General features: G+C 40.0%; 3 protein-coding genes across 5 annotated transcripts; 2 read left to right on the top strand and 1 right to left on the bottom strand.

Annotated features, from left to right (window-relative positions):
* Nucleotides 1–15,487: 15,487 nt before the first annotated feature.
* On the top strand, nucleotides 15,488–40,642 carry ngfa (nerve growth factor a (beta polypeptide)). 3 transcript variants are annotated; one of them, XM_061734939.1, is made up of 4 exons: nucleotides 15,488–15,666; nucleotides 35,209–35,292; nucleotides 38,244–38,351; nucleotides 39,288–40,642. In XM_061734939.1, the coding sequence occupies exon 4, from the start codon at nucleotides 39,299–39,301 to the stop codon at nucleotides 40,187–40,189; it is 891 nt and encodes a 296-aa protein (XP_061590923.1). In that variant the 5' UTR covers nucleotides 15,488–15,666; nucleotides 35,209–35,292; nucleotides 38,244–38,351; nucleotides 39,288–39,298; the 3' UTR covers nucleotides 40,190–40,642. The 3 variants fall into 3 exon arrangements, with proteins under 3 accessions (XP_061590923.1, XP_061590922.1, XP_061590921.1); XM_061734938.1 differs by having other exon boundaries at nucleotides 35,206–35,292; XM_061734937.1 differs by lacking the exon at nucleotides 35,209–35,292.
* A 9,894-nt stretch (nucleotides 40,643–50,536) lies between these two features.
* LOC133457137 (CD9 antigen-like) lies at nucleotides 50,537–63,002 on the top strand. The gene is made up of 8 exons (XM_061736052.1): nucleotides 50,537–50,742; nucleotides 57,097–57,199; nucleotides 59,477–59,574; nucleotides 59,672–59,746; nucleotides 59,846–59,929; nucleotides 60,022–60,078; nucleotides 60,211–60,294; nucleotides 60,372–63,002. Exons 1-8 carry the CDS (start codon nucleotides 50,674–50,676, stop codon nucleotides 60,435–60,437), a joined length of 636 nt encoding a protein of 211 aa, XP_061592036.1. The 5' UTR covers nucleotides 50,537–50,673; the 3' UTR covers nucleotides 60,438–63,002.
* A 2,138-nt stretch (nucleotides 63,003–65,140) lies between these two features.
* On the bottom strand, nucleotides 65,141–68,410 carry LOC133456460 (mitochondrial glutamate carrier 1-like). The gene is made up of 9 exons (XM_061734936.1): nucleotides 68,310–68,410; nucleotides 67,751–67,876; nucleotides 67,423–67,478; nucleotides 66,844–66,934; nucleotides 66,581–66,699; nucleotides 66,172–66,367; nucleotides 65,927–66,084; nucleotides 65,740–65,815; nucleotides 65,141–65,626 (listed from the first exon to the last, which is right to left on the bottom strand). The coding sequence occupies exons 1-9, from the start codon at nucleotides 68,330–68,332 to the stop codon at nucleotides 65,467–65,469; spliced, it is 1,005 nt and encodes a 334-aa protein (XP_061590920.1). The 5' UTR covers nucleotides 68,333–68,410; the 3' UTR covers nucleotides 65,141–65,466.
* Between the last annotated feature and the right edge of the window lie 3,679 nt (nucleotides 68,411–72,089).

Genomic DNA, 72,089 nt, shown 5'->3' with positions numbered 1-72,089 from the left:
TGTTTGTTTTTTGTCAGAAGACGTAATCCACACATGGACCAGAACAGGGAACTTTAATGTACAATTTTAGGGGTGTGAAACCTCTCAGACTTTCAAATTCGCATGAACATGTGGCATTCATCAAGCTGTGAAAATCCTAGAGTCCCAGTTTGAATCCATCCATGTTCGTGCATGAGGGATTTTGTCCTTCCTGCATCTAAGAACATTTTAAAGGAAATGCCAGCTACCGTAGAGCTTAAGTCCACTTCACTTTCAATCCATAATTGCAGTGCTGCTACATGAACAAGTACCAATCTCTGCTGTTCTGCAGTTGTGCTCTGCACTGGTTCTGGAGTATGTCACATCACATGCTTGACTGTTTGATTATTGCTTAACGTTTTAAAAGGGTCATGGCTATATATTTTCGAGAGCAATGTTGTATTTGAGGTTTTCTTGTAAAGTGTAATCTTTAATGTATATCGGCGACCACTGTAATTTTCTCTCCCGTGCATTCCAGTTCTGTATAGTAATCACCTTCAGGCTTCTTGCATGCCTTCACCTGGTAGCTATTCAGGTTATTCCGAACTGGAAACACCCAGGAATCTCTTTGGTGTCAAAAGGTTGTCAGAATAGTTGCCTCTGTTCCCTCCCTGTCAGGGAAGACCTTTCTTTGTTATTCATAACAAGCTATTCACTTATCATGTTTTCATCTTTGTGCCTGACTGCCATGTGATTGCTTTTTTGTCAGTTCTTGAACTACTATGAATACCCTTCGCATTGGTAATGGAATATCCCAGTGAACTCATGATGGGCTGCAGAAACTTCAAACCATTTTCTTTTCAACCCAAGGAAACACAGCTTCTGACCTGACAGGTTGTGTTTGGACCTGTGTGAGTTTGTGTGTACGTGTGGATCCTCGGGTGTTTGTGTGTGGAGAGGGTACGTGCAACAGTGTGCACATTGACCCAGTTTAACCCTTTTCAAGACGTAAAGCCAAAACAGCTGCTGCTTTGTTCCTCACCCAGGTGTCTCTTTTTAACTCACCCATAAGTTACATTGCCTTTCTCAACTTTATCCTTTCGTTTCCTCTCCTCCATCTCCCCAACTCTGTCGTCTGTGCTCATCACACATTTTAATATCAAACTCCCAGTTTTTGCTTAATACAAACAGAAAGTCCTGGTCAGTTTTACTGACATCCTGTGATTGGAAGTGGAGAATTTTGAATTTTCGCCAGCAATGAAAGATTTAGATTTGTGTAATCGGAGACTTTTGACCAAACATCCAATGTTTCTGAGAAAAAAGCAAACAAACCTTGCACAACAGTAAGACATAAAAACTATTTCAGAAGCTTTGGCACTAATAACACCCTAGCAGTGCTCTAAGCTGTCATTCCAGCATTTCCTGTGGCCATACAAAAGATTCTTCCAAATGTTTTCTGAATTGAGTTTTTCTCCCGCTTCAGGAGGTCTTATGCAGTAGCTGGTTTCATGGACTCTGAAGGGATTTGTTGGACTTCTCTTTTTTGGCATTCCATCTTTTTTTAATTTCCAACACTTGGTAACACATGTTTATCCAGAATGCCTTCACAATATTCAGATATTCTCATATTTTTGGCACATGTAGTGCCTTCACTACCAGAGACAGTATAGCAGCATTTTTAAATGTTGCGAAGGTCAGTATGGTCATAATTTTATTCCCTCATGTATGGAAATATTTTTCAACGCTGATAAAGAGATCAACACTGTGACCATTTTTTAAAGTGAAACTTTTAAACACATTTTGAAATGTATTCAAACAGGAAAATGTTTACAGAAAGAAATATTTGTGTGATATTTTTCATCTGGTACGCATGCGAGCAGATATTTCATTTCAGTGGTCGGAAGGACAATAAACAACATTTTATGAAGAGCAAATGTTGAGGGGAACACTGTTGCTGTGAGCATGGTTATGATTAAATGTGCCCCAGTCTTTTGTGCTGTCGTTTGAAGTCTCGGCCCTTCTCCCTGACGGATCCCTCCACCTGGCTCATCAAATCTGAACAGTGTGTCTCTTAAAAGAAAGGTGTTTTCCATCATCAGACCTACTGAATGCAATAAATGTGAGAAGGCTCCCTATTATGTAACACTGATAATAGATCAACAATCTTACCTGAGAATTTCAACGTCCCTCCATGAGCTCATCTGTGTTCTCCAAACCTTTTCTTATTGTCGCTATTACTGAACATTTTCATAAGCCCTTCTTTCCAATATTTTTATAAAGATCAAATTGATCTTCCTACTAACTACCCATTTTGTTGCACTAAAAATGAGCAGATGTTTCTTCACTGCTATTTCAACTGACTTAACTGCCAACAGACACAAACATACACAGAAACACACACACACATGCATTTTATACAGAAGCATCCTCATTAATGGAGATAGAGTGAATAAATCAGGTTTAGTTATCCTGATATACGAAAGCCTCTAGACACACGACAGATGACAGATGACATAGATGCTGATCATGAATGGAAGATTTATGTTTTAACCTAAAAACATGTTCCCTGTTAATTAGTATATTCATAGACTGTTAAGTTATTAGTTTGCTTGTACAGAAGTTTTTACAGACGTTATTACTATGAAAATGTGAAAAGAAGATTGTTATACTGTACAATCACCATTAATCCATTAAGGCTTGATGCAACATGTGGATCCGTATAAAGAGCTGTATAAAATAGTTTCTTTGTGTTGTTTTACTTTTACTTTCATTTCTATGGATTGTTGTTTTTTTTAAACCTCAGATAACCTAACACATAAGCCACAGCTGTCCATGGGATGCACAGGTAACTAAGAGTATATATTTGCAAATGTAATAAAAGCAAAATTATATTATACATATTTTACTTAGTTTTATTCTTGTTCTCTTAAGAATTTTTTTTTTTTTCCATCTTGCCCCAGGCGTTATCCTGTGGATTTCTAGTAGCTTTAGAGATTTACATTAACACTAAATGTCTCTTAATTCATAAATTAAATTCTCATTTGTTCTGGGTTTTTTTTGGGGGGCCTTCCTGTTGAAATTTTTGAAATAGGTACACATTTAAGCCTGCTTCCCCCGACTACCAAGAGAAATAACTGCATTAAACAACTGATACTGCAATTTCTTCATTATTTAATTAGTTCTTGTTCTCCTCTTACTTATTTATTCTATTTCATAAAAAGTAATTTGGACAAAAATTTTTCAAATATTGATTTTCTTTTTTAAATGACGTATGTTCTTTGCATTTTGTTGGACCCTCAGTGTTTACTGACATCAGCAAAAAGGAGACACCTGCTTGTGCGGGCTCATCCCTCAATTATGCACTGCTAATGACGGCAATCATAAAATAAAAAGCGAATGGGAAAATTCTTGACAAATTGAGAGGAAATAATTATAGCTGCAGTGCGACATGTAGTCAGCAGAGAATGTGTTCTGACGTGTGCCGCCATAGGATGAGTCACACGTTTGGTGGACTGGAAGACCTCTAAGACCTTGTTGCTCATACCAGTGGAATTTTTTTGTAAAAAGAAGAAGTCTTTCTTTTCTCGGAAAAGTAATATTGGAAATTTGATTCAGGCAAAGACTATGACGAAGGTAGAATTTCCTTGCGCTATCTTTGGCATGACTATGAAACTGCTGCTGGAAAGTGGGACCACAAAGGATATTTTACTGTATTGGTGAGGATGAGATCCAAGGGATTTCCAGCTCACAGCTCATTGCTGCTCCCAGATTTCTGCTTTATTAAAAACATACTGGTTCCTGTCTGAAAGAATATGCTGGACCATATGTGAACTACACTGACCAACTTCTCTTTTAAACATAAGAAAAACAATACTTTTTGAGGCAGAGATCTAAGCCAGTATGTGTGTTTACGAACCGTGAGCTATAAAACAACACACTGAGGCCAGAGATCCATTACAGGACACAAAAACCTCTGTGTGTGAAGAAGAACCAGCCTATAAATATGTTATGGAGACTGGATGCACTAACAGACTGTCAGTGCTTAGAAAATAATTTAGATCTTATATTTTAAATACAGTATAAAATGTGCAGATGAACCTTTCTACACTTTATGTTCCAATATGTAAAAATTAACCCATAATGTTAATAAGAAAAACTTGTATTCTATGCAAATGAAACTTAAAGTCGAAATAATACTTTTAAAAAAAGTAACTCAGAAGAGTATAAGGCTTAGAAAGTCAGTGAATACATCCACAACGTGCGGGATGTTCACCAAAATATGAGCTCAACTCTGGCTGTCATCTCTTGAGTTTGGCGAAGTTTCAAATGTTAAATTGACACAAGATGTTGGTAGATTTGCCAAAATCTCTGGGAATGGGTTTCAGTAGCAGAGGGGCATGTCATTGAAACACTGGTGAGAAAGGCTAAAGGTCAGTACATTTACTTAAATATGTCGAACCACAGTAACAGACACAGTCACACAAACCCACACACACAGGGACTTTGGGTTTAATAAAGCGCTTGGTTTCCACTGAGAGAGGATTAATGTTGGAGGACAAGCTGTGGGAAAAACTCAAAAACTTCTAAGCTTGTGAAAAACCTTTGGAGATTATGTTATTTGTTCTGGTGGGTTTTGTTGTGTTTCTGGAGTCATCTGTACATACTGTGTATGGTGTGAATGAGTGTGAGTCTGGCTGTTTGACAGCCTCTGTGCTGTATGGGCTGTCCTTGGTGGGACAATAGAGGGATTCTGCACAGCGGGACCGTGGGAGGAAGGGGACAGAGGAGTCAATGAGTGAAGAGGCTTCAGAGATGCGTCAGCACAAGGCCATGATGAGGGTGTAGGAGTACGAGCCCTCTAAGTGAACAATGCCTAGAGGAAGATCCATTCACTTACCTCAGTGGAGAATGTACATGCACGCACATAACCATCAGCACACAGAGTTTAACAAAAGTGCAGGTGAAATTAACCCATTCATCAACTCTCCTCACGACACGTGGACTAATGGGATTAGGAGCTTCAATCAGTGACTGATTATTTAGTGTATATGTTCACTGGCCTGCAAGGGACAGAAAGAATAAAGGAAATGGGTTGAAAATGTTAAAGGACACTCGTATCTTAACCTTTGAATCTAACCAATGCTTAAAGCGACACTACGTAACTTTTCCACCTTAATATCATATTTCCAGAGTCATTGTGATGGTACATCAACTTCCAACAGGTTTAATGACACCTCTGTCATGGTCTGAGGGGTCTGTATCACCTTCACTGGCACTATGTAACTTTGAGGAGCATGGTAGGAACCCTGCCACACTAAAAAACTACAAATCGTTACGACTTTGACTGCTTTACGGCATACGTCACTTCCCCCTCCTTCCCGATTCGCAGTCGAGACGAAAATGGGCGGGGCTTGGAGCGCAAAGCTCCGCAGAACCTGTTGCTGCGTTGCTGCTGCAGCAGCTCCACACAACAGACGTGGGGAAAAGATCCTAATGGTTTAACTTTTCAACGGTTTCCTGCTCGGAGGCAGAACCACGCAGGCCAAGTATCTGATATAACAGAGTTAAAGAGTCGTCGGCTCGCTTTGGATCGCGGCTGTAACGACCAAACACACAGTAAAGCCTGATTTATGGTTCTGCGTTAAATCGACGCAGACCTACGGCTTGGGTACGTGGCGACGCACAACGTACGGTGCGTGTCGCCGCGTACCCTACGCCGTAGGCTCTGCGTCGATTTAACGCAGAACCATAAACAGCCTTAAACCACAAACACTCACACAGACCGGGTCGGATCAAAACACAGGTTTTATTCCCCACTTCGCCAGCTAAACGCAGAACTGCGTTTAACGTTTAGAGAGCTGGCCAGCAACTTTGCTGGCCAGCTCTCTGCGGTGCAATTAACCCCAATCTTCAGATAAAACTAGTTTGTTGAGGAAAAAATATTAACTCTTATTTGTAGCTGCAGAGGAAAAAAATAATCTCACGAGGAAAAAAAAATATTGCTCACGCCTCGATCGGAGCCTCTTCACCATAATATGGCAGTCAAAAAAAAAGAGAAGTAAGAGGGATACAAAACATGTACTGTATGTTGTACTATTATACAAAGTTATTGAAACACATGGGTCTTCAGTAGGGATATGGATCCAGACCGTTAATAATCATTATTTTCTCCATATACCGCTCCCTGGCTTCCTTGTTTAAGGTATCCCGGTAAATTCCAGTTCCTTTCCAGCAGTTTAACATCTTTTTTTTTGCGTTCCTTCTGTTCACTTGGTGAAACAGAAAAGCGTCCCGTGTTCTCTCAAAACAAATGCAGCGACGGGACAGGAGTTTAACGGCAGTACGCGCTGGTGCTCATGGGAAACGTAGTGTTCTTTCTGGTAAAACAATACCGCTTTTGTCCACAAGATGCCGCCAAACTCAGAAAAGCTGAAAGTTACGTTGTGCTGCTTTAAGCAAAGAACAAATGGTTTGTCAGAGCGGATTGCGTATGAACATCATTTGCTCATTATGTAAGCAATGCGGTCAGACTTTAGAATATGGCAATTGTAGGCCTACTGTCTCATAAATGCAAAGTAGCAATTTGTCATTAGGAACATTTTAATTAGGGGTGTCAAATTAGCGTGTTGATTGCGATGAATTAATTACAGGCATATTTAGCCATTATGTTTTTTAATCGCTTAATCTGTTTTTTTATCTCTAACTTTACTTGTTCTGTTTGCAAGTTGTCTTTATTATGAAATCTGTGTCTGTGCGGTGGGCTTCTTGTGCTTGAGTTGTGGGTGGAAAACAATGGTGAGTCCCACCTTGAAGTGGGAATTGATTGGCTGTCCCTGTGTTTGGGTGTGTTTAGCTACGCTGGTAGACTCCCACTGTAGCTGAACAGGCCTAGGGAGGAACGGTGAGTAGAAGGGAAGAGAAGTGAAAATGGAGGAGCATGTGAAACTTGTCGGTCCAGTAAATGGGGAATTTACATTTAAAAAATGCCCAGATAAAGGTAGAGTGATATGTGTTCTTTGTGGAAAGGACTTTGCTGAAGTTTAGCTTACCACATAAATGCAAAGCACCCGGTCACGAGCGCAGCTACAGCTAACGTTAGCAGCATTGATGTTAGCTATTAATCGAGCCACAGCAACGCTCTTCCCCAAACTAAACTCGAGGAGAGCAGCCCGCGCATGATCAAGTCTGCAACCGAGGGGGCTGGCAAATGTTCTTGCAAAGTGGGTGTAAATGGCTAGGACTGCATCTGTTCAGGTCTGTTAAAAAAAAAAAAAGAATTACTTTATAAAGCCACTTTTTTTGGTTATATATCAGTCTTTTGATCTGCCACAATAATGTTATGAATTTAAACTAAAACACTTCAAGTTGTGGGCTTTTCTCAGCAATTTTTAGGTGAGATTAAAAAAGAGAATAATTAGATTAATTAATTACAGATTTTAATTAATTAATCTCTCAATTTTTTTAATCGCTTGACAGCACTAATTTTAAATCAGGTAGCATGCTTTTATATTTAATGTGCACATGAATTTTTACTGTGTACCCTACAAAAAGAAAAACAAATTAGGAATGACTGTTTTTCTATGCACGAGTAAAATTAATTTTTTTTAGATGAGATTTAATCAAACAAGCTGGAGGGTTTAACAGTTTTGTAATTCATATCCCTCTCGTAAAGGGACTCCTATCACTGAGAACCTCACCTTGCTTTGCCAACAAAGCTTGAGGTAGAAAATTCATAAAGGTTCTGCTTTTCAAGCGGTGATGCGTGAGCCAGCCAATCAGCTTGCTTGACCGACCAAACATCTCATCTGCAGTTGTACACATCGTGCCTGCCATCGACCATAAATGCATTGCATCTGCATGAAACCTGTATAAGGGTTAATTAGGCATTTTAAGGGCCTGGTGCTAAAGTTAACACAGATTGTGATTGAGGAAACATTTGACCATCTTACGCTACTTAGTTTTAAGTTTTGCTGGCACATTCATTGTAGACATTAAAGTTTAAATATGTGGTTAGAGTTGGAAAAACAAAGATAGTACTACTTAATCTGCAAATACACAGTAGTACAAAATCAAAAAGCAAAACAAAATTGTGAAATACTGTAGCTTACTTACATTGTTGTTACTGGGTGACATTAAGAAAATGTACAGTTCACGAATGAGAGGATTTTAGTTTAATGGATAATTCCAACCGTAACGCTAGACTAGAGTGAGCATATGTTAAGGAATGAGATTGTCATGAAGATTTCAAGGGGAGGATCCAGATGCAGAACATTGGAATCAGATGTGGCAAACAAATGTGAGATTTCATTAAAGCTGATATGAAATAACCAAAAATCTATGATGCACAAAAACGGTGCGAGAAGAGTCAGCCTACAGCTGAGGCAAAAATTCAGAAATGCAAACTGAAACTTAAGTCTCAAGTCTAAGACTCATAAAAGAGAAATGCAACAGCTGGCTAACACAGGAGAGGTGGATGGACAGATTCACAAAGGAGGAGGGGAGAGAGATGACTTTATGTAAACACACTCAGGGGCTAACAAGACAGAGGCGGTAACGATTAAGACGGACGGGGCGATAAGCAACATAACTCAAACCAGACAAAGGGAGTACATTTTTAAAGTCAAAAGGAAATAGAAAAGAAACAAACTAAACACAAAAAAGGAATTAAAAAAACAAACAAACATAACAAGTAAATAAAAATTAAGCCTGGAAAAGAGAGAGAGGGAGAGAGGGAGAAAGAGAGAGCTAAGCAAAATGTAAAAAAACATTGACTAAAATTCCATGAACAATGACAGAGCCACTGCAATATCAAAAGTATATCATAATTGAAAAAATAAAATAAAAAAGCAAAGTAGGGAAAAAAGAAACATAAAAAGTGTAAATAAATCAAGATTTCCTGGTAATAGTCTGAACTTTGGGCAGACTGGTGGTTCATAAAAACATTTCAAATGGCTTGCCTCTCCCAGTTCAGGTGTCTTTGAATTTGTTAAAAGGAACCCTGGCTATTAAGACATGTAGTCCCTAATTAGCCACAATTGTTCTCTTATACTAAAATATGTTGTTAGAAACACATAAAATAATATAATTGCTTTAAAAATCTACAATGTTTATCACATATTTTGACCTGCGGGAGGCGCCATGTTTTACCTGCGCAATGGATTCTGGGGGCGATGACGTACAACGGTGGCTCTGGGAAGATAAGCCGCGTTAGTTTAACTGGGACAGGTATCCAAAACATAGATGAGCAGCACTCTCCCGGCCGTGGAGGCTGACGAGGGAGCCCATAAGACGTCTCGGTTCAGGCAAACTGGATCAAAGTTCTGTGATGCACGGGAGATCTGCAAAAATGATCAATGTCGTGCGCATCTTACCAGTGAATTAGGCTCCTGCGTAGACGGCGTAGCCTACGCCGTAGACTGCGTAGCCGGGGCTTTAGAGCCTGCAGCGCACCGCCACCCGCTCTCGGCCACCCGCTCTCGGCCACCCGCTCTCCGCTCTCGCCGCCGGTGGGCAATATGCACGTTTGGGTGGGCATAGCCCACCCCTGCCCCCCCCTAAAACCGGCTTCGGTGCTGGGTGATGACAGACCAGAGGCTGAGGGGACTGGCCCAGGACTTTGACGAAACGGGAGGCGCAGACTTCGCTTCAAATAGGCAAGAACATCTTTATTTAATTTAATGAGACCAGATCTGGCTGGAGTTTTTATTGTAGCATCGGCTATCTGCTAGTTGAAACGTGTGGTCGGTTAGTCTATCTGAGTTTTATGGTGTTTTTATAGTTCATGCTTTATGGTGCAGTACTTTTTTTTTTTTTTTTTTTTTTACTTTTCTGTAGGTGCGCCGTCACCTTAATGTTTAGCTGTGTTTTGATCTGTGTTTCTGGTGCGCCGTCACCTGTTTAGCTGTGTTTTCATCTGTTTCTGGGTGTCAAAACAGTGTACGGGGGCCAGCAGGAGCCACCGTCTGACGTCACTACCCAGAATGTAAACAACAATGGCGACCTACATGTTAAATTATATTTTCAAATTTTATAAAAACGAAGACATCAAAAAGGTTTTTTATATCACATTGTTATAATTGATACCAACATTTATCTTTTAAGACCTACATGTCTTAATAGCCAGGGTTCCTTTTAAGCTCCTTAAATGGGTGATTTTTGCAGCTGAATTCAAGCAGAGGATGGAGAGGAGATGGGAGCACATAAACAGTTTTTCTTGCTTTTCTTGCTAGAAGAGACAGCGGCTACCCATATGATTTTGAAGGCTGTCTGCAGCTTAAAAATAAGACAAGTCAAACCTTTCAGCCAGAGCACTGGGATCTATTGTGTGTGATGACCCTTTAAATAGTTTTCATTGATGCAGCATATTTTAATCTGTTGATTCACTCTGAAAATATTCAGGAAAATGAAAGTGTTTCTAAGAAATGGGCTGTTTTTAAATGCTTATATGAGGTCGGTGAGGGTATTTGAATTTTGGATGTTGATTTTATAGTTTTGGACTACCGCTGTGTATTAGAAAAAATGAAAACACATCCACACATTGTTTTAGGCCATGCAAAAATACTTATCACTAACTGTGTACACCATGAGAACTCAGCCGGGTCGTAACGTCTGTCTGCACAAGACTCAAGTCTCTACAAGCATTTCGAGGAATTTATGGACCCATGAATTGGAAACCACACATTAGGGCTGGATTTCAACTGGGTTTGAACACAAACATATATTTGCATTCATTGCTGTGATGAGTTATGGAAGATTTGAAAACCTGAAAAAAACAGAATCACTAATTGTAAAGGTTTGTAAGTAAAGGTAAAATGTAAATCCAAATGGGACTCGTGTTTTTGCAGTGGTCTGATTTTTTGTCTGTTTACCAAATGGTTTCTATATGTGAATATTGTAGTTTTAGGGAGGGGTTTAAATAGAGAAAGGTGGTAGACCACAAAAGTGGAATAAAATTATAAAACGATCTACCTTTCACGGCATGTTCTTGCCAAAAGAAACTAGCATTAGGAACACCAATGTAGTTGGACTTTGACTGAAGCATAGAAGAACATGCTTTCCTTCCAATCACGGTGTCGTCATCGTTCTCTATGTGCTGGAGCATCTCAGCCACTCGCATCTAAACCGGGGCCGTGACAGCTAACTGGACAAATGTTTAATCAACACTCAACATTCAGTAAATATAATTACAGTTCAAGCAGACGTGTTACTTGTGATGCTGATATTGGGCATGTTGTCATTGAAAGGTTTTCAACTCCAACATTCAATGAGCTTGCTTTTAGTAATAAACAGCGATAACTGTATGTATTGCGTTTTGTCTTATCCACGTCATTTCATTCGCAGCAGCTTTTTTGCATTTCTGGCTTAAATTATATTCTAAAAATTATATCCTAAAAATGTCATCTCATTCTTCCTATGAACATGTGCGTAACAAGTGCAAGGTTATATATTTTTTTCTTTCAAAATTCTCCACATATTGTCTGTTCGGGATGGGTCAGATCTACGGATAGACCACTTTGGCGCTGGTTCTTTCTTCTTGATCAGCCTTGTTTTGGTAATGTTATGTGTATAGAATGAGGTCTTCTGTCATATCGTTTAAAAATGCAGGGATGTCCCAGGAAAAGATTACAAAAATTGGAATAATATACACATAGAATATACATATATACACATAAACAACAGAAAAAAGAAAAAAAGGGTAGTAGTTTAATAGAAGAACATAAACTCTGGCAGTGCAAAAAGGGACATGCAGGTATGATTATCCCTATCTGACACGTAAGCTGAATGAATGTTTTGGAGAAAGATCTCTGCTGCGTCTGGAGTGTGTCATAAAGGGGGTGGAACTGATTGTCCAAGATGGACAGCAGTTTGTTCAGTGTCCTCCGGAATCAAACGTATCCACTCCCTGTCCATTGATTTCACCAGCTTGGTAGATCTCCAACATCTTACTACAGATGTTGAAGGATCTAAGCTTCCTAATAAAATACAGTCTGCTCATCCACTTCCTGTATATAGCATTGGCATTGGTCCTCCAGTCCAGTCTGTCATTCAAGTACACGCCCAGGGGCTGTTTGCTAAATTCAAATCCAGGCCCTTGATGGATTTGGCCATGGTCCCAGTCCTCTTTCTCCTGAAGTTGATTACCATCTCTTTTGTCTTGCTGATGTTTGGGAGGAGGTGATTCTTGTTGGAGCACTCGACAAAGCTGCTCACCAGGGTCCTGTACTCCTGCACCTGATCATGTGTGATACCCTCCCCCACTGCAGTGTCACCAGAGAACTTCTGCCGATGGCAGGGTTGTACTGAAAGTCCAAGGTGAACAGGGTAAGCAGAAACAGAGACTTAACTGTCCCCTGTGGCGTTCCCGTCCTGCTGACCACACCTGACATCAAAAGAGTTTATCATGAAGGACCCATGTTTCTCCACATACTTGTATAGTCTGTAATCGTATTCAAAAACATTAATTGTTATACTGGGTGAAATGGTCCTTCCATCCTGAGAGTAGCCAGTGAATAATGTGTTCAGAAAAAAGAAAGGAAAAAATCTGACCTCTCTGACAGCTTTAATCCTGTAAAAAAAAATGGCACGGATTGGTAAGAGGACCAGAGGATTGGCAGGGGGGAAAGAACCAATCAGATGCCTTCATTTTAAGTCCCGCCCACGCCCCCCTCTGTCCCATGCGCGCACTCGTCACGTCGAAAATCTTGCCGGAAAACTTCACACACTCGAGTCACGTTTGCTGAAGAATGGTGCAGAAAACGAGAAACGAGGGGTCGGCAGACCCCTCGAGGCGTCTCCATCCCGGCGATGGCGGAGAGCGCCGGTGCGGGTGGCGGTGCGGGTGGCGGTGCGGGTGGCGGTGCGCTGCGGTGCTGTGCAGGCTCTGGAGCCACGGCTACGCCGTAGCCTACGCCGTAGCCTACGCCGTAGCCTACGCCGTAGGGTACGCCGTAGGGTACGCCATAGGCTACGCCGTAGGCTACGGTGTAAGGTACGGTGTAGGGTACGGCGTAGGGTACGGTGTAGGGTACGGTGTAGGGTACGGCGTAGGGTACGCGGCGACGCGCACCATTCTGTGTTGGTGTAACGCGGAACCATAAATCAGCCTTCAGTGTGTGCTCTGTGTGCTGTTCTGAACTTCTCTGTTGTGCTCATTTTGGTGGGACGTCGGGTCCCTCCGCCGAGACACAACTTTTGCGGTATGCGTTCATTGTTCAATTGTACAATCAGAAACGGTACAGATATTCTGGGATATTTTTTTATATTTATAAAAAAATAAAATTATAAAAAAATAAAGGTTCCCCATAACTTTGAACGGGTGGGCAGGATGCACGTTTGGGTGGGCACAGCCCACCTCGGCCCCCCCCTAAAACCGGCCTCACTTACAGGTGAATGAGACATGGGGTAGTTTTGTTGAAAATGTGCTGTCCAAAATGTCCTGGAAAACTCGACTCCTGCAAATGCGCGTTCCCCAAAGTTTGTGGGGGCGTGGCTTTGGACGGAGCGCTGACGGGAGGGGGAGGAGGGGGCGGGGCTTAGAGGAAGTGCCACTTTCAAATCTTGCTCGCTCTCCAACATTACAGACTATACCTTTAACTACATTAATGCTGTGATAACAGAAGTATAAATAACCTTTTGTCAAAGTCACATACCATGACCGATTATGACTGTTGACAGATATCAAAAATAGGTACTACAGCCTATTTGTTTTTGTTTTGTGTTTGTTTTGTTCAAAACATATCTGGAGAAATTACCTCAATGTAGTCGCAATGTGTGATGGTCCAGATGCAACACCATCTCTAGGGAGATATATTACGATCACTCTTAAAGAACCCTGCTTCAAAACTTTTCTGTGATTTTTCTGGCAAATGTGTTAACAAAAGTCTTTTATACACTACTCCAATTAATGGATGCATTCACCTTCAATTAACTACAAATCATATTTTTGACAACACATTTTATTACCCTTATTGTTTGCTCTAAAATGCAAAAATTGCTGATTTCTTTTAAACAAATTACACAAAGTGAATATCTTAGGCTGCTGTTTGCAATGAAATAAAAGTTGAAGTAAATGTAGAAATCACAGAATGTCTTTGTCTAGGTTTAGGCCTGAAAGGAGGTGAAACTCATCCACACAAGTCATCTGCAGCAGCCCCAGCACCAAAATGCCTGACATATGAGGATATTGGTGCACTTTTGACCCCCTTGCCCACCCTTTCACTCAAATTGTTCACCCCTGGTGATCATTTCTCACCCTTGGCCAACCCCGGAGTGAAGAGCAGGGTCATAGTTCACTGTCTGGGGTTTCCCCTTTCAGTGTCTTGGTAATAAGGACCAATGCAGTTTTGACAGTGCGATAACATCACAAGCACAGACACACGTTGGAAAATGTCCCAAAGAGAATCATATCCCCATCTGGAAAATGTCAAGCTGTTGAAAAGAGAAAGAGCACGTTCCTCCACAATTTCCTGTGTTATTTCTGTGTAAGCCTCTGCTGTTTCTTCCGGGCCCCATTAGCAACCAATAAAATTTTTGTCAATAACACCAAAACATCACTGACTTTTCTCCAAACTAAGGGAATTTCATTTTCCCATGAGAAAGAGAAAGGGATGACACTGACACACAATCCTTCCTTTCACTCATTTTCTCTCTTTTCTCCTCCCTGTTTGTTGGAGGAGATGGGTGGGATGTCTGTCTGCTCAGTGCCAGGGGCTCTGACAATGATACGGTTCAGGTCAGAGGGAAACAGTGAAAGAGAGAAACGCACAGAACCCAGAAAAAGGAGTGAGAATCGAAGACACTGATATAATAATAAAGACAGGGGCAGTTTTAGTACCAGAGCCTCTGCTGAATGTAGGGTGTGGCTGGCACCTACCGGCTTGATGAGATAGTTGTGGGGGTTGACTTTTATTGTGTTTCTAATTTTCCTCTCAATTTATCATTGACAAGTAGCAGAGCTGGATTCCTGTTTGCAGCGGACCATCAAAGTCCTATTCCCCCGAGTTTCACAAGACTGTACACATTTTCTGTGTCATAGTTTCTGTGCCAATAGACGCATGCAAAGCGTGCCAATATCTATTGGCAAAATGACGCTTTAATGGTTTTATGGTGAGTTGTTTTGATGATTGCACGCCTGAAACCATATCAGTGATTAATCAGCATTCAGACACATTGCAACACCACATTTGTACGAAAGATATCTAGGTAAATATTAGTGTCAACACCTGAGAAAGCGTCTCTGCACAGAGCAAACACTGACCTTGCAAGTGAGGACTAGTGAAACCTGGATAAAAGCTTGGTCAGTGAAAGTGCTGTTTTACAAAAGAGGGAGTCATGTGGATGAAAATAATGAATGGAGGGAGATCATGAATAACAGCAGGTAGGCGTATGTTTCAAGAAGAAGTTTTTATCATCACTAACCCATGTAGAAAAGGTAGGCACTAGGACCTGCTGCGAGCCACACACCAGAGAACAAGCTCTGGGAGTCCTCTCACTAAACTTCAAGAACGGTTCATTTCCCAAAGAGTGTGAGTGGGAGAAAGACTGAAGTAGAAGGCCTCAAACCTGGATGCACAATTTTAAATTGCAGGAGCGGGATTTGGAGCTTGGAATAAATCAACCCTTGCCGTTGGAGAGAGTGAGGTGGAATATAGCAGACTTTCAGTGGAACAATTCTCACACAGGAGAGAGGAGAAGAAGCATTGCAGGGTGGTGAGTTTTGTTCTTTCAAATCTGAAGTTAAACATATTAGGAAAAAAGTAGGGAAAATAGAGTTTGGGGTCCATACAGGAGTGAGAACCCAATTTCAGCCTTGGGAATGGTGTCTTTTTTCTTCCATACCTGTCATTAAGGGAAAGCAGACCCCCTTAAATGAGATTGAGTTCAGCAGGAGCAGTTAACGTCCCTGCACAAGGGAGAACATTCCAGCTGGCTGCAACTAACAGGAGGTGCTATGAAAGGTTTTACAATTTTATTTAAGTTTTTTGATGTGTGACTTTACAATTTTTACTCAGACTTAGTAATTTTCCAGATTTAGCATGTAGAGAGAGGACGTGGAACAAGTCAACGTCCTGAGAAAGAGAGCAGAAATGAGGTTCAGGACAAGAAACAAAAAAAGGTGATGGGGGGGGGGGGGGTCCTCCAAGCTTCAGTGGGAACCCATTTACTGTTCAGTAAACTCGTGGGACATCAGGTTACCTTCTATCTCTCTTTTCCCCCCCTCCCCTTTTTCCTGTCTGTCTTTCTCTCCACTCAAGTTACACAGCCCTCAAAAGACTTGTAGATTGTGGCCTCCAGTGTCTAACATGAAGTCCGTGGGGTTATCAGTGGGTGGGGCCTGGTGCGTGTACAAGTGTGCTCCTGATCACTTCTCTACTCTACTGATACGTATTTTCGTAATTGCGTGTTTGTGTGTGTGCAAGCAAGCGTGTGTGCTACACACAGACCTCATGCCTGCCACTCCTACAAGGGAATTCCTTTCGGGCTTTGACAAGGGAAGAATGTCATGGAGAAAAAAAAACATTTACACACAACAGTGCCATATACTGATGATATTTGCCAAGCTGTGTCACCCCTGCTGTATTAATGCAAATTATATCAGAAGATAAACCGAACATCAAATGTTTGAAAGAGAAGAAATCTGACTATGTTGACAATCACACACATGGGCACAATGTGTGCATGTGTGTGTGTGTGTGTGTGTGTGTGTGTGTGTGTGTGTGTGTGTGTGTGTGTGCTTATGGTTTAAAATTATGAGCTTGGGCCAGTGAGTAGAGCTCTATAAACAAAAAGGTGCTCCAGTCTGTTTGAAAAAACACTTTTCAAAGTTGTTTATGAGATGTGTTTTCATCGCCACTCTGTTGGTCCAGAGGAAGTGGAAAGCTTCAGTAATCTAGCCATATATCTTATCAAGACATCTAAACACATCCTGTACTTTATCTTGTGGGTTAACACAATGTACAGTTCCGTGTGTATTTCTACCAAACGGAGCGGTTGGAAATTTGAAGCTTAAAGATAAAATATGAACATTATTTGTTATCTCTTTTTTTTAAAGTGGTTCATTCATCATTTTGTGGGAGATACTATGTGAAGTGTGGCATTGCAACTTCACATAACGATTGGTGAAGTTATGTGTCTTATTAGCTGCAGCTTTGAATTTGTTTATAATATATATTAGTTGGCCTGCTGGCTGACAAATGTTCAACAGACATCAGGACATTTATCACACAGCCTGGATGTTTCTCTGCCATCAGTTTAGGTTTTATGTCAACAAGGTGATATGAAATAAATTATTGCAATCATTCTATCAACAAAAAAGAAAAGAAAATTACAATTACAACTGTGTCTAAAATGTAAAATGGAAACAGTCCTTCCCAGTGTATCTTTCCGGCCCAGGGGTGTATGCAGTGCCAGTGCTAAAAACAGCTTGAGCCATATGAACTCGTGTTCATACGTGTATGGAGGGCAGATGGACAGTGCTGTTTTCCCCTGTAGACAAAGATGTCTGTGATTATTCATGACCCTCTCAGGTTTCCCTTTGAAGTTGAGTTACAGCTTTCCCTGCGTTAGAACCCGTGTATTTGTGTGTGCAAATGTGTATGTACCTGCATTTGTGTATGTGCGATTATGTGACAGACAGAAAGAGAGCGAGACACGTTAAGAAATAACACTTTGCTGTGAGGTTCAAATGAAATGTTACTGTGAGATAAAAAAAAAAATAGTCTTTTGGTTTCAGAAAATACTACAACGTGGGGTTTTGTGTACTATAAAAAGTACTAACTGGTTATTATGAAATATATGAGCTCTTTCATGCTCTTAATAAGTGCTGTTATTTATGCAAAATACATTTGTCAGCTGAAAACTTGTGATTGATAAAATCACCACAAATGTTCCAGTGGTCAGAACAAAAGTAACAATATACTTGAAGTGAAAAGAGGTGGGGGACAGGGGGGGTACTGTCAATACTGTGTTCGTTAGAATGGTATCTGATCATGTTGGATTTTAATGTGACCAAATTGTACCAAGACGTGTTGTCCTATAATTTAGGAAAACTGTTGTTCTATTCATGTATGAAAGATGCAATTAAATCACAGATTTAAAAAGGAGGTGTGGACATTTTTGACATGTACATCTTTATTTTTCATCAGAAATTATTTGTTCTTCTTTTTAGATGCTTCAATTTTCAACGCATTTAGCGAAATGAATCTCAGATTATTTCACAAAAGTATCTTTCCTCCTTAAAAACACTAAAGAATAAAATATCTATGGATACGAGTTATCCACACTGTACAGCGTTATATGGGACACCTGGACATCCACACCTGGTGCCAGTGCAAATTTTATACCGTCTTTATACACAAAGGCAACCTTTTTTCTTTTTTTTCTATAAAACTGTGCTTATAAGGTCCCCAAGCCAAATTCCCACAGCAGTTTTTTTAGCGATGAGTAGGTGGAGCTACTCCTTTGGTCAGTCTTTTACATCAAAACATTATTTGTATCTTATGTTAATGAACACTCAAATTAAAACAACAGCAACTATTGAATGTGGTTTCATTGGACGTGGAGCTCAGACACCCATCTGAGAAGTGAGACGTGGGCAACTGTGTAATCACAAACAAATCAAAACCTGCTGAACAGAAAAACTAGCAGAGGGTCTCTTTTAGCCCTCTGTTAACTCTTTATCTTCGTGGCTAAGGTATTTTAGAAAAGGAAATAAAAGAAAACAAAACAGGTAGGAAATAAGCCCAAGGTCAACCAGAAAGCTCATTATGTATTACAGCGGTGTTTAAAATTAAACATCACGATCAGTTAGTAAAGAGATCTGAAACATGGAGTAGCTATACAGTTATTTACAAGGCATTTAGTCATTGATATGAGATATAATGTATGTTATAAAATCAATATGTGCGAAGACAGAAAATAATAATGGAACTGAGGAATTTTTCTTAAAATGAAAAATGTATATATTACATATTTATGTGTTTTATAAGCACATGTTTTCTGATGTTTAGAAATACAAATAGATTCTTGGTTGATAACTAATTAAAGTTTTGCTCACATAGAGCAATAATGTTGACCATTATTTACGTTCCCAGTTAATGACATGATCAATCATTTGCTCAGGCCTCAGCTTTCTCTTTATATGGTTCTTTTTTTCAGAAACTTGTAAATGCAAGATAATAGCAGCCCGTCCATCTGTTTCGTCAATGCTTCCGATCCAAAAGCAGATATACACAAAAACAGGGATGTTGCCATCTTTTGAGTCAAAGTACAGACTGTTGTATGACTATCTGGTTAAAAAATGGTCGAAAAAAAGTCTGTCTGGAATCGGTGGGAAAGCTACAGGTCAGAGTTCATCTTGGGGTTTTATGTCTGCGCCTGTGGCGCAAAATGTGCATCTGGTGATCACTGCAGGGCAGAATCTCGGACCATAAACCCAGGAGTCGAGAGCACAGCGCAAAAAAGAAAGAACAGAACATTTGTTCAGGGTTTTTTTTTCTTTTTTTTTCTCTATATTTCTGCTTCTGCCCTCCCATTTAACCAACATTCTCCCTTGGGTTTTGAACTAAAAAGAGCTTAAACCTTGTGACGTACATGTCTTCTGAAGGATCTTGAACCATAATGGACAGAGGTAAAGAGCAAAGAACATATTTCAAATGTCTTTGTTATCTTTTTACTATAATATTTCTTAACTTTTCTTTCACAAACTTCTCATATTGTTTGTAAGAAATTTTATTTACAGCAACTGCTCTTCTCAAACTTCAACGGGAATCTTTAGGTAAACCTGATTTCAGCCCACGTGCCTTGTCCAAAATTAAGAATGATGTGTTTGGCTTTTCTTTTCCAAACACTGCAATCAGTATTTGAGTGTTGAACAGACCTGATTTTGACAGGTGCTGCATCAATGGCTTATGTCTGCCTGTTTCTACGTGTTTCTTTTTTTCTTATGTCTATACATGTGCATGTGTGCACTGTATACTCTTTTAAAAAATGACACTTACCGTAAGTGTGCAGACATGTCATTCTGCATTAAATGCCTCTATGACTCCCAGCTATGGCTCAGTCTGTTCATGCACATGCACGCAGAACAAACTGATAAATCACCGTATCACAGAGGCCTTTCTTACAGCAAGAATAACAGTGTTGTGGTCTTGTTCTGTTGACTTAGTGCATGTCTGCTGTTTTGAATTGTTTCACTGCAACCTTTTTTATGTCTACATTTGGAATCTTGCGATGACACCGTCTTCTTCTTACTTTCCTTACCATTTACTCCAAATGGTAGTTTGAAGCTCGTCTGAACTTGAACTTCTAACTTGTTCCCATCAACGGAGAAAATATAGTTGAGTTTTGGTTTCTTTCTTTTCTCAAATAGTAAGGGCTTGTTTAAGATCAAAATAACAGTTTTACATTATTTGTTAAAAGGGAAAACAAATCTCCCAAAGACTAAGGGGCTGGACCCTTCCGATATCCAGGTGTGTTTGTTCAGTGAACATCTGGTTTTCAGTTTTTTTTTTTCTTTTTCTTTTGCATACAACTAAATACATTTTCCAGCGTGTAATAGTTTTTAGTGCTCCATTAAAAAGTAGAAATAACGATATAAAACAGTCTCTGCCGTCTGTCGCTCAGTGGCAGCCGTGAACGTCACAGAGCAGAAATGCTTCAGTTCACTTCGACTGTTAAAAGGAAGACAGCATAGTGAAGACTGCAGCTGTGTCTCAATACCTGAAATCGGGCAGTGAAAAAAAACAAGCAAGTTTCCAAATTCCCAGTTACAATCTGACCTTCCACATTACTACCTGGATGCTGTTAGTACTATGTTACAGCATCATCACTTCAATACAAGCACGGTACAAGGGTATAAACAAGTTGGCTAGTCAGACTTACATAACGTTGTAGTTACCATGTCAACACTTGCATGTGAACTCTCAATAACATTACATGACACATGGTAGAGTCCTATCAATTCAGCAACTACTTACAAGATTTTGCTGCGCTGTGCCGTCCAAGTCCAGCCAGACAATGTCATAGTTTAGTTTGCTGTATTCAGTGTTCATTTGTACGGAAACATGTACAATGTATTAAATAAGAAAGAACGACCCTTCTCCTGTGACGGACCTCGAAATCCTTGTTGTAATCTTCTGTCCCAGCTGTGAAGCCTACAAAACGTAAAATTTATTGAATCTGTTTTGTGGTTCTGTACAAGCAGTGTTCAGGTTGATATGTGTCTGAGTATGTATAGGTGTGTTTGTGTTGGATACGCATCACAGACATCCACACGCCTTACCCTCGAGGATAAAAGGAAAGTCACTTACTATTACACCACAATCAAACTGAACTGAGAATGTGAAGAATTCAGAAAGATGAGCCAAGAGTTAGTCATAATAGACGGCTGTAAGGACATAAAGTCCCCCTAAAACAATGCTGTAGCCAGACAGCAACGTGAAGCTTGCTGACCAAACCACTGAGGGCACAATCAGGTTGCCCCCTGAAACTATCTGGACTTTTTTTGTGTGTGTGTTCCTGTCAGTAAGTTCTCTTAAGAGTAAAATGTGAGGCTTAATGGTGTCAAGATGACTTCTTGGTAAGTTGATACTGCATGAGCTTTTTTTCCTTGTCTGCTTTGAGTCCCTTTTTAAGTGAAAATGTCCCTACAACCACAGACCTTTGCATTTAGGTTCCTGGTAAATGTTACTTTCTCAAAACTCTCTGCTGCAGGGTACAAACATTCAAAAGCACATGCAGCCATGCTGGAAAGCAGCCACTTTGTCTCTTTCACATAGCTCTGTTCACACACTTAACATGGCCTGCTGCTAACAGACAGAGGATGGGCCTGGGAGGTCCCACATGGACAGGTGGTTGACTTCAGCCGGAGGGGGCAGGGAGAGAGAGACACAGAAGCACAGGGAGAGAGTGATGACAGACTGATGTGAAGACCACACAGAACAGAAAATGCTGGGGTCAAGTCTTTAGTAAGCGGTGTGAAGCTGTAATCAAACAAACACCAGGAGTGATAACAATAATTGACTTTTTTTATTTATTTATTTGTTTATTTTACTCTCTTCGGGGTATACAGCACACCTTGATCACACTATTTAAAAGTGAAATAAAAATTAATACAAAATTAAGATAAAAAAAAAAGCAAATATACTTTTTTTATATATACCAACAAAGCTAAAAATCAGTTACTACGTTTACATGCAGTCGAAATTCGGGTTATTGCTAATATTCCGGTTACTGAAACATTCGGAATATTCCGTTTACATGGTAATTAATCATTCGGGATATCTCGATCAAACCAGTGACGCGCGGAGAACGTGAAGACGCAATTAGCGTCATTTCCACTTCTTCTTCCTGTATCCAAATTCAAAACAAATGCTGCTTCGCGCAATTTTTCGCTCACCTTCTTGTAAATCTTTCTATCCCGGTACTTTCTACCGTCTACAAATGCCAAAATGTTCATATCTTTCATTACATGAAGTGATTAGTCTCCTCCTCACTCCAAAAGTGTGGCGTGGTCTTGCGTTTCTCCGTGTTTAGAAGAACTTCCTGGACTCAAAAGACCAAGATTCCTTGCGAACAGAGCATGCGCAGAAAACAAATTCATGTTCCGTTTGGCGTTTATATGACCGAATATTGGGGTTTTAAAAGGAGTTACCCAGGGGTCATATTCGGGTTTTTAAAAACATGAATATGAGCAGATTTGGGTTATTCAAAGGGGTTATTGGTGTTTACATGGCCGTGCAAATTCTGGTTATTGCCAATATTCGGGTTTTAAAAGGGTTATTGACTGAATGTAAACGCAGTCAGTGTGGCTTTAGAAATTTTTATCATCAGGGTTAGCAGATACAGTCACATAAAGCTCTTTAGTCGTGGAGATGAAGTTACAATGCTGTTATTTACTCTTGTTCCGTCTCTTCCTCAGTTACTCTCCTTTTCTCTCCCATCATTACCTTCTCGGGTCTCTAAAGCCCTACTTCCATTGAGAGGCTCGCTTTGGTGCGGTACAGTTTAGAATGGGCCAGTCAATTCAGGTGAGCGTTTCCACTGCACCTCGGACCACCATGTGGGGTGTAGACCAAATGCCTAGTGTGGCGGATTGTATCGTTTGACACCAGTAGCTCTACACTGACTGTACCGTGCCATGTTTATTTTTTTTAACGGTATGGTTCGGTTCAATGGGACCATTTTATAATGGAAACACTCAAAATGATTCACTGATTCCCTCAGGTGAAATTGAAATTTCTATTTAACTCTTTTCCTGCTTTAACAAATTTTACCTGATTGTCATCGGCTGTCACAAGACCTAAAGTCCAGCTGAGGTTATGGTTATTGTTTTTGTGAAGGAGCTATTCAAGTCAGAAGAGTACAAGCCATCCAAAATGTTTGACATGTCTCTAACATAAGAGGATAACAGTAATGTCAAGAAAAGTGAAATTCATCCTCAGAATTGGTATCATTTGATAAAATAAAAAAAAACTTCCTTTTATTTTTGCTGATTTAAAATCAAATAAATAAAACCAGCTAACAAAAAATAAAAAATTACATTAGTTTGCTTGTTTGTTTTAAATCCAAAACACAAAAATGTAAATGAATATCCATGATATTTTTTTAAGTACATGGCGTGTATCTTAGTCATGTGTAAGATATACACTGTCATGAATTGCACTCTATATGTTTCATTTTGTGCCCCAAGCATTGTTATTCAAGGTTATGTGTTTTTGTTTTATTCTACCTTAAAGCGATAAAAACACCAAAATAAAATGTAAATGAATAAACAACAGTGCATTTTCAGGAGGACAGGAGAGGGAACGTTTTCTTTTTGCGGTAAGCTTATGAATTAGATGGTGCCCCCTTGAGACAAGCCACAGAACCTGTCCTGGCTTATCAATTACAGCTCAGGATGGTAAAGATGTGCTATTCAAATATAATGATGCATTTTCAATGAGTCAGTAAAAAAACAACTTAGACCATCAATTTTAGTGGTATCCCCCAGCGGAAAAAGGATTTTCATCCCCAATACAAACAATAGACACAGTAGATGCCATTAGAAACACAACACAATATGATACGAATTCCAGCTTAAGAAAATGTTTTGTGAAAATGAGCTGCAGGACTGAGAATCAAAAACAACCACAGATAACAAATTAATCAACTAAAAGTAAAGCATTCAGTGATCAGCACATTGTTTTAATATATCCTGTAAGGTAAAAGGCAACATGTCCAGTTATCCAGTTCTTGTTACACCGTCTGACCACCAGAAGATCGATGACTGTCCAGAAACAGCAGCAACCGCAAAGAACCGACGTTGTACAGATTATCTGGTTGTCGTGGTTATTGTGCTGCTTCATTCTGAAATGAACCTTCCCACGGTCCTCCTTAAAAAGAAGCGATTTTATATACAGAAGTCAACATGTCAAATGGATCAAAAACACATGTACATGTTATGCCAGAATTTTGAAGAACTTTGATGCAGTTGAAATGTTGACTGGTTTATTTTTCCTCAGGATCCTGTATTAAGATGCTAAACTGGTGCATTTATGAGATGGGTTCATTAACTTTGTCACTTCACACCTGCAAGCTTAAAGAAGTAATTGTCAAACCTAATCCAGGTTTCAAAAATTTGAAGTGGAAGGCAACACTCACTGCTGTCATGCAGTTTTTCTATTTAACAACATCTCAAGACTATCAACACTAAAAATATTTGGCTTATAATCATTATAATCCTTAGAAAGGTTTTGTATCCCACATTTCCCATTCACATATGGTCTCATGATAGCTTTTTAAAAAATCATAGAATCCAAGGAGGAACTTTAAAGTTAATGTTAAAGGAGCATGAGGCTCCTTTTTAAGAAATGAGACTCTCTAGCGCCACCCTTCGCCACGACGGCCGTTGGGGGTACTGCAGCCAACAGCGAAGCCGGCACGGGAGAACGGGGAGAACGCACATGCAGCATCATGTGACGTCACATCCGCAGGACAGCGCGGGAAACTCGGCCCCAGCACTGCAGCACATTTTGCAGCACACAGCCTGTTCAAGGCAACTGAGAGATACGCTAGAGGGCTCATTCTTTTTGGTTTGGAATGCTTCATCTGACATTATTACTAGAAAACTTAAAACATATACGAATTTTTTTCATAAATCTTGCCTCAGTCCTGCCTCATGCTCCTTTAATAACTGATGCCCCCTCTATCAAGGTAACACCTACAGGCCAACATCCACGCTTGTGGCATCAGAAAATAGCACAGCTTGAGTAGGACGTAGTGGAAAATGTTGGTGTCTGAGCGAGCACGTCTGTCTTTTTGCACTCGTGCTTGAGTTCGTGAAAATTTACCTGAGCCACTCTTGATTGCCTCTCCGCTGTTTTGTTTACCATAAGCTCACAGTCCGAACGTCATGCAAAAATATATACGCTATCTGTTAAAGACCTTAAAAGCACAGTAATGTTGTAAAATGAAAGAATTTAAATTCGGGCTGATGAAATGAATGACTCACGCTCACTTTAGTCTGGGATCTAAATCAGAAACACAAGTGAGATTTATTTTAAGTATGTATTATTTTTTTAATTCCTTGTTAATGACTTAAATCACGGGACACTGATGCTGATTTTCTCCACGAAGATTAGTGTCAACAAAAGTAAACTACTTTTTTACAGTTTGTTTTCCTGTAGCACAAGGTGACTGCAGTTTGATAACTAAAGGAAAAAAATCAAAAACAATATCTGACCGTTTTTTTCCATTTTCTGACAGCTGAAGAAAAGAGAAGAGAACATTTTTTTCTGCTAAAGCTATTGAGAGAAGAAAGGCAGCGCTTAAACTCCACATGTCCTCTGTTCCCAACTGCTTTTCTAACTCCCCGTAGCCTTTTTCCCTCCCTTCAACCCTGTCCTTGAACTCTTCTTTGTCTCCATCTTTTTCCTTCTTTCCATCACATGCTCCCTTTATTTGTGCAATTCCCAAATCATCTTACTGTCCATCTGTATCCCGCCCTCCATAACTTGTTGCCTCTCCCCATCCCTTGATGTCCGTGATTCCTTCCTCTCCATCCCTCTGTTTTCAACCCTGTCTGTGGACAGGCAGGCATTCTTGCTTCTGGCATTCCTCCTCTCTCTTCACTGCCTAGGGATTTTTGATTCTCACCAGGAAGACGGAGCTATTACCCTGGTCATTCCAAAAGATTAACCACTTGTCATGAGAAGATTGTCGAATGTCAAGGTCATAAAAACTTAAGGGTCTGGAAAACATGTTAATCGTTTTATTCATCCTGTCTTCCTTGCCTGGAGAACTACCCTCCCACATCCACTGGTCCACTGCAGGGAGAGAGTGGGTTGACTGGGGATGGGCCTAATTATAGGAAGGGACACGATGGATACGTTTCACAGACACAACTTTTGAGTGGTTTTAGGTTTATCTCATTATCAAAAAGTCTGTAGTTTTTATTATTTCCCTCACAGAAACTGATATTGTTAAACTGGATCGCACCAGTAGACTGTGTCATCTGTGATTATTTACATTTTATCTATTCAAGTAGGAGTAGGAGACAGCGGTTGTGTCCGAAACAAAGACTTGGTCTGTCAACATATTCCACACAAATGTCTGTGATGCGCCAAAGAGAGCATTGTTGTCCTGAAAGTGCAAATCTGTTGACCCATAACATATTTGGAGCTTGTCCATTTTATATATATATATATATATATATATATATATATATATATATATATATATATATATATATATATATATATATATATAATTATTTTTTTAATCTAAAGCATTTAAATAACAATTGACAACCTCAAACACAGAACATGATTATTTTATTCAGCATTATTAATTAACAATAATTCTCAGTCTGGTATTTTAACTCTATTGCTTCTGCATATCTAGTGGAATCATGTTAAACATGTTGCTGCTGAACAGACCTCACCTATTCTTTGCTGCACTAAAACATTTAGACCTGACAAGCTTAAACAAACAAAATTGATATTCATTACTTGGATTAAACGACAGACCACTTCAAAACAAACAATGCAGCCCTTATTGTTGCATCCAAATGCAATTACTGCTGAAATGAAAGCCAGCTAAAATGTTTATTTTTGATTTCTGTCACAAATACCGCAAGGATTCAATCTTCTTATTATAATAATTGCGCAGCTTACTGTAAGCCAATGTGGAACAACAGTGGAAAGGCTGAGGCTCCTGTCTCTGCTTTGTCTCTGGTTTAAATGCTACATGATTCTGGAAGATTATTTTCATGAAATTAAGTCATGCTGCATGTGGTCTTTGTGCTTTGCTGAAGACGTTAGAAATTGCAGCTGAAAGGGAGTTTAGATAATTTTCAGACCAGAGAGATATGTGCATGCCAAGGCTGTAATTCTTGGAAGTCCACTTCGGTCTGTTGGATGAAAATATCCTGTTGCTTTGACAGCAGAGAGTTGATTTTGAGCCTTGTTGCATCAGAGAGGAGTGTGATTTAGAGTTTTCACTATCAATGGTTGTTTCCCGTACACATTTCAACTACATGTATGTTCAGTCAAACCAACTGTATCAACACGAGTCAACTTTTGATCGAGAGAGGTTTTTTTCTTTCTTTATATGCAAATGCGGGACTGATTCTCATTCTTTATGCCAGATACTTCATGAGCCTATCTAATGATGTCTAGAAGTAGTTTCTTCTGCTGTCCATTTGTATTTCACCCTAGAGGAAAGGAATTAGAACGGCTGGCCAGGCTATGCTTTTAGAGGCCATAATGGAAAACATCTTACAGGGTTTCATCTTGAATGAATGGGTCACTGGATTTGATCAAAAATGCTTGTGTAATTTTCCTGAAAGACAAGACAAGATTGATCCAATGCAGTGGTCCAACTCAGACATGTATTAATGATGATACATATAGCTTATAGCTGTGAGCAGTAGGTCAGAGTCCAGGTGCAATGAGATAAATGAGAGCAAGACACAACCGAACAATAGCTCTCTGCTTCTCTGGCACTCTCCGGATGCCTGACAGACGTATACTTTTACCACGTATGCTTAAATAAAAGCCAAGACTTTTATCTATTTCAAATACACAGGAGGCTATGGTTTTATCAGAAGCAGGCGACTGCTCTTATGTCTTATTGTTACTTGTACTTGCAGGTTAACACACATGTGAATCTTCAAACAAGCCGACTGAGAGAATAGATACCTGATAATGAGTTACTCATCATCCACTGCTTGATTTGTGACTTTATTACAAGTACGTTTGTTTAAATGCCTAACAGGATTTGATTTATTTGTGCTGTTTTGGCAGTGTATTATTGATAGGGGAAACATTCAAGTTAGCGTGTATACGTACCGGCGTCAGTGGGCCTGCCAGTAGCCTCTGAGGGAAAAATACAGTCCTTTGATGAGCACTGAAGAAATATAGTTTAAAGTTGGAAATGTTTACCCATGCCTTATAAATTCTGGCATGTTTTTATGGCCATATGCAGTAAACCTAAAGTAAATACAAACTGATGTCAAAAACTGATGCCTCATTTTTCCATATTGAAGCACTTGGCTCTGCAGCACATTTGCACAGTCAATGTTATTTTCGTCAACATCTTTTATCTTCCCACCGAGGAGTAAACTTCTTTAGCAGGTTGCGCGTGCCTTTCAGTTTGACACAGGACATCTCCTTCCTTCTGTGTTGTCAGACCCAGACAGCAGAATGTGCTGTTTGAACTCTTTCTGATTTACAACAGGTGCCTTGGTTCTCACACAGAAACAAAGGGATGCAGGTACCTCGATGTACAGTCAAGCTTTCATTTGACTCTGTATTTAAAACTATGAGCAGATCAATGAAGCTGCAGAGCAGTTCATGAAATAGAGTCTTAGGTATTTAACAGCTGCATTTTCTGTCACACCAAATAGAAGAGCTTGTCTTGCGTCTTCATACCATGAGCTCCCTTCAGCGTCAGTATGTGAGTCTTTGCTTTATGACTTCATTTTGATTTCATTTTAAATGAATACACGTGTTCATACTTTTCAATAATACCACAGGACAAGGAGTAGCATAAACATCTCAAAATTACTTCGACAGTCTTAAGAACCTAACACCAAAAGACATATATATATTAACACGTTCACAGCTGTCGGGAATTTAGAGCGATACATAAACGTATAAATTGGTTGCAGCTAAGGGCGTAAGAGCATCCATGTACGGCTTAACTTCTCACAGTCAGGACCGGTGTTGGTTCACCACTTTGTGTCAAACTCTGTTGGACAATCATCAATCAATTAAAATATAATGATAAAAAAAATATAAAGGAATTGGGTCTTTATACATGTGCAGTGCAAGATTGATAAAAGATTTTTGTAGTGCGGGAAGATCTTAACTTAAGACCAAGTCTGTTAAGCACTATTGGATGTGTGAGTTGTTTGAACCCTCAGACGGCACCACATGGGTTTTTCACGATACTGTTATCAGTTTAGCCACATGGTTTGAGACTACCCCAGAAAACCATTGTGACTCAGTAAAGTCTGCCTCAACATCCAAAAGTGTAACCAGAGACTGTATTACTCAAGATGCGTCAACTCATATGTGCAACTAAGTTCTCGGGCCACCAGATCGTTCCAGATGGAAAGTAAGACCAAAGGAGCAGAAGGAGACGTGCTCTGTGTCCGGTGAATCCTGGGTTCCGCTTGGTTTTGGGATACCATGGACCCAGCATGCATGTTGGCATGCTTGATTGAAAGCTGTTGGCCTCATAACTGACATTTAAAAAAATATGGTAATTAAGACCCCGTCCACACGTAGCCGGGTATTTTAAAAAACGAATATTTCCCCCCTCCGTTTATAAAAAAATTTGCATCCACACATAACCGAAGATCTGCGTTTTCGACCACATTCATAAGTATTGTAACCTGTAGATCATCTGCGGCTCCCGGGAAGCTGCACCTCCGCGGCTCCGCGTACCCTACGGTTGTAGGCTCTGTGTCGGTGTAACGCAGTAAGCGGTGGTCAAGACCAGAGACCATTTATTTAAGGGCTTGGAGAACAGATGCTGGATCATCTGTAGTAAACAAAAGGCGCACCTCAGAGCAGATTTGTTGTTGTTTTGGCGCATAATGTGACGTTCGAAAACGCAAAACTCCGGTTGTGTGTGTCTACACGCATCTACATAAACGGAGTTTTCAAAAATCTTCACTTTGCCCGGAGTTTTTTTAAAGTTTCGTTTATTTGCGTTTTCATGTGGATGACAGGTCAAAACGTAGGAAAATATCTCCGGTTTAGCAGATATCCGCAGATATCCGGCTACGTGTGGACGGGGTCTAAATATAAGGGTTTTATTACATGTTTAGAAAATTATCCACAGAGAAAAATGATTTAAGGAAAGGAAGGAATCACATCCTGCCTTCAGGGAAAACAAGATTACTCTGAAGTGGAGTCGTGTGCCATGAAGTAATTTTGGTGTTTGTCAGTTGTTTGTAATCTAGAATAATAAATGTTCTTTTCTTATATTATTATAGAGACCAATTGTGGTGGTCTTTTTCTTCAAGTGACTTTTATGCTGCAAAAATTCCTAAACGTTTTCCCCCAGTCATCCTGGCCCAAAAGCCTGACACCTGAATAAACTAGAAAATCTTTATATATACTCCAACAGGTTGAAAATAGAAAATACGAAGCCACGTGTACGAATGGGTGAAAGAGAAATTATTTTCAAAGTGCTTCATCAAAACTGTATGTTAAGTAAGAGGAGGCCGTTTACAACAGTGTGAGCTGCTTCAACTCTACGCTCATCGAGTGTATCATGGAGAAGAGAAACCATGACATGAGACTGTTGGACACATTAAGTCATGTTTTCAACAAGAATGGACCCAGGTTCCTCCTGCAAACCTGAAACAAGTATCCCCACTTCAAAAAATAAAATTAATATAAAATAAATAGGCTATTATTGAAAAATAGGATAAATTGATACAATTGTGAGTATGTCTCTCCCCCAGATTTTAGTGCATTGCTGACATCAGTATTGTAGTTCACCAGGACACTGAAAATCATGTCCTTTTTGTATCCATGAAAAATGAAACATGTTCAAGTTTAAGATTTTTGTTTTTTTGTAGAAAACTTGTTTAAGTTTCCTAAAAATAAGGCCTTAATTGATCTCTAAATGTCTTAAAGTCTTAAAAAATGCCTACGAACTCAAAAACAAAAACTCACAATAAACTAAGTTTATTTTTTATATTTTCATTTTAAATGAATTGTCATAGTAAGTCTGTTTTTTAAAGGTTGTTCATCACAACAAATTGGCCTAATGATTACGCTCCTGCTTGTAGCACTATGGCTGGATGCAGTTAATGACTATTGCAGTGACTAATTCACCAAGGAGAAGCACAAATTTAATAGAAAAATGGCTGGAAAAACGGCAAGTTTGCATCATGGTCGAAACTGACTCAAGGCATGTGTGCATGGCTCAACTTTATCACAGATCAGTTCCCCTATTGACCCATGATCTAGAGATGACAGTAGTGACCACATCAACGCGTTACCAAACGGCACGCAGCTCCACATGAATGAAAGCTGTGTTTGTAATGATGCACCAGTCCTGCGGTGCAAAGAGTGCAAAGTTCCCTGACTCTGAAACCGCTAATAGGTTTGCATGAGGTCATGACAAGCCATCCTGTATGAGCTTCAATCACATAACAGCTCATCACGGATTTTAACAAGAACACATGTGTTTTGTTGTTTCAATAAAAGTCAAAACCAGACTACGAAAACAACTTTGTATTTGCATCTCCAAAATTATTAAGCCGTTCAACTGCTAAACGTTAGACTGTATGATCTACAGTCAGACTGAGTATGGCAGTAACACAGCACGGTGTTGTAAACATCAAAGTCTCTGAGTCTGTCTGTTTTCTCACAGAAGTATCTGTGAACTTGTATTTGATCGCAGAAATCTGAATTCCAGTCAGTCAGAAAATGTTCAAACTCCTGAGTTTTATTTTCAAGCACTAATCAAAGAATACGGATTCCTCGTGTAATACCATAGATGTTGTGTGTTGGTTGTCCCACAGCTTGTAGATATTGCCTTGTGTGAATGGACTGAACTCTTTACTGGGAGAAACTGGAAGATGCTTTTAAAATGAGTTACTGCATATAAACTGCTCACTGAAATGCTCAGACACTGTCAAACTGCAAGTGAAAATTAAAGGGAAGCTACTAAAACACTGTACTTACAAACATTAAGTGAATCTAAATCTCCTGTAAGTTTTTACGTTCATTTTAAACATAACTATAACTTTTATTTAAACGATATGTTAGCTTCATTTAATGGCCTGTATCTGAGCATTTTTGTGGAGCAGGTTTATATAGCGTTGAACTTGATGTGATATTTTAAACTTAAATAGACTGGTGCCTGTGTAAACTCTCATAGAGGTGCACGAGCAACAACAGAACAAAAAACAGGCTGCTAAGCAGAGATGAAAAAGCAATTAGCTGTATAGGTTGCCAAAACAAATATGGATGGAAATCGGTATTCAATATTTTTGGAGGACGACTCTCACTGAAAAGTCATTGTAGGACCCAAACGCAGGAGATGTGCAAAGGCAGGAGTTGCAAAACAGGTGATTTATTAAGTAAAACAAACCAAAAGCGCTGCTGAGCAGGATCTACACAAAACACAAGCGTTAAACCCTAGACTAAAACTTGACAGGACACAAGGGGGGTAGAAACAGTGCGGACCAACAGGGATCAAAGGAAAGACAAGAGAAGATATACGCAGAAGACTTGATGAGACACAGGTGCACACGATCAGGGCAGATGGGAACAAGGGAAGTCAAGACAGAATTGAAACACAAAGACACGGGTTTCAAAATAAAACAGGAACTAAATACCAAAACCATGACAATCACAGCCTTTTGGCCAGAGCAGAAGAAAATTGTGGACCCAGGTCAATAAAAATGTGATCCAGAATTATATAAACTCCAGAGATACTGAAAGTCTGTGCAGCACCCATTCTTTCCCAAACTTTATCACTCATAACTTCTCAGAATATCTTATTATATCCATCGAAGGAGTCATTAAGGATGCAGATTTTCCTGTGTACATTTCTCAATCATAAGAATTTGTTCACAATTATACGGTCAGTATCTGGTAGATTTTTCCTATTTGACAATTCATTCATAAATATCATTGCCAATCGCCACAGATCAACCTAAAAACGGATGCCCAATATCAAAAACCAGGTACAACCCTCTAGAAACGTTGTTTTGTCCCTAACTTTATATTTCAACTCAGAATTCTAAAACAGTGTTTAATGTAATGTTTACGTCAAAAAGCATATGAACACCCTTATTAAAGAATCTTCTCTTGTGATTGCTGACTGAGGTTTTGATTCTTAGATACACAAATATCTTCCACACATTCCCTGTTTCTCCAAAGGGTCTTTCAATCCCTGATCATGATGTCTGTGTTGCAGCTGTTGCTATGGCTACACCTGCACACCTAGCCATTTGAACGTATATTAGTTTTTGCTTTAGCTGTGCGTGTTACCACAATGGGGGTTATGTTTCATGTCAGGCAGCCGTAACTAGGCACAACACCTGTAAGGTAGATGACGACAATGCTCACAGCATGCGTTAAGGCATAAGAGACGAGTTAATTATGCGTCCGTTTGCTCTCATGTTGCCAAATATTGGACATTTATCTGGTCTATAGGACCACATACTGAAGGGACACAGTTCCCAAATCTGAGTTGGCAATTGGATTTCTATACAGCCCTGGAAAAAAAATCATATACTGTATACAGCATTTCAGCCAGATTGTGAGTCCTAGAAAGAATATGGTTCAAAACTTCAAAACCATAATTTGTAGTCAAGGCTCTTTAGCAGAAAACTTTGCATGTGTGAAAAAGCCACAAATTGTACTGTTCCAGTGTTTTCTTTTTTCTTTGTCTGATTTCTGTTATATGTTCACAATGTGATGTTTAGAGGACATAACTTGACAGAAATGTGATTTATCGCTGTTTATTGCCTGTTGCAGTTGTTTTAATATTGCAGCTCATCAAATCTATGACATGAAGATTCTACTTTCATAGATGAATCATTGAAATTGTGAATAAAACTGGTTACATGAGATCTGGAAGTGGTACATACCTACAAACTACTGCAACAAATGAAAAATTGGTACACTTGAGTGATCACAAGTCCTAATTGGAGATTTTCATTTTAAAATGAAACATTCTCCAAAAGTGAGAACCATTTATGTAAACGGAACATGTTGACCCGTCGGACATCCGACTTGATGATTTCCAGTGGCTGACAGCAGGAGGAACTGCGCTGTAAGGAGCTGATGAGAGATGCAGAATAACTGTTTACCTTTCTCTGTTTTTCTCTGTATCAACCTCTCTCTGCCTCCTTCTTTTTTCACTCTCTACCTCGGCTGCTGTCAGTCCCTCCTTCTCACCCCCTCATAATCTGATGCATTTGTCATCACTCTGAGAGAAGAGTGTGTTGGTTTTAGAGACCTGCTGACATGTCGCTCCTGCACATCTTTTAACAAGGATGTGTAAGTAATGGCTAATGTGTCACACAGATAACTGTAAACTGACCTGACACTGATGGGCCTTGCTCTTCCTCCGTGGCCGGGCCCACCTGCGTTGCTTTCACAGAACTCTAATCAAATGAGTCGGATCAGCAGGCAATTGTTTGAACTGGCAAGTGAGATAAAACGTAGTGACTAACACAACATGGTCAGTACCAGTAACCGTGTGGCTGGGCTCCAATGCCTTTGGCTTCGTAATCTGTCTCGGTCTGTAGTGTTTTCCTCTCGTGCTGCCCAGCGATTGGTTTTTCTGGGTCACAAGCTCACAGCTGTGTGACTTATGTCTTCTTTCCACTTACATCACTCTGATGATGAAAGTAACCACAACCTGGTTAAAGACGGTGATGCATTGATTACTCATATGATTGTGGCATTTGAAAATGATTAATGACTCACAAGAAAAAGCAAAACTGTGCCGCCACCCTGTTGTGAGAAAGGGAAACTCTTTAGCACACCGCATAAGGTTTCCGTTCCCACAAAGATCCCCCATGAAGGCCTCTGCACAATGTATGATTTACAGAAGGGTATTGAATAACCGCTTTGTCTGTATCACTGTGTGCTAATACTGTTAATTTTATGGTTTTGGTTTGGAATCCCTTTGTGATGATATAGCCACAGGGCTGTCTCCTGTTAGCTTTCGTTTTCAAGGCATTTCCCATTTGTGCTTGTGTTTCTGATTCCCCTCTCTGAACAGCAGAGTGGAAGATGCAGGCAGGTATGATGGACATGGAATGCCAGAAGCAAGTAGGTGGAAAAGTGCGCAGGGACATCTGTGCCGAGTGTAAGTTGGAATTCCCAGAGTCAAAATAGGAGATGGAAAGAAAAGAACTGATGAAATTCAGATGGCTAACTCATTGGAGACAGTGTTCATTGACAAACAACAGGAGGAGACAGTAAATGCAGCAATCCCAAGCAACAGCAGCATTAGGAAAGTTGGGAGCAAAAAATCCATTCAGACCTTCAGTCCAGTTAACACCTTTGGAGCCTGGCTGAAAGATCTAACACAATCCCTGGAGATAAATGCAGTTTAATTTCAACAAGACCATAAAATCAACTATTCTAGGAGGTGCTTTTGAGTTTTGTGGTGCTTGCACGGCTGTGCGTGTATGTGTTTGCTATTCATTATACAGTATTTCTACAGGAGAACGTGAGACAGAGACAGATTCTGATCCAGTGCTGAAATAATCCTATAAGTCAGCGCCGCTTTCTAAACCATTCTACCTCTCTGACCCCGTGCTCCTGCGCTGCAGTGTTTACGCTGGCTCGACTGGTCTTAAACACAAGCCACATATTTTTAACATTAGGTTCCCCCAGGCTCACTCTGAACCATGTAAATAGTGAGATGCCTGTCACCCAGGATCAGTGAACACAGCGCCTGTTTGGACCACCTCCATGCTTGTATATACGTGGATGAGTGTGTTTGATTGTGTTTATTGAAGTCAAAAGATTTCTCCGTGAAGTGAGTGTCTCGAAACAAAACCCTTCTCCATCAGCCGAGATTACTTAATTGCTTTGCAGATGCAACGCAAAACTGGTCTTTTGGCCCCGCCTGAGTGAGTACTTACATAAGTAAACACAGCATGACCACAACGTTAACGCATTTGCATTGTTCAGTCTTGCATTTTAAAGAATTACATAAGTAAAAGTGCATAGGATTTATTTTTGAAAGGGCAAAACAAGATGTGAAAAGGGAAGAATGGTCCCAGAAGTATTAAGGAATGATTATGACGTGGTGGACTAAACAACACACGTTCCATTCGAAAGGAAATGACAAAAGGATTTTAAAGTAGTAATTAATACTCAATTAAAGCATATATCTTAAACTGGACCAGTTGCAACATTTGAGTACATTTGCAAACATCTCTAGGGTTAGGGTTAGGGTTAGAGTTAGGGTTTAATTCTCATCGCTGCAGAGCAAGACAAATATGTAGAAAATGTGATTGAAAGGAAAAATCTCATGGCCTTGAACATTTTTAACTCAGGGAGGGAAACCGTTAGCAGGAATTTAAGATACTAAATTTCCCCCCTTGCCTCTGGATTAATATTTCTGATGGGAACAGAGCTTGTGACTTTGATGGGTCTCAGCTGCTTGTCAGCGCCAAGCTGCTGTGTAAGGCAAAGTAGACAATACTGACCTCTTCTGGTCATGTTCTGGTCATGAGCATTTCAGTCCAGGCCATTCTTCTAGGAGATTATTTATTCCAACTTTAACACAAATCAGACTTTGCTTTTGAAGTTTGATTCGACTGAAGATTGTAGAAAATAAAACAAATAAGCTTGGCTTTGAAGAGAGAATTCTTTGAAAGCCTAATTTTGTCCATCTGTTAGCACAGACTTAATGTGACTTTCCAAAAAGCTAGATTTTTGCGTCAAACTCTGTGGCTTCTCAACATACAATTTAGTCATTTTGATTGTAGCTCTATTGTGTTTTTCATTAAATCATTTTAAGAGTCTTCTATAGTTTTCTTCCACTGAGCCTACTGTTGTTTAAAAAGCCATAAATGATGCGATCTGTCAGCGACGTATCTGGATCTTAGAGTTCAGCAGGGTGTCTTCTGATGTTTTTCTTAGATTTGTGTCCAAACAATCTTTTGTCAACTTGGGGTTGCATGACCTCGTGCAGCCATCGTGCCATGGCTACAGTCCCGTGGATCTTATATGTTGTCACTTCTTCATAATACTAGCAACTCTAGTCACAGGAGCCTGCAGCTGCTTGGAGGTGGTTTTACAGCTTTTACTTTTAACATGTTGTTCCACAAGATTTTTTCTGGGCTCCCCCTTTTTCTCTCTTACAATTAGATAAATGCCTTTAAAAATATTGAGGACATTTGTTATATGAGGCTAATTAATATTAAACAAATATTTATAAATAAGCCCGACTATAATGCAGTGATTTGATCATTTTTAGGGCTTAAAACAAATCTCCCCCGGCTCTTTTAGAATATCCTGACAAACCAAACAATAAATCCTTTTTTTTTTAAATAATTTTATTAGATTACTCTGTGAGATTCAGGTAAAATTGTGCACGCAAAAAAAAAAACAACTCATACACTCTGGAGTATAGAGTTTAGAGATGCATGTTAAAAGAAAATGGAATAAGTCAACTCCCCTCTGTGTCCTGCTGTGTGTTTATAAGAGAGGAAGTGTTTATTCCTGCACACCATAGAACCTAAGCCTGCACACTATTCTTAAAATACAGCTTTACATGCATTCCTACATGTATGACATATGTGTCTCCACTCAAGCTGTGACTAAGTTTGAATGCATGTTTTCTGATCGTGTTTGAATATATGGTATAAAACATATTACGAGAAGCAAAAGACCTCAGGCCAATGTGTAAGTGTGAGCTCAAAGGGATAAACAATGACCCCCTCCAAACAGGAAGTGAAAGATTTGTGTTTTTTAAGCAGGTTTACCTGCTTAACTGATTTCACAGTAGATGTTTTGCTCACGCTCATGTTGTCTGTGGGGCGTGTAAGTCTGAAAGAGGATGACTTGAGTATGAGTTCCTTGTAGATTTCTTTAACTGTAACTCAGGGAGGAAAAAAAGCACCAACGTGCATGAGAATAAAGTGACCTTGATTATTTTATCTAATCAGTTAAGGTGTATACAACATTTGCATTTCAGAGCTTCCTTTTAGATCAACTTTTACAAGTTTTAACAGCAGAAACTTGTTCTAGTAAAATGTAATTTGCACAAGCCTTTAGTGTGAATGTGTGTGTATGTTACAGAGCTGTGGTTCAGGGGGTCCAGATGGCAGGCATGAGGGGCCCGGCCTGCAGCGGAGTCTGGCTTTAGAGTCCACAGGGGCTCCCACTTCAACTGGACACATTCCACAGGTGCATATAAACAGTCACTAAGGCAACACACACAACAAAACACGCCCAAAGCAGTGGCTGTGGTGGTGAAAGTTAACAGAAGATTTGTTACTCAACAGAGTAATAACCCATCAGAAAACACCTCTTCACTTGATCCAGAAAAACATATTACTTCTGCTACATGTGTAGCATCTCCCAGGATTATTTGTACATATACATAAATATATCAGTTAAGGTGTATATATAAGTGTGTATGTATGTATATATATATATATATATATATATATATATATATATATATATATATATATATATATATATATATATATATACACATATATACTAGGGCTGGGCTATATGGACCAAAAGTCATATCTCGATATTTTCTAGCTGAATGGCGATACTCAATATATATCTCGATATTTTTTCTGTGACATAATTGTGGTTTCCCCCAAAGCATTATAGCATAGCATCTCTGTTAGCTTCATTTTTTTCTGAGGCAAACCCTTAAAATAACAGTCAGTTTTAATACAATGCCTCGTGCCAAATGTCACACAGGTACCTTTGTTAACAGAGGTCTGCACAATATCAAAATGTATAAAACAAATGAAATAAAAATAAACTGCCTGCATATATAGAATAAAAATGCTTCTTGAATAAAATAAAACAAATATCCCTTTCCTGCATAACAATTAAATTAAAATACACAAAATAAGCTATATCAAAATCGTAATTTTTATTTATTTTTTTTATTTTATTTTTTTTTTATAATCGATATAAACGATATTGTCTCGTACCATATCGCGTTTGAAAATATATCGATATATATTAAAATCTCGATATATCGCCCAGCCTTAATATATACCTATTTGTGTGTCTATGTATAAACTTTATAGTAAAAGGGAAAAAAAAAATTTCTCAAGGAAATTAAAACTTTTTTGTGTGTGTTTGACTCAGGACGTGTGCCCATGAGGTCGTCACCACTGGTCCTGCTCCTCCTGATTGGCGTCCAAGCTGTACTGAACATGGGAGGTGGATTGGACCGGAGCGCCGGGGCATCCCACCACAAAACAGGACAGCAGACAGGAGCCAATCACCGAGCAGGACAGATGGAGAGAGCAGCAAGGGACCCCCTCTCCGAGGACCACGCTTCACAGCATCACCGTAGGACCAGCCATCACAGGACCAAGAAGCCCCAGCGGGCATCGTCACACACGCAGGACAGGAGCCCTGCCGTCAGGCGCTCCACCGTCGGCACCTCCCCGGACCCCTTCAGTCCGGTGGTGGACCCCAAGATCTTCTCTAAGAGGCGCTACCGGCCCTCGCCCCGGGTCGTCTTCAGTGAGGTGCCCCCGTCGCACGATGCCCTGGAAGGTGAGGGGTTCGACACTGAAGGGGTGAGAGGGGTGAGGGTGAGGCGCAGGGCAGGAATGCACACCATGCACAGAGGAGAGTACTCAGTATGTGACAGCATTAACACCTGGGTTGGCAATCTGACGCGAGCCACGGACATAGCTGGGAACGAGGTGACGGTGCTACCAAACGTTACAATCAACAACGTGGTGAAGAAACAGTTCTTCTACGAGACCACCTGTCGATCCCCCACACACAGAGGATCCGGGGCTGCAAACGGGGGACGACCTGGGGGACGGGGTGGCAAACAGGGGTCCAAGCCTGGCAACTCGGGCTGTCTTGGCATTGACAGTCGCCACTGGAACTCTTACTGCACCAACACACACATATTCGTAAGTGCCCTGACCACCTTTAAGGAACGGACAGCCTGGCGTTTCATCCGTATCAATGCTGCATGTGTGTGTGTTCTCAGCCGGAAGTCTTGGGCAGGAAGACTGGGCCACTGACTGACTCATGGCCACTAAACTATGAACTAAGCACACACACACACACACACACACACACACACACACACACACACACACACACACACACACACACACACACACACACACACACACACACACACACACATTTCTACTAAACAGCCACTGCAGCTTTATTGCCAATACTGTAGTCCTTTCCTCCATTTCCACACACACACCCCCACAGATAAAAACATTCAGTGTGCACACACACTTACACACACACCTTCATTTGACCCCTCAGCCCCTGACCCTACCTCAGTCAGAGAAGTCCTGGTTGTTTTAAGTTATGAGGACTGCATGTTATATTTATGGTTTATAAGTCAAATATGAAAATATACAGTTATGTGTATATATACAAAATGAATTCAAACTTTTAATGTTGATGTTATTGTTGTGTTGTTCATCTGTTATTTATTAAACACCTCAGTACTTGCCTGGTTTGTTGTTTCCATTTTTGATTTTTAGATTTGATGGTCAAATTTTTACTTTAAAACTTGTATTTGATTGATTTATTATCACGATTACTTATAGGTTTTATTTTTTTCTCTCTTTCAACTAACTGATATGTCATCAAAGTCTGCGTATTTGTGATTTTAGTCCTGAGGTTAATGTTTTGTTTTGACTTTTTCCTTATTATTCTATTTTTTTGTATTTTGTATTATTTATTTATATTTTGTTCTTCTATTTATGAACCTTGCAAAAGTAGCAGCGGGTAGACATTGAGTTACTGAACATAAGAGAGTCTCAAATAAATTCCAAAGTGCAAAGAATTTTGAGACAGTTCAAACTAATCTGACCCTGACTCAACTTCACCACAATCTACAAAGATGTACTCTGAATTTCAGGTGACAGAAAACCTAACGCCTTATTCCAGGACAGATGACTGCAGGACAGAATCGCAGTTCTGACCTCGGGAGAATGTACAACACAAAGACCAATCATCTTCTAAACTTGGCCATTCGGGGTGAAGGAATGTTGTTCTCAAAGGCATCAGAGTCCAGTTCAGTGTTTTATACACTGAGAAGAACAGTGACTGGCTGCAATTTTTTACAGCAGTCAGGAAAATCTTTGCCTGACTGGAAAGAATGAGGAGCATACTTGCTAATAAGGGGAAAACATTACAAAAAACAACTTGCTTTTCAAATATGTTGGTCCAGAGAACACCCAGAATAACTTCATAAGGTTCAGTTACCGCAGTTAAATTCGCACATTTTAATGGTTTTAGGAAGAAAAAACGTGTTGGTTGCTACTTTGGAAAATTCATCAGTAATGATCCTCACATACAAACAGCAGCTCTAGTAAGCTCCTCTAAATAAGTGGGGCTCTGAAAACAAAGGAAATAATGTCTAAATAGCAGGCTAAAGCAATAAAATGAGATTAAAGTCTTTCCAGGTTAATGTTTTTCTGTAACACTCTCAATAGAAAAAGGTCATTTAACCGCAGAGTTCATCAAAAGATCTGGAAATCTGTATGAACAACTCGTGTGTGACTGCGTGGAGGAGGTGCTGCGTCATTTAGAATGAAGTTTACGTGGAAAAGAACAATGAAAAACTTTACCTGCCATGTCATTACTGAACATAACAGGAGCAGCATGTGGAAATAAAACAGAGGTATTTGGCCACAATTGATGTATTCGAAGGTGAAAATGCAGCTTGTGGAAGGAGAAGAGAAACACACATATTAGGGCTGTTCGATTAATCGATTTTAAATCGTAATCGCGATTATGTAATTAGAACGATGTTAAAACGTGAAAATCGTAAAATAGATTTTTCACTTTTTTTTTTTTTTTTTTTTTACACCTTGTCTGCACACATATTAATGATTGATACCATATTAATGATTGATGGAAATACCTCTCAATACCTGCGACAAGTGCCCCATCGTAGAGGCTCTTTAGTGTAGGAGGGGGCGTTGTAACATGCCACCGGGCATCCCTCAAGCCAGATGCGATAGACCGGCAAGTGTTGATTTGCTGATTTTTTTTTCAGAGATAAAACTTTATATTTTATTATATTTTTTAAAACTTTTTTTCAACTTATTTTACAGAGTTTTGCACTTTATTCATTCATTTTTGGTTTAATAAGAGCAAAGTTTGCACTTAAAGCCCAAAGGGGCAAATGTTCAATAAAAAAACAGCATATTTGAAATCATTTATTTGCCTTTTGTCAATTCACAAAATAATCGTAATCGTAATCGAAAATCGGATTTTGAGAGAAAAAAATCGAGATTTTATTTTTGGGCAAAATCGAACAGCCCTAACACATATACAATAAGATGGTAACTCTCCCTTAAAAATGTCATTGTATGTGAAGGCTGAGCCTCCTTTAGAACACACTGCTAAAGACAAACTCATTTGTGAAAACATATAAACACACTGCTCCTGTACAAAATACCAGATAATACATGAATGTTGCTGACGTCCATATTCAACGAGAAGAACTTTCCATATCTCGCTTGCATCTCCACTCTCCATTCAATGGAAGCATCTTTCAGAAAGACACAGTCTCCTTCTTGTCTTTACTTTGGGAACTGAATTTGTTAACCGTCTGCTCACGCGTGCCTCTCTCCAAATGCTGCACTTCACCTCCCATCAGCCCCGTCCCAGGTGAGAGTTTAGACGGGCTGCTCTCACGTTCCCTCTTTGCTGCTTCACAGATCATTTGCTGTGTGTTTGAAGCACTGGGTGGGTTGCCAGGAAACCTCATCATAGCAACGGTGTCTGATCAAAGCTTTTTCATGCTGTGACTTCAGATAACCTCTGACTTGGCCAGGCAGGAACTGCTCTCAGGCGGTGGGATTTGTTAAACGTAGAGTGCTTCCTGCTGATTTTGCTGGTGCAACTGTGGAGTTATGCAAGACAGCAGCCTGCTTTAAAGAGAGAGTGAGCCATGCCGAGAAATTCAGTCTTCTTAAAAAGCATTAGAGGATGGTTTGAGTATTATGTTCACTCATAAACTTCATTTGAGATATGTTCAAACCATTTTGAAGTCATACTGGTCAATATTTAAATAAAGGGGATGAAAAAAAAACATTACCTTGAATCAAAAGATGATATTCAAATATTTAAAGACGGCACTCATTTTTCGGGGACACGTGTAAGCCTGGAGTTATACTTTACATCTGTCGAAAAATTAACAATAAATCCCCACCAAGACCACTAGATGGTGCTGCACTACCACAGATGGAAAATAGTGTTCCCTTCGACATCAGCGTTTTTTATATAACAAGTTTCAGTCCTTAGCTAAAAGAGAGCAATTAGATCTTTTTAAAGATGAAACACATGAGATCCGATGTGAAATTACCTCTAAGCTTAGACAGAGCCTAAAATACGACACAAGAACAACGACATTACATTTCCCAAGACATTTTGTCCATTTGTAACTGGCAAGTAAGCCTGCATGCTAAAATGTTGTGTCACAAATGATTGGATATTTATAATTATGTTCTCATGATAGTTACGACATGTCTAGACTCCTCTTCTTCACATACTTAGAACAACATAGCAACCAAGCCATCGATAGTACAAACAACAAGCCGGGACTCAGTGGTTTCATCAGCCTGCCCTCTGTCCTCTGGACACTGGTATGGGCAGCATCCAAACTAAACTTTTCTTTTTTTCTCTCCGTACTCCACTCTGTCCATTATGTTTGTTTAAGTGTTGAAAAGACACGGTGATCAATCACATTAATGCATTATCTAAGTGCTTGTTCACTCGTCTTTGTCCCTCCCTCTCCATCATGCCAGTTTGGTGGAGCATTTTGTTCCCCTATAAGGACATTTTCTAAGCAGGGCCTGTAATTGAGGGTGATAAAAAAAATGAAGTGCTTTTTGGGTGTTCCCCCATGTCTCGCCATCATTGTGTGGAATATGTTCATGTTGATCCCTGCTCTCTTTTCATTTATAACCTATAGATTTTCTTTAGCTATAGTTATAGACAGTCGTGTCTTTTTTGTGCTTGACAGCTAGAATAGAATAGAATAGAATAGAATAGAATAGAATAGAATAGAATAGAATAGAATAATTATTTATTGTCCACCAGGGTGGAAACTTGTCTTTGGCTCAACAAAATATAAGACACGCAGTTCTAAAATAACAAGTATAGCATAAAAGCATGGATAAAAGACAATAAAAGCATGGATAAATGGTCTCTGTGTTTTTTTAAAAGTAACATAAAACAGGGACATAGCAGTTCAATTGAAGGTTGTGGATTGTTTACTTTGTTGCATTCAATAAAGAGATGGCATTTGGTATGAAGGATTTTTTTAAATGACCTCTGAGAATTGGATCAAATGACTGAGAATTGGATCAATACTGAACAACACAACATATTACTCTTCATCATATGGCAACGGGTTATGAGGCCATAAGCTTGACACTCTCCGTTTGCTGTTACAAACCACCTAATGGCAAAAAACAAAGAAAATAAAGCTGGATTCTCTAGGTTCAATAGTTTACATCAAAAAAGTAAAAAATGGTACAGGCATGAATTATCCACAAATAATAAAGAATAAAAGGATCAATTTGAAAGAGGTCCAAAAACTGTGTGGCTCCACTCAATTTGCCCGACTGATGGCCGTGACAAGCACACAACGAAATTAAAATTAAATATGCAAATTTGCAAAAAGCTACTTCTTACACATGAGAATTGTTAGCCTTTAAGTCAATAATCCTGTAAACATATTATTATGTTTAACCATGAACTTATTATCCTGTAAATATTTGACCTGTAAATAGTATATATTTATCTTAATACACCTAAATTACCTTAAAACACATGAACTTAAATTACCCTCCACATCTGAATGAACTTAAACTGTATTTTAGGCTTCTACAGGTTATATGCTGGGAAGAAAGACTCCCTAAAATTAACTTAACTAAACAGCTTATTTCAGCATCTCAGCACTGGAGTAATGTCCATGTTTATTTTTTAGTCTGTGCTTCTTTTCTTTCTTTCTTTTTTTCCTGTCTTTCTTTCTTTGCGGTAAGTTTCGCAAAAAGTTTGTTCATCTCTGTTAGAAAATGGACGGATGTTGTTTTGTTTAGAGGAAATTACAAAACAACAAATTCGAGAGTCTTCTAAACTTTTTTAAGCATCAAAAATAGTATCTGATTCAAGACTTCCCCATTTTTCACTTGCTGGTTCACACACTGTTCATGCTTGTGTGACACAAGTTAATGAATATTGCACAATATTCATTGCAACATATATATTCACTGTTACACATATATACAGTATGTATACATATATCCATATATCCAGGCAGGTTTTTTCTATATACAGTATATAGAACATGGGCTGCAAGTCTTTCCTGTTGTAATCTTGATTATTTAGTTTATTTTATTTTATTTTTTTCCTTTGAACTCAAAAATGAACTCAGTGGTTGGTGCATGGTTCTCACTTTTTTCTTCCAGCAGGATGTGACAACATAACTAGTTCATGAGCCAATCCTGCTCCAACAGACTTGCACAAGAACTATGTGGAAACTTGCAGGTGTGTCCATTGCACATACTTTTTCCTGTGATGGAGGAGATTTTAATTCTGAATTCCAAATGACAAGTCCGTGTTTTATCAAGATACCGACTTTCTCTTTTTAATGCTCCTTTTTATACAAACATTGATGGGGGTGTACGATACTATGTATAAAGATGCTATAACATAAGTCAACACATTTAATATTGAGCAGGTCGTCCTTGTCCTCCCATTAGAGCTCTGCCCAGTCAGGGTCTGGACAAAAAACATCCCATGGTGTTGTAGTGTGTTTGGTACTGGGATGTTAGCTAGGGTTAGGGTCTCTGTGGATCAGTATTGCTTATCACTAATGGTATTTAAGAAGTTTGGAGACTAAATGAACACCTCAAACTATGTATGTTCTTTGAGCACTTCCTTTAAAAAAAATGTAATTAAATAAAAAGGTAGAAGTCTCAACTGCTGGTGGCGGCAACTGTTTGGGAAGGGTGCTTTGAATTTGGGGGCCGTGACCTTTCTGCAAAATGTTTTAAGACAATGGCAAGTGACAAAATAACATTCATGTAAATGCCAGGGCGTACTTTTTTATTCAGCATAGTTACAATATGAGCCTCGTTATCTGATGGTGGCCATAACTGACTGAAAATGACTTACTTAGGCTACAACTGCATTTAAAAAATATAAGGCAAGGCGAGTTTATTTGTATAGCACAATTCAACACAAGGTAGTTCAAAGTGCTTTACATCAATATTAAAAGCGGCAAGACACTATTAAACAGTAAATAACAAATAAAATGATAAGAAAAGATGTAAAAAATAAAAAGCACAGGTTATTCAAAATAAGGGGAAGTAGAGTACAGCACGTAAGTATTTAATTTAAGAGTGCGCTTCAGTAAACAGTAATGTTTTTAGGCCTGATTTAAAGGAGCTGACAGTTGGAGCAGACCTCAGGTCTACAGGAAGTTTGTTCCACCGGTGAGGAGCAGAATAACTGAACGCTGCCTCACCTTGCTTGGTTCTGGTTCTTGGGAACCACAACAAACCAGATCCAGATGAACCTCAGGGGTCTGGGAGCTTCATAGGAACTAACAGATCAAGCATGAATTTTGGTCCAAGACCATTCAGTGCTTTGTAGACCAGCAGTAAGATTTTAAACTCTATCCTTTGGCTCGCTGGAAGCCAGTGTAGCGATTTCATGACCGGTGTAATATGGTCCAGTTTCGTTCGTTCGTTTTGTTTATTTCGAACATGTGTAAAAAACAAGAAAAAAGATAAGAAAAAAAATACTGGTGGGCATTCCACCACATAAACTCATTCAGAACTCGGCCGCCCGGATCATCACCCGCATCAAGTCATCTGACCACATCACCCCCGTCCTTATCCAACTCCACTGGCTCCCAGTCCAATACCGCATCATTTACAAAAACCTCCTCCTCACCCACAAAGCTCTTCACAACCTAGCCCCCACCTACCTCTGTGACTTACTGAAAGAATACACCCCCTCCCGCACCCTCCGCTCAACCTCTGCTGGACTTCTTTTCACTCCCACCTCACACCTTAGCAGCATGGGTGCCCGAGCTTTCAGTTGTACGGCACCCAGACTCTGGAACTCCCTCCCCCCACACATAAGACAAATAGACTCCATCACCACATTCAAAACGCAACTCAAGACTCACCTGTTTAAACTTGCCCATTCACTTTGACCGGTCACCACACACTACTTCCCACCATACTGTTCCGTTATCTGTACTGTTGCACCTCGGTTGTCCATTGTATATGTGTATGTATTATAATTAGGGCCCGAGCACCTTCAGTGCGAAGGCCCTATTGTATCTGTAGGAATTTTTCTTTCTTTCTTTCTTTCTTTCTTTCTTTCTTTCTTTCTTTCTTTCTTTCTTTCTTTCTTTCTTCTGACGAAAGGAGGGCCTTTTTGCCCCCCTAAACGTGCCCAAAAAGTCACCAAATTTTGCATGCAAGTCAGGCCTGGCGAAAAATTTGATATTTAATGGTTTACATTAATGGGCGTGGCAAAATGGCTCAATAGCGCCCCCCGGAAAACTTTGTGCCTCAAGCCCCACAATACGGTTTGACGTACATGCACGAAAATCAGTACACACCTGTATCAGTACACAACCTAAAGAAAAGTCTCTTGGCGACATGGCCGAAACGGAACAGGATGTCGGCCATTTTGAATTAATCGTGTCACTTTGGCGCAATTTATGCCATTCCTTCGGCAGTTAATACGGCCCGAACCGTAACGTGCACCCAGGTGTGTTATACATCAAAATGTGCGTCTCCATCCTGCGACTACGCGCATTACTTTTCTCTTTCAAAAGCGCTACCGTGGCGACGCTAGACGCCAAAAAGCGCGCCCATCCTTCATCTGGTTGGTTCAGACAGAAAAAACTTTGCGCCTCAAGCCCCATAATACGGTTTGACGTACATGAACGAAAATCGGTACACACGTGTATCATGTCGCAACTAAAAGAAAAGTCTCTTGGCGCCATGGCCGAAACCGAACAGGAAGTCGGCCATTTTGAACATTCTTAATTAATCGCGTAATTTTGGAGCAATATGAGCCATTCCTTCGAGAATTAATACGGCCCGAACCGTAACGTGCACCCAGGTGTGTTATACATCAAAATGTGCGTCTCTATCCTGCGACTACACGCATTACTTTTCTCTTTCAAAAGTGTTACCGTGGCGGCGCTAGACGCCAACAAGCGCACCCCCCCCTTCATCTGATTGGTCCATATTTGATAGTTCCCCAAAAGGCACCAAATTTTGCATGCAAGCCAGGCCTGGCGATAAATTTGATATTTCATGGTTTGCATTATTGGGCTTGGCAAAATGGCTCAACAGCGCCCCCCGGAAAACTTTGTGCCTCAAGCCCCACAATACGGTTTGACGTACATGCACGAAAATCGCTACACACCTGTATCATGGCACAAATTAAAGAAAAGTCTCTTGGAGCCATGGCCGAAGCCGAACAGGAAGTCGGCCATTTTGAATTAATTGTGTAATTTTGGCGCAATTTATGCCATTCCTTCGGCAATTAATACGGCCTGAACCGTAATGTGCACCCAGGTGTGTTATACGTCAAAATGTGCGTCTTCATCTTGCGACTACGCGCATTACTTTTCTCTTTCAAAAGTGTTACCGTGGCGGCGCTAGACGCCAAAAGGCGCGCCCCCCCTTCATCTGATTGGTCCATATTTGATAGTCACCAAATTTTGCATGCAAGCCAGGCCTGGCGATACATTTGATATTTCATGGTTTGCATTAATGGGCGTGGCCTAACGGCTCAACAGCGCCCCCTAGAATACTATTCTCTGCCATAACTTTTGAATGGTTTGACATAAAGAGTCGTGGGTGGTGTCATGGGACTCGGTATTGACTCCTTTACCATAATTGGTGAAAATTAGCCCCGCCCCTTCTTCTGATTGGTTGTCCCTATTTCCCGCTATAACTTTTGAATGTTTTGACATAGAGAGTAGTGGGTGGTGTCATCTGACTCTGTATTGAGTCCTTGAGCTTCATTGGCCTGAATTAGCCCCGCCCCTTCTTCTGATAGGTTGTCCGATTTTCTGCTATAACTTTTGAATGGTTTGACATAGAGAGTCGTGGGTGGTGTCATCAGACTCTGTATGGACTCCTTGACCTTCATTGGCCTGAATTAGCCCCGCCCCTTCTTCTGATTGGTTGTCCCTTTTTTCTGCTATAACTTTTGAATGGTTTGACATAGAGAGTCGTGGGTGGTGTCATTTCTGATATGCTTATGGGGGGCGGTGGACGTGAGTGCGAGGGCCCGTTCATCGCTGCTTGCAGCTTTAATTTCTATTGTATTTCTATTGTATTTCCTGTATTTGTATTTCTATCGTATTTTTGTTTTTGTTTTATTCTGTAAGGTGACCTTGGGTGACTTGAAAGGCGCCGCTAAATAAAATGAATTATTATTATTATTATTATTATTATTATTATTATTATTATTATTATTATTATTATTATTATAAAGGAAAAAAACCCCATCAAAACACATGAAAAGGAGTGGGGGGAAGAATAAATGTATTTAATCCCACTCCACCCCCTTTCCACAACTAAACATAAATTATATGTCTGTATTTACTTTTTATACTATACACTAATTTGTATAAATATATATAATTTTTTACAAAAATGACCTGTTTAATACCAGATGTAAGCTCTATCATAAATATGCTGTTTGTAAGGACTCGGCGTTCTGGATTGATTTCTTGTTAAGGCCTGTAAAGAAGCCATTGCAATAATCCATAACATTAGTAAAGCTAACATTAATTAGATGCTAAAAACTGTTAGTAGTCCCCAGTTATAAAGTGACATCATCAACAGTGGCTTAGATCTTAAAGGTTTGTTTTTTCCTGATATTTGTTTAATTTATAACTCCTACTCCAGGTATCAATGTATCCAAGGCAGCGAGGGAACCGTAATGCGCATGTGCAGAAATACTTCACCCTTGCTCGCCCCTAATCAGAGAAATTAAATTCGTTGCAATTTCCAAATAACTTCCGAGGTGGCATAAGGTGTCAAAATGAGAATCATAAAACAACAAATACATACAGTTTAAAAAAAATAAAAATAAAAAAGGGCTTCTTCTTGTAAAATACAACTTTGTTTGAATGGAAAACAGCCTACAACACACGAAGTCTCCATCCACTAGTCTCGACCCCTTTCAGCCACGCTCGGTAATATTGAAGGGGGCGGTCTGGAAAGAGCTGATCCTGTGTGTGTGTGTGTGTGTGTGTGTGTGTGTGTGTGTGTGTGTGTGTGAGAGAGAGAGAGAGAGAGAGAGAGAGAGAGAGAGAGAGAGAGAGAGAGAGAGAGAGAGAGAGAGAGAGCGTCTTAACGCACAGTGCTGTTGTGTAGACCGTTATCACACTGAGAGAAGCTTTTTCAATCATTTAAGCATTTTTTTTCGGGGATAAATTAAAAGAAAAAAATCCCAGTGACATCAAGACGACATGGGGAAGGTTGAAGGAGGAATGAAATGTGTGAAATACCTTTTGTTCGTGTTCAACTTCATATTCTGGGTAAGTGCATGTGTGTGTTGAGCTTCATGATGTTGAGATGCAGTTTGCGCGTTTAAACCAAAGCACAAGTTCTTGCGAGCAAGTGCAGCAGCAGCAGCAGCAGATTCACTCGCTGCAAGCATCCGCCACTTTCATGCAGAGTTTTTTAACGGTGATACTAAAAATGGGATTTTTATTTATTCGTCACACTTCCGTGTGATTGAATGCGTTGCCGTCTCGGGGAAGTGGAGTCGTCCTGCGCGGCGGAGAGAGGGTGACAGAGGCTTTTTTAGGCTTTGGCTCACCGGGCTCAAATCACATTTTCCACAGAGGAAAAACCCGCCCCCTTGTTCCCGGGGAAGCATGTTTTTGAAAGGAAGACTGAATGAAAAGACAGAGAGGGCTGGAGGGACTGAGACGGCGTGGAAAACAAACTGGGCTCCTGGCTACTTCATTAACAAACAGTGCGCTTATTAACCGGCGTTGTAACCGCAATACACCCTGCACTTCCTCTGTTAAAACTGCTTTCTTTTTAAGAGAAGCACTCAAAAGGAGGCCCTGGAGTGATTTTGTGAAAGTCAGGTGGATGTGAAAAGGGTGTCTGTGTATTTATCATCCTTGTTAAAAGATAAGATAAGATAAGATAAGATAAACCTTTAATAGTCCCACAGAGGGGAAATGTGCAGTTTACAGCAGCAAAGTGGATAGTGCAAAAACAAGAGGCATCAATAGAAAAAGTAAAAGTAATAACACAGTAATAATAATAACACACTATAAACACTATAAACAGTAAACTGGTATACAATAATAATAATAAGAAGAAGAAGAAGAAGAAAGATAAATAATAAGAAATACTAGTATATATAAAAAAAAGATAACTGACGGATATTTACAGATGGATATTTACATAAATAAATTTACATAAAAATAAATGAATGAATACATTTAAAAAAAATCACACATCTTTACGTGCTCCTGTGCACACAATGGCTTACATAAGATAAGATAAGATAAGATAAGATAAGATAAGATAAGATAATCCTTTATTTCTCCCTCAATGGGGAAACTCACTTGTTAGCAGCAGTACAGGGGTAAAAAAAAAGTAGAAAATATATATAATTACAAGATATAAACAATATATACAGTACATTGCAATGGAAGTACAATGGAAGTACATGTGTCACTCTTCACACTCTTCACTGGTGCAGTGGCTCCTGTTCATGTGTGTGTTCTTGTGCGTGAGAGAGACAGAGAGAGACTTTTTTCAACAGGCATCTGTGGAGTGGATCAGGCGCTGAGAGCACTGTGAATGGATCCATTGTGACAGCAGGACAATAGGATAATTTCAGCCTGCTGCCTGTCAGAGCCCTAAATGCAGGAGCCCCTCGGTCCCACGGCCCACTTGCCACCGCTGACCACTTAGAGCTATACCCTCAGTTTGACACACATTAGTGTGGACAAAGTCAGAGAAGGGCGAAAATTGTGGACGTTGAGTTTGAAAAAGAGGATGAAGAATTGTTTTGTTTGCTTTAAGGGACAAAAAATACGAATGAGAATCCGAGTGAGTGGCAGGGGGAAAGAAAAGGGTCATCGGGAGATTGGGAGGGATATTCATGTGCATGTGCATGTGCGCACGCTCACATGGTGAAAGAGGGACAGTTGGCAGGAATTTGACCCAAATACACATAAAATGGATCAGTAGTGGTGATGTTGGAGTATCATGGACATTGTTTGTTGTACAGAAGGATTTGGTTGTTTTTGTTTGTTTTGGTACTCTGAAAAGTTCAGCAATTTCCCCTGATTCTTTCAGCCAGTTCAAGTGTATTGCTCACAATGAGAGCAGGGTTGCAGCCTCTCCTCTGAAGGGGGAGTTACCGTACACATGATGAGGGTGTGCATGAATCATGGAAACAGGTGGAGATGTAGCAGATATGATTACTGGGATGTTTTTCTCCAGTGGAAATACAGCTTATTTTGGACATTCTGCTGCATTGTTTATAACCCCCGGGGATAAGAGTGACACAGGGCCTCCCCTGTGCTAACAGTTACCCTCACTGGATGAAAGTCTAGTGATTAGTACATTCAAAATATCAGTTTATTCATAGCTCTGACTGTGTCATACTGTAGTGAGATCTTTGTGAGCGCCATGGTGATAGACTCACAAAAAACGACACCAGGTAACCTCTTAGTTTAGCTGCAAATATAACCAAACATCAATACCTTAGTGGCTTAGCAGGCTTGTGTTTGTGAACCATGAATCAGTGACCTATTTAGTCAAAAATTAAGCCCATTGGTAAACATGTTAGAAAGTGAGCGTGGCTTCATAGTGGTTTGCAACATAGTTGTTTCAACGTACTTTTCTATGCCTTGTTCCCTCAATGTTCCTGCTGTCTTGGGGGACATTCTCCAGCTAGAATCAGAATCAGAATCAGAAAAGGTTTTATTGCCAAGTTGTTAGACACACACAAGGAATTTGTTGTGGTGATAGTATTGCTTTAATGGTTCAATTGGTTTAGTAATGAAAAATCATTTATTTGATAGTTCAGAAATAAAAATGTTGCATTGTTCTATGTTTTCCCGGTTGTCCTATTTTCCCTGCATGAAGTGGGTGTAGAAAATACAATTCATGAATGAATTAACCAAAGAGAACACGTCTCAGTCAGTAATCACACAGGTGATGGTGTCACGCAGTGGGAACATGACAACCACCACAGCTGCACCTGCAGGACCCTAAACAAGTTGCTACTTAATCCCCTTGTATTTATTACTTAATCATTATCTGTAGATATGATTTGTCAATAGCTTGCATTAAATTGCACAGACTAATAACAACACACTTTTACCTACAAACAACATAGTTTATGTGATGCTATACAGAAGATAGCATGAAGATTTTTTTTCTTATTAGTATTATGATTCTAATTATTACAATGATAATAAGCAATAGATACAGTATGCTTCTGGTTATCTATTTATTGATTGCTGAATAGTTTACGCACCTTAATACAGATTATGGACACCACAGATTTCAAGATAAAAGTGCAAAGGAATTGAATAAGTATTTTGACTATTTGAAAGTACAACCTGCCCCAATTTTTCAAACACAGCAGAGAAAAAATAGGAATAATTATATATAGTATACACACACTGATATAAAATGTTGCAGTGTTCTTCAGAAGAAGAACATTTGTGACACTAGATTTAAAATTAAAACAGACAAGGTAACTACGTATATTGCCAAATTCATCCAGCATATAAACTGATTTTACAGTTTTTATGTTTTTGCTTTTTTTGTTGTTTGGTTGGGGTTTTTTTGTAGCTTTTTTCATAGCTGATTTTCAGTGAGATTATCAACTGAATTTATTTACTCTTATTTGGTGTTACATCAAAGAGTCATGCTTTTACTTTTGCAGTTAATGCTACCACATCAGTTTTACAATATCTTTCACATGTGGCCGAATTTTTGCTAATATCACAAAATAACAAGCTACAAGCACACTTAATAGTGGAGGCCGAAGTGAGCCTTTGCACTGCTCCACCCCTGCCTGTCACTGAGCACAAAGGGATTTACTCCACCCATAATTATCTCACCCCTATTTACACTCTCCTTCTGCCCATCATTTATACGTGCACTGGTTTCCCTAAACACGCTGCTAGACGGAGCTCTATTTTTAGATCCCTCGCCAATTATTCCTAGGAAATGTTTATGACTGTTTTGCTTTCATATGCTATTGTTTGCTTTAATTTACAGTAAAGCTCTGCAGGTTTTTTTTTTCTTTCCAAACCTTGAAAGTGCCACAGAATCTCTGACCAAGACCACAGCTCTGTGTCAGCTCAGCCCCTGTGCTCATGGAAATTCCCTGCACAAAAACACTTTTTAACTGTACTATTAAAAATTGAGTCTTAAACTTAAAAAAAAAAAAAAAACTCAACAAAGCGTCGGCACCGATCTTTGCACAGGAATATTCAGATATACAAATGCCTATTGGGAGAGAAAAAGAGACAGATGGAAATCCTGCTGTTCTCACTCTCTGCCATGTTGAACAGGCAAGAAGAACCTGTACAAGAAACAGGTTCGAGTTTTGTCTTTGTTAACATGAAGGACTTGCGTTTTTGTCTGCAGACGGACAAAACCACACGATGGGCTCTCTAATGACCTACTCTCTTTTTCCTATCTCCCCTCTCTGTTTCATATTCTCTTTCATCCTATCTGTCTCCTGTGGAGTCACAAGAAGACAGTGGGTCTTTGTCCTTTGGGGAGGGGCTGGGCTGAGGTGGGGTAGATGATACGGGGGATAAGTCTGGGGGTGGGTGGTGTCAAGAAGCTTTATAGAAGCCAAGAGTAGGGAGGGGTGAAGCAGAGTGGGTCTTAACAGGCACTTTGGGATGGGCACATCAGCGCCAGTGTTAGCAATGTATTTAGCATGCCAGGCCTTGGAAAAAAAACTGCTTTGCAGCCACACTTGGCACCATCAGGTTTTCCAGCAGATACTACTGTTGAATACATCCACACTCCATTTCCACACTAATAAAGCCTATCCGAGTAAATCTACAGCGCTGCAGCCTTTGCTTCACTGAGCTTTATCACTTTAGGGGCAGTTAATCCTGAAACCCCGAGACCTCAGCTGTCGCATCCATCTATACATGACACTAAATCCTGACTTTAGGAAGACTGGACTTAGGGAAGACTTTAGGACGCTGCTGTGCAACACTTGCCAACACCTTTGCAGCTTTTCTCCAGGACACTAGTAAAATCTGAACCATAGACGTGGCTTACAGGAGGAGAGGAGTTGTGGGGCAATGAGGATGAGAGACATGAGACAAAGAATGAAAAAACAGTAAGTTCAGAAGCAGAAAAAGACAGAGCTGATTTGATAAACAAGAAGTCCTAACGTCAAATTAAGTTATTTTGCTTTTGGCATAATTTGGAAACATGAATAAATTGACTAAACAGCATCAGGACACAAGCAGTGATCTACCTACATTCTAGATCTGGGACACAGAAGTCATGTGACAAGCGCTCCTAAAAGCTTGCCATTTAGACCAAGCATTTTATTCCTCTGCTCACACACACACTCACACACACAAAAAAGACACATTGCGTTGTTCTGTAGCTCAGCTCAAAGGTTTTCAGAGTGGATTATCCTCAGGGGCCATCGGCTAAGGGATTATTAAGACCACCCTATATTGATCTGACAGCAAAGCCGCCACCTCAGTCCTTGAAAGCCTCCCAGATAACTCTATAACTCGAGATCATCTGAACAATCTCTGAACAGTTTCTGTAGTCAGACTGTCTCAAAGGACAAGGCTGATATTTCTTTCCCTTTTTTTATGTTTACTGATGGAGATTTTATTTAAGGAAAATATAAGCCATGTTTTAAAACAAACAGGGGAGACTGTTTAAACTCAAGGTGCCACACCGCCGCCCGAAGCCGAGCGGGTAGTTTTCTCCCAACTGGCAAGTCAGGGGTCACTAGGTGGTGGTTTAAAGTTACATAAGTGAACTGCTGCAGGGATACACTGGTGAGGAGAACTTAGATGATCCGCCCATCGTTTAGACAGATGTCCAGACCTATTACATACACAAATGACGATATTTAGCCTATTTAACTCTCTGTGCAGACAAATCTCTGTAGCCTGCAGAGGGTGAAGGCACTGAATGGAGTCAAGTGGGAAATGACCTACAGGGAAAGCTGAAAAACAGGTCCCCCAAAGGACAAAAAAAAAACCAAGAACCTCCGATATTGAGCTTTTGGTGAAAACAAGTACAATCTTGAATAAGTTTGAAACCTGTTTTCTACAGTGATGTCAGATTAACAATAAGAATTGTGTGGACGGCTCCCTGTTATCGTTTCCTCACCTGAATCCTCTGTGCTCAGCCATGTCTACACCGTGTGTCTGCGTGTGTGTCTGTGTGTGTAACTTGGGTGAATTGTGGTGTGCTTGTGTCTGTCTGTGTGTGTGCGGGGAGGGGGCAGGGCATTAATATGTTTTATGTTTATTTGTTTTATGTAAAGCACTTTGTGTTGCATTTTATGTATGAAAGGTGCTTTATAAATACAGTTTGATTTGATTTGAATTGTGTAAGAATCATTTCACAGTGAAAGAGAGGGCTGACTACTTGACAGTAACTGTATTTCTGCTTCCATGTGCTAGTTTAAAACTTGTTACTGTGCAATTTTAACCAGAGGGAAGGAAAACTGCAGAGAAACAAAAACCAGGTGGTATTTAAGAGAGTTTGTTTCCAATTAAACACCTGAATTTTAACAATCTGTTCTAATCTAGACCATTTGTCTTTTGTTTTTTTTTCTATGCATGCTTCTGTAAAAAACTTTTTCCATTAACATTTGTCTTACTGTGTCTTTATCTCTTCAGTTAATAGGCTCCTTTGTTCTGGCGGTGGGACTGTGGCTGCGCTTTGACCCGGAAACTGTTTCTCTACTCAACAGCGATACGGCTCCAGATACCTTCTTCATCGGTGAGTGTCTCAACTAATCTTTGCAGTCAAAGTAGGCACTTAGATCATAATTCAAAACATGTGTCGATCTGTTGTTGTTGTCAGCTAAGAAAGGAAACGTATTATTACGAATATAAAAGGGAATGAACATCAGAATCACTGTGTCCCTGTAATGTAAAATAAAAAAGCCATAATTGACCGAAATATTTGGACCGACACTTTTGGATTTTGAATCCTTCATGGAGATGGGTTTCAAAAACAGGAAGTGATTTCTTCACACACTGATTGAAAATACATGGTGGAAAATAGTACAGCTGCAAACCACCTTTAAGACTGTTACTCTGACCAGATGGTAAGAAAGGGGCAGATGGGAGGACTTTCAAAGACATAGATGGGGATCCATGGAAAGTTCTGAAGTAAATGCAAGTCAGTAACAAAGCAGAACTTTGTCACTAGTCCTAAACTGGAGAAAACTGAACTCCAAAACTGAACAGCAGCTTCTAGGAAACTTTATCTAATGTCCGTTATTGCCAGAAGAGATTCTCCTTTTCCTGATTGGTGCTTTGCATAATGTAATTGCAGGCTAGTGCACATCAGTTAAACATGTTTGTGAAAAGTCCTATAATACCGTAAAGATGTGTCACCACTTTTGTTTGTATGAAAGTCCCGTTGATTACAATCCAAGGTCCAAATGGTTTAACAGAGGATGGGTGGTGTTTGTCTGGTCTTCATAGCATGGTGCTATACATGGATTTTATAAGGAGAAGGCTTCGCTTTGTACTAAACTGAGAGTGCTTAAAAGTTACTATGGTGCCACAATAAAACAAACAAAAAAATGCCTTGTTTTTGCCATGAAGTGACGTGTGTACTTTAAAATAAAGGAAAATTCTGAAAAGCTTGGAGAAAAAAAAATCAAACAGCACCAGTCTTGCTTAGCTTGTAGCAACACTGTTTACTATCAGATAAAAGTGGATAACAGCTAGTCAGCATGCTAATTATACCCGGTTGATATGAGCTGCTTTATGCATTCCTACCTTAAACCATTATACAAGCACAGTGATGCTTGTAACTTCAGACCCCGGCTGTATGAGAGCACACTGGCAGAACCAGTCTGTCGAGTCCCACCTTGCAGATACTCATGATGACTGTTTCTCAGGGACCAGAGGCCCTGAAATACTGTCAGGCTACGGTTTCACATATGAAGACACTAAAAAGTGCAGTAAACAAGTCCACTCATAAAAGGCCCATCTGACAGAGCACTGACACTGTCTGTAGTCTGTTAATGTCATTGATTTGGATGCACTTGCCACACATGAAATGATTCCCCTTCTGCTCCGGCTCATGGGCCTATGCTGCCCTCACCTGGTGGTGGATGAGAACTGCTACAGCCACTTGAACCAGCTCAGAAAAACTAAACACTTTAACCAAGTGGCTTGATGAATCCGCTCATTAAATGTATTATATATATTTTAGGCTTATACTTCTCCATCATGTTGATATATCTAAACCAGGGGTCGGCAACCCAAAATGTTGAAAGAGCCATATTGGACCAAAAACACAAAAAACGAATATGTCTGGAGCCGCAAAAAATGAAAGGTCTTGTATAAACCTTAGAATGAAGACAAATGGTGAAAGGAGAAATGTCGAAAAAAAAGTCAAAATGTGGAGAAAAAAGTCAAAATTTAGAGAAAAAAGTCAAAATGTTGAGATTAATGTTGAAGTACAATCTCGAGAAAAAAGTTCAAATGTTGAGAAAAAAGTCGAAATGTTGAGAAAAAAGTCAAAATGTTGAGAAAAAAGTCGAAATGTTGAGATTAAAAAGGAAAGGAAAAAGGAAGAAAAAAAAGAGGAAAAAAAGGAAAGAAAGAAGAAAAAAGAAAAAAAAAACAAGAAAAGAAAGAAAAAAAGGAAAAAAGAGAAAATAAAGACAAAAAGAGAAAAAAAGGGAGAAAAAAAGAAGAAAAAAGGGAAGAAAAAAAGGAAAAAAAGAAGAAAAAAGAAAAAAAACAAGAAAAGAAAGAAAAAAAAGGAAAAAAAAGAGAAAAGAAAGAGAAAAAAGGGAAGAAAAAAAAGAAGAAAAAAAGAAGAAAAAGGGGAAAAAAAGGAAAAAAGGTGAAACATTTTTGAAAAAGCTCCAGGGAGCCACTAGGGTGGGGCTAAAGAGCCGCATGCGGCTCTAGAGCCGCGGGTTGCCGACCCCCGATCTAAACCATTGGAGTTGTATTTATTTTAATGGTTATGTCCCTCATAGAAAGTCTTGTTTTACTGCCTTGACTGTTACATTTTCTGTACTTCTAGGTGTCTACATACTGATTGGTGCTGGCAGTTTGGTGATGCTGGTTGGTTTCTTTGGCTGTTGTGGAGCTGTCCGAGAATCTCAGTGCCTTCTGGCTTCTGTGAGAACAAATGCACATATATAACGAATCACATACTTTTAGTTTATCTGAAAATACTAAAACACGCCATCCATGTATTTTTTATTTTTATTTTCAGTTCTTTGCTTGTCTCCTGATCATTTTCGGGTCTGAGGTGGCAGCAGGGGTGTTTGGATTCCTAAACAAAGACAAGGTAAACATATTACACTGCTTTTTGAGGTTAATCGGATGTTTTTTAATAGAACAGTGAGTTTAATAACTCTAAATGGGTCTGACTCATTTTCTCTCACAGATCATTGAAGATGTCCAGAACTTTTACATAAAATCCTATAATGAAAACAACAACAGCACTTTGATTCTTTCTTACCAGAAAGTGGTAGGTTAAAAAAAAGGATTTTAAATTGTGTATATGAAATTATATTATTTGAAGGAACTTTGCTCCTAATTTGCTTGTCTTTTGATTCTTAGCTGAAGTGTTGTGGAACCGCAGCAAGCCCATGCCCTGTTTCTGAGCCAGATTTTAAGGTCTGTCATCAGCTCCAAACTTGCAGTCAGAAATAAAATAGTTCTTTGTTGCTTTATGAGAGAGTCACAGTGCAATACAACCCATTGACTAATAGGGAGCATTACTTTGCTGCTGTTATCTGTTCTCTGCAGGACTGCGAAACAGGAATCAAAGACTTCTTTAACAGTAAACTCCACATAGTCGGCTACGTGGGCATCGGCATCGCTGGAGTTATGGTGAGTCAGAAGATGAGAAGCCAGAAACACTAATGGAATACATTTTTTTAAACAGTTTTCTGTTTCCCTCTCAACAGATTATTGGGATGACTTTCAGCATGGTGCTCTGCTGTGCCATTCGCAACAGCAGGGAAGTCATCTAAGTCCTGCAACTCCTCCTTTATCTAGCTCCTAAAGACTCTTCAGCACTTCGGATGAAATGCCAGTGATCCACACAAGAACCCAGCAAACAGAACTTTCCTTTCCAATATGGTGCTCACATTTCTTCATCTGCTCTTCTATTATATTTGTTTCCTTGTATACTTCTTTCTGTATTTATAGTCATATTTTTAGAATAATCTAGATTTGATAACATTTTGATTGGACTTTCACATATCAAGCGGGACCAGTACCGTTTGTTTTGACCTGACAATATGTCAAATATATTCATTTTTTCCATGTCAGCTATTTGGACCCAACTACGTATTTTAACCCACGTGTTGTCACAGCCATGTCAATGCTGTTTCACACAGCCTTGACACTGACCCCTCAGCTGTGGGAAACTAGAGCCCGAGAGAGCAATCTGAGCGGAAAACCGCTGAGTTGGCCGATTTGTAACACACACACACACACACACACACACACACACACACACACACACACACACACACACAGAGTAGTGTACATCTACAAGCACAGCAATGTGGTGCTATGTGAGACCGCAGTGTCAAACAAAAGGTTTTGTGGACTCACATTGATTTTCTGACAGGTGGCATCAGATTGCCATGTAAACCGGAGGAGTGACTTTTCAATATCTCAAACACAGCCTCAGCACGCTTACTCACACAGACACCCACACACAGATTGCTCTCCACAACAAAAGTCTAGGAAAAAGGAATAGCATGATGTTTTACAGAATTCAAGAGATTGATGAAAATCCAACTTTCACTTCGGATCCCCGAGATGAATTTCAGCCATCGGACAGTTTCCTCGTCGAAGCATGTCAACTGTAAACAGACCTTTGTGAAAGGTCCCAGACAGATGAGGTACAGTATGCTGCCTTCAGATCCCCTTAGACCGACTATATTTGAAACCTAAGCTGATAACTAGCTGCTGGACTTTCCCACTGTATATGTAGTCATCATGCAGACAGTTGTAGGCTCCAAACAACTTTTCATTTATTTACTACAAGGACATGTACATTTGTTTACTCATTTATTTTCCAAATGCCTACTGTGCAACTAAGATGTTACAAGTGAAACAAAAAAGATTGCTGAAGCTGCCTACTCGGGGAGGAAGGACACTCTTCTAATCCAATACACCCTGAGGTTAAAAAAGCTCCGCAAATGTATAGTGTGGTCCAATAAAGATACATTTTAGAGAGCCTTACGCACGGCTAAACAATGAACTGGATTCCTTCATCCAAGGTCTTGTGAATACCACTTCCTACTCTCATAATAAATATATGCTCTTACATAAGAGAGTATACTCTGCAGCGCATGTTGTCTGTATAGTATGACTGGGATCAAGTGGCCACGTTTAGAGACTAAATATAAACCAGCTGGCAAACTGGGGCGTAGAAGCGTGGTTCTCCGAACACAGGCCTTTGATCTCCACCCAATATCCTCCTCTATTTAACATTTGTGCCTTAAAAGTACAACATAACAGCAACAAAAAAAAGTAGTAAAAAGGTTGTTGCAGTCCTCGTACGTCATTGACTTCATAGTGTAGGAGGGTCGGATAGACACACCCAGTGTACTGCTTCCATTTATTCAGGTTAAATCGGGCTGTGTTGATGCTGTGGCATTTATTCCAAGTGTCAGGATTCAAGGATGTAAATATGTCTTTTGTTTGTTTTTGTAATTGTGCATTTTTTTTTATTTTTTGTGGCTGGTGTCATAGTTATAATTTAACATGCTGTACGTAGACAAGTGTTGTCTGTAGTCGGTGTTGTATTCATGACAGGTTGTGCAACAGTTAAAGCTAATTATCCTCATAACTAAAAAAAAATACATCTTTTAACGTGCCTTTCTTTGATAAGAAGAAGAAATTTGGAGAGCTGCAAGCTGTCTGAACGTGGAAAATACATGTAGCAAAAGTGTACAAATGTTTGTAGCGTTGGACTGCAGGTATACTGTCACACACTTGATCCACATGTGGCATCCTTTTCTGTCATGGTTACGGTGTGTTTTTAAGTGTTGTACTTGACTTTGTCTCCTCAGCTAAAACCTGCCAGTTGTGGGTTGTTTTTTTTTTAATAATTATTCTTCAAGCTTTTGGTACATAAAAACCCAGTTTTAAGATCCAGAATAATCATCTTTTTGTTGCTTTTAAATAAGCCAGCAACATCTGAGACAAAAGCATTGTTGTTGTTTTTCATTTTAGCATAATGTGACTTAATCAAGAGCACAACAAAGGCTTACACAGTACTTCAGGATGCCACTTGGCAGTGTTTACTCTGACTAATGAGGCAACACAAAAGAGAGTCTCTAGACTGTCACTTTAGCCTCAGTGGAGCTTTTCTTTTCTTTTTTTCACTTAGTCCCAAAGCTGTTGCTGTGTTGCTCGGTTTTGTTTATGTGAGGAAATCTAGCGATGTAACACACAGTGTGCATCTAAAAAGAGAACTGTGTAAACACACCTCAAGGTGATTTTGTGTTTATTTATTTCAATACATTCCCACGAATATAGGTGCGTGAAGTTTAATAAAGTTTCTAAGATTTTACACACTTCCCTGCATCATGTCTCATTCATTTTTTGTATTAGAGATATGCACCAAGTTAGAGAAGGCTCAAAGTGGTCCAGGTGACTTACTAAACCTTCTCCTCAGAAAAAGTAGGATACAAAAAAAAAAGAATCCGATGAAAATGACTCTTTTCTTAGATAATGGATAAATATTTATGCACATACACTGACAGGTAACATTTTCACACAGCGCCTCGGTTACGTATCCTGCCTTCTACTTTGGATCCAGGCATTGAAAAAGAAACCAGGATGTCACACATTTCCAGTCCTTTCCTCGACAGACGTACAGCGAAAACATCTTAAATATAAAAAGAATACGTGATCTAAAATAAAAGCTGTGACATCCCCAGTCAGGGTGGCCTGTAAGGTTGCACAAGGCTCGTGTCACAGGTTCAGTTTTCTATCCCTGAGCTTAAAGAACAGCTGGATAGTTAGTTGAGGGCGTAGTTATGTGTGTCATGCAGCAGAGGCTGTAGAAGCTAGAGTTACCTCAACGTTGCAGCATGCGCACTTTCACTGCCATAAAAATGCAACCATGCCTGTGGTGCGTGGACACGAGAGCAGAGCAACACCTTTCAAGCTTGCGTCAGAAAACATGTATTACACAACTTACAGTCAGGTCCCTGCAGGCTTCTCTTTAAGAGGCTGCAATCGGTTCATATTACATACAATCAACACAAATAAACACTGCTTTTATACACTTTTATTCAGCATTTAGAAATCTTTATTTACACATGTGATTCTGAAATTAACTTTAAAAAAATTCTCAATTGAATGAAACCCTTTCAACACGTTAAAAAGGTTAAAACTACTCTCAATTTGAGAAAAAATACAGGACACATACTTCCACAGGTAAAACTCCTGAAAGTGCTCTGATCCATGAGACACAGCGAGCAGCTGAACATTGTATGTCTCTTTTCTTTCCTTTGATAACTTAAATGATTCCTGTTTCAAAGCACCTGTCAGGCAATAATATATCAAGAGAACATGACTGCAAGTTATGCCTTTTTTTCCAGGAGACTTGGTCCCAACAGCTTAATGAACCAATTAATAGTCTTGTTCTTCTTCACTTTACTTTGCAGTATTACAAGGCTTGTTGCAGAAGTGGAGAGATGTTTGGCTGCAGCTTTCAAGCTTCTGCATTAAATCAGCAGAGTTGTGTTGGCTTTACAGTACACAAGAGGTTCGCTGGACAAAGTAAAGGTGTAGAGTCGCAGGTCTTTTTTTTCTAATTAAAACACTAGAATCTATCTATTGCTATCAAATTTGACCAAATGTTTTCAAGAAACTGCTCCTCGTAACACGTATCACAGAAACCTTGTAAGATCTCCTGGTCAATAGACAATCCAAATATTCAACTCTGAGCGTTTGGCCCCTTAGAAGAGCAGTTTTCCACTTCTTTTACCAGTCAGATTGTTAAGACGACGGTATGTGAGAATCATCCTGTGACGATGAATCTGTTATAACTTTATCTACTTTAAAAATACATTTACAATATGTACACATCATAGCACCAGGGTCCCCACCCCACTGTTGTAACAGGGTTTGAAATAATTCAAATAAAGTTTTAACAACTTTGCCATGTTACGGTGCCTCGTTGGAGCCACTAACTTTTGCAAGACCATCAAAAGTCTCCATTTAGTAGTTCCCAAGAGAGGGCAGCTGATGAGGTGTGTAGGTTAGGATTACAGTGAAGGGTGTGTGAGGTGGGGTGTTTTTAGGGGTTGGAAGTCAAACAGAAGCCCCTTTCACACAGCCAGTTCGAGGCGGGAACGTTGCGCCTTTAAGCCGCCTCGCTGTTCTGTGTGAAAGTCACGGAGGCGGAATGGGGGGGCCAAGTGGCCCCACCAATAAGCCGGCAGCGGAGGTAGTCACAGAGCCGTCACAGAGACGAAACGGGGTCTGTGTGAATGACACAGCCGGCATGCCGCTGACATGACGGTCGGACTGACGCTGTCGTCACGCCTCTGATTGCGGAACGCCGGCATGCTGTGTGAATTTACAGACGGGAGCGGCGTTATGCCGGCGTTGTATGGTTCTGTGTGAACCAACAAAGGCGGCGTATTGGCAGGACTTCTTTACACCAATATTGCGGAATCTCTGTGTGAAAGGGGCTTAAGACACAGACAGGAGAGTCCGGGTTGTTCTGGTTATAAAAGCTGGACTATCAATTCCCTGTGAAGGAAGCAACTGTGTTCACTTGTTATAAGCTTCACTGAGCCCGTAGACAAGGTGGCTTCAACCTCAACATCTTCAGTAAGAGACAAACATGCTAAAAGGCATAACTGGAAACTATTTTATTTTCTTAAAAACAAAATAGCATATTTCTGGTCCCTTTAGCGTTTTACTGTAAACCTCAAAGAAAAATGACAGCTGGATCTGTTGCTATACCCATGGCAAAGCTGCCTCAATTTAATGAGCCAGCAGAAAGGCCTTGAAACAGGTTGCCTATGCAGAGTAGATGCTGTAGGGGGTGTAGCCCAGCAGCATCTCTCCAACTCCCACAAAGTACACAACCTGGGCAATGCCGAAGAGTGGAGCAATGACAAGGGCCCGACAACTGGCCCCCTTGAGGAAAGCTCTGGGACCCTCTTTCCTCAGGATCTTTCTGCAATTGGAAGGGGAGACAAGGATTAGACTGTAAATTATAACCCTGTTGAGATGAGAGCACCATGTTAGGATAATGTTGCTGTGAATTCAGTGTTGAAGAGAAAACTATACCTGACACAGTCTGCCACTCCATTGTAGGTCTCCTCATTAGCTCCTTTCTTGAGTGATTGGAGCCTTGTCTTGACAACTGCACAACACATGAGACACTTTATTTGTCTGAGGTTTTACAAAATCACCTAAACAACTAATTATTTTCATTGTCCAGTCTCTAGTTAGTGGTATATCCTTAGGGGCTCACCATCACAAGGGCTGACTGCCACGGCAGCAACACATCCAGCCAAGCAGCCAGACATGAAGGACCAATAGAAGGGCACAGATGGGTCTTGAGGTGAATGCCGGCCGAGTTGGTGCAGATGGGCGAAAAGGGGAAAGTACACAACGGAGAATGGGATGTCTCTAAGAGGGGGTAAAAAGATAGTTCACTAACAAAACAAACAGACAGAAAGCTGACTGAGTAAGAGCAAACATGGAATCCCACCACACCTCATCAGTGTGGCTCCGAGTCCCTTGTACAACCCCGTGACTCCTTTGGTCCTCAGCAGCTCCTTGGTGATCTCTGTGGCGGACACACGCATGGGTTGAGGTGCATGGGCGGTGTTGTAGGAGCGACTGAGAACAGCGCTGGTCCCCCCCATCTTCATTGTAGTTACCATACTAGGCATCACTCTCTGCTGGGCCACTGGAAGATACAAGAATAATCATTTAAGATGCTGCACTTAAAAAAACAACAACCAAAAGCATCAGGAAATTTGTAACTGATTGCATAGCAGATATATCTGTATTTATTATTTATTATTATGTTTGTGCGTATATCCCAAAGGAACCTTGCTTAAAGATTTTGTTATTGGAAATAAGTGATTTTTTTTGGCTGGTGGCTTAAAAATGGTATTACCAAGCCTGCCTGCATCCTGCATCTGAATCTTGAGCATCTCCATGGGTGTAGTGACAACAACTTGGCACATTCCTGCGCAACATCCTGCCAGCATCTCTTTGGCAACTGTGAGCCTACCACTAAAGACAAAAAGAGTGTGTTTAAAAACAAACAGGATATAAAAGGGAATTTTCCTCTTTTCATTTACAATCATTCAATGAGGAGAAGTGAAAAAAAAGCTGTATTCCAACTTGAGTATACAGTGTATATTGAGTGGTACTTACCCATCTTTGCTCAGCTGGTGGCGAAAGAAATCATTAGCAGCCAGTTTAATTGCCTTCTCCGGCGTTACTAGGGTAAGGTTTACAGCAGCACCTGCAACAACAAGGTGGACTTAAAGCCTTTTTCACTGGCATGTTTACAATTAGTAGCTTGTCTTCAATTTTTAGTAAATGAAATAAACAAGGAACAAAATTTCGCAAGCACACAGTTAGCAAGATGTCTGTAGATAGAAATGATTCAATTGACTCCATTACAAAGGTTACACTCATCTGAAATAAACCAAATAGCAAAAGAAAAGAAAGTGGCTGGGGTGATACACAACAATATTTTTTATCCTCATACAAGATGAACCGCTGAGCCATTTATAGACCGCTTTGTTTGAAATATGATCCATGAGGTGACAGTTGAGAGTCGGATCAAATTGGCCAGCGTAGTTTAAATCAGAAGTCAAATTCATTGTTTATGCAGTCAAATTTCATAAACCCCCATCTCAGTTTCATCGCCAGTTAATTTGGCAAAGAAAGCCTGCGTCAAATGAAACACTGATCTTATTAGTCAATAATAACTTTGTCAAGTCTTACCTCTGTACATGCCAAAGTAGCCTTCAGATTTAACGGTCTTAATCAGGCAATCCATCCTGAAGTAAAAAAAAAATAATAATGAAAGTTTTAGCATCATATTTCCTGATGTATGATTTTGCTCTGTTGCCAAGCTACCAAATACTGAAAGCATTGAGACCATTAAAATCCCCATATAGAGGGAACACCAGGGTTTTACACTTGATACTACACAGACAAATTAAACTTGACAGTTTACTCAAAATGTATCACAAAGTTTTACTTTTAAGTTTAAGGTGGGTTTTACACAAACTCTAAGTGATGTATTTTTTTCTTTTATGTTTGTTTATACATGTTCCTGTAGAGCTGCTGCCCACTGCGCTGGTTCTGCAAACGGGTCTTGGCCAGGTCAATTGGGAACACGCAGGTGACTCCCACAATGCCTGCAATCCCTCCGTTGATCAGTTTAGCAGGTAGACTGCACAAGAACAAGCCACAACAGGTATTAGAACATTCATTTTCTTGCGTCTTCAAATGAATAAGGAGTGGCGCTGTCAGGCATGCTTTCAAAACCGGCTGAAGCAATTAGGAATGAACGGCTGCAAACTCGTTCATAACGCTTATGTAATGAACGACTACATCTATGCATTGCACACAAGGCTTTAAATGAACTTGGTATAGATTGCCTCTTTCTCCGAATCTTGTAATCCAAAAATAACTTGCATACAACATGCACATTGCTATGCTAGTTGTTACACATCCTCAAGTCCGGACTCCTGCTTTACACACACTCAGTGCCAAACTGTAAAAGTTTGCTCCATGACATTAAGTTAGGTTAAAAATGAATGACTAGAACTTGATTAGTTTTTTCTCTGTGAGTATTTTATATAGAAAGCTGAACAGTTTCATACCTAATCTGCTGTTGTTGGGCCATGGTTCCTGATAGTTAAGTGCAAAAGCTGATCAGCACAGTGGAGGAGGGAGAGGGCTGAGAGTCCCCGAGAGACACTGAGCAAGGCAAGAGTGGAAAGAAGCTTCAGGGTTATATATAGAGGGGGGAAAGCCCAACCCTGCAGAACTGGGGGTAAACCTTACATCAGTCCCTGCCCACAAAACTGTCAACCAAGAAACAGAGCCAGGCGAACTCTCAACCTCTCCAAAAGCAAGCTCCAGGCATGCACCTGCCTTCTGTGGGGAGAGATTAATTTCAGGTCCACCAGGCCCACTTCTCACGGTTTCCAACCTACCCGTATGATATAGCACCTAATTATTTTTATGAAATGTTAGAGCCGTAGCTGTAGATGATTTTGGGGTTTACTTGCAGAATGCAACTAAATGATCACCATTACAGTTGAAGAATACACAGTGACCGATCTTTAATGGAGTCAAAGGTTTTACCAAAAGGCAACGTATCAGTTTCATTTTTCCTCTCTGCTGCTGAATCGACCCAGTGAAAAGAATATCATACACCTTCCTGCTAGGTGTGTTTCACACTTCAAGGTCGATACAAAAAAACCTCCTTGTGAAGTGGGATGGGCTGACTTGCATGATGTAACTTTGGGTAAACTGGGTAAACTGGGTAAACTGGGTAAACTTAAAGGGGACCTATTATGAAAAATACCTTTTTTCTTGCTTTAACATATATAAAGTGGTCTCCCCTCAGCCTGCCAACTCAGAGAAGGAGGAAAGCAACCAAATTCTGCAGTGTCTGTACAGCCGGATGAGCCATCCAGTGTGATGTGGATCTACGAGCCGTTCAGATTCTGCTCCCTTTCGTTACATAACCAAAATGCAAACCACGCCCACAACTAAACTCCGTGTCCTTCATAACTGCATGCGAGCGTCCGACTATCGCGTTGCACTGCGTGACATCGGACGCTCTCTGTCCATCTCCCTCCAGCCAGCTGCCACTTTATTGAGGTTTTTGTAGTGAAATGAGGAGGTATCATAGAGATAACTTCTCATTTCAACTAACTGGATCAGCCGTTCCTCATCCATGACTGTTTCCTACAGCGCTTTCAACTGGCTTTCAACGCGAGCGACAGGAAGAAGCAGGGCGTCCGACAAATGTTCAGCTGCGCAGCGCTGCGTCGCTCGCTGCCAGTTAGGACAGTCCAATAGAAAATAAAGCAATGGAATTGATTTTGTCGCTGACGCTCGCTCGCATTGCAGGCAGGACACGGTAACTCCGCCGGCCGGAGATTCCGCCATTTTTTCGTAGCGGTGTATCGCGTCATTCAGGCAGCCAATCAGCACAGTATCTCATTATCATAGCCTCCCCGCCCACTCAGAATCCCGCATAGATAATGAGGTTAGAGACTAGGAAGATAAAGACATGGCTCAGAGGCTGAATTTCTAATTTATTTAGCAAAAACAATCAAAAGCTTGTTTTTAAGACATTCAAGGCCTGTTTAAAATAGGTATTAGATGCCATAAGAGGTCCCCTTTAACCGACAGATGTAAACCAAAGACTTCTGAAATGGTCCTTGCTTTAACAGCTTTTAATGAGATTTATAATTCTACCAACTCAAACACTGCATGCTTGCACATGTCTATGCATGTCTAGTGCATGTGTGTGTGTGTGTGTGTGTGTGTGTGTGTGTGTGTGTGTGTGTGTGTGTGTGTGTGTGTGTGTGTGTGTGTGTGTGTGTGTGTGTGTGTGTGTAACCATCTAGCAATGGTTACATTTATACAAATAAAGAATATTATTTTGCTCAGCTGAACAAATTAATATAATAAATAATAAATTAATAATAAATGAATATGTACATGTACATCACATTTGTCACACAGCATCTCATGTGATTATATAATCACTATTTTCCCCTTTTTGTAAAAGGTCTTTTCACTCATGAACTCAACCCAACTCACAGAAGAGGTACATACTCAGCACAGTTTTATTGCAACATCACTTGCCTTGCAAACTACCGAAAACATAACAGGAACACGTTTCATGAGCAGAAATGTGTAACAGCAACTTCAACAAGCAGGATCACTGCAGGTCCATTTGGTTAACTGCTGTTAACTGTTTTTAGCATGTTGTAGGGTTTCCAAAGCAAGTCCGATTTAGGTTCTGCGGATTGCCAACTGTGATGGAGCAGTGATCGTAAGAGTATCGTCTGGGGTGCACACAGTGGTGCCTGCGTGTGTCACAGCGCCTGCAGCTGCAGCACTGAGCAGCGGGATAATGCAGCTCTTGGTTGACATCCGGAGGGCAGCCAGGAATAAGGGCCACTCGGTACACCAAGGATAGAGGCATACAGCTGCGCTGGATCAAAAAAGTCCTCCCAAAGCGTCCCCTCACATTGGTGTCCTGGAGAAGAGGAAGCAGAACTGTGAGAAAGACATATTTTCTTTGATAACATGAGTGTTGCCTCAAATATTCTCTTTGTGACTTCAGCCCCTCAGCATCCTTTGCACTTTACATTTTGCTCTTAATCTTTTTTTAATCACATTGTGAATACACAGATGAAAAGTGTAAGAGTGTGTGGCAGTTCTCACCCGAGTGTAGCAATAGCCGCTGCAGATGGTTGTGTTGATAGCCACGCACTGGGTACAGTTTTGCCTCTCGACCCATATGGTATGATTTTTCAGTACACAGGCGTAAGTGGTTCCAGCCATCAGCATGCACAGTAGAGCGCAATTCAACACAAAAACAGTCATGCTAAATGTGAGGACACAAAGAAAGGGGAACACAGTTACTCCTTAAATACAAAAAAAATATTATTATTATTGCGATATTGTAAAATTACATACAAACCTTATATTGAATATTCACTCAAAAACACAAAATTCAGTCAGATGTGATGAGCTGGAATGAAAAAAATATTTTCCACTGTATTGTCTTTGATGTCCCTTTCACACAAAATGTTCTATGTGTCCTCTCAGTTCTGTCCAGTTCCTCTGTTCAGTGAATATCTGGAAATAATAAGGATGGGTGCCCTCTTTTATGGGCATGTTGATCCACCATGAGTGGCCCACTGAACTTTCGTCAACAATAGCCATCCGTGCATCAGGTCAGCTGACTGCCACGTTTCAAGTGTCTGAGTGTGTGTGCGTGAACACGGATGTTCATTTTCACATGTGACACTGAAAAACATGATGGGGATCTCAAGTGAGTCCATTGTGGGTCACTAGGGTGTTTGTATTTGTGGATGATCCAAATTGATCTGTGTCATTGATGCCACAGGTTTCCGGCTTTTTAACAGAGATAAATTCCGTAAAAGAGTGAAAGTTATCTTGTAAGATTAGTTCATCAATTAACAGATTCATAAGCCAGCAATAATGCAAGGAGATAAAAAGTTATTCAAAAACAAACATGAACTATTTTGTTTGTTGTTTTTTTTTTTTTTTTGTCTATGCAAGCATGTGACTAGATGCTTATTTTATTAAATAATTATTAAATATTACAGCTTGGGCGGGCATTTTAAACACTATTGTCAGGCTGATACTGGGTCACCCACATGCTTGTGTCCTTTCCGAGTTAAAAGGTTGTAGCCTCCTTATCTAAGCCTTTAATTCCTCCATGATTCCCATCTGTTCCTAATAAAAGAGGCAGAGTGCCCTCTTTTATTCTCTCTGTCTCTCTCGCTCTATGCAAAGATTGTAAACAGTTACTGTTAATTCCTTTTAAACATCTCAAAAACTTTTCAGATCAAACAAAAAGCATGTTCCATATTCAGAGTTAACAG

Source organism: Cololabis saira, chromosome 12 (assembly GCF_033807715.1).
Source record: "Cololabis saira isolate AMF1-May2022 chromosome 12, fColSai1.1, whole genome shotgun sequence".
NCBI lineage: Eukaryota > Metazoa > Chordata > Actinopteri > Beloniformes > Belonidae > Cololabis > Cololabis saira.
The sequence above is the reverse complement of the archived record's forward strand: the minus strand, read 5'-3'. Positions and strand labels throughout refer to the sequence as shown.

Coding starts and splice junctions, on each gene's coding strand:
- ngfa (XM_061734937.1), top strand. CDS start 39,299: ATGAGGTCGTCACCACTGGTCCTGCTCCTCCTGATTGGCGTCCAAGCT.
- LOC133457137 (XM_061736052.1), top strand. CDS start 50,674: ATGGGGAAGGTTGAAGGAGGAATGAAATGTGTGAAATACCTTTTGTTC. Junction 59,575..59,671: donor CTCAGTGCCTTCTGGCTTCT/GTGAGAACAAAT, acceptor TTTTATTTTCAG/TTCTTTGCTTGTCTCCTGAT. Junction 59,747..59,845: donor GATTCCTAAACAAAGACAAG/GTAAACATATTA, acceptor TTTCTCTCACAG/ATCATTGAAGATGTCCAGAA.
- LOC133456460 (XM_061734936.1), bottom strand. CDS start 68,332: ATGGCCCAACAACAGCAGATTAG. Junction 67,877..68,309: donor GCCCAACAACAGCAGATTAG/GTATGAAACTGT, acceptor GTTCTTGTGCAG/TCTACCTGCTAAACTGATCA. Junction 66,085..66,171: donor CTCGGAGCCACACTGATGAG/GTGTGGTGGGAT, acceptor ACCCCCTCTTAG/AGACATCCCATTCTCCGTTG.